The sequence below is a fragment of the Zophobas morio genome, unplaced genomic scaffold, assembly GCF_036711695.1.
Source record: "Zophobas morio isolate AGI-343-1 ecotype UQ-CSIRO unplaced genomic scaffold, CSIRO_AGI_Zmor_V1 ptg000058l, whole genome shotgun sequence".
In the NCBI taxonomy this organism is placed as follows: Eukaryota; Metazoa; Arthropoda; class Insecta; order Coleoptera; family Tenebrionidae; genus Zophobas; species Zophobas morio.
This window is the reverse complement of record NW_026972163.1, coordinates 4,967,246-5,039,334: the sequence shown is the minus strand read 5'-3', so window position 1 is coordinate 5,039,334 and position 72,089 is coordinate 4,967,246. Positions and strand designations below refer to the sequence as shown.

Genomic DNA, 72,089 nt, shown 5'->3' with positions numbered 1-72,089 from the left:
AACGGACACAGCACAATTAGCTATATATTTTTGTTCGTGTTGTCGACGAAAACTTTGTCATAACGGAAGAGTTGCTAGCACTTGAACCAATGAAGGATACGATGACAGGCGAAGACATTTTTCAAAAGGTGGTAAAAGTTTTCAACTAAATACAATGCGAAAAATTAAGTGGAGTATCTCCAGACGGTGCTCGTCCAATGGGAAGTGTAGTACCAAGAATTGCATCTGGATTCCGTGATAGAAGTGTAAATATAGAGACTTTTTTTGCATTTCATTGTATTATACATCAAGAAAATCTATGCGCAAAATCAATTAAATTTCGTAATGTAATGGAGGAGAATTTTTGGAAGATCTTGAATCAGAATATGGTGACGTTCTTTATTATACCGAAGTACGCTGGCTAAGTAGAGGGAAGATGTTACAGCGCTTCTACAATTTGAAAAGTGAAATCCAAATTTTCATGGAAATGAAAGGGAAGTCAATTCGCCAGTTAACGCACGAGGTATGGCTTTCCGAATTTGCATTTTTAGTTGCCGTTACCGGGTACTTAAATGATCTTAATGGAAATTTACAAAAAAGGGGACAATTTATACATGAAATGTTCGGACACATCAATCAAGTTGTTCCGAACTAAACTTCACTTATGGGAAACTCAATTACGTGCAGAAAATACTTACCATTTTCCTATACTTGCTAATTACAAAAATTTTGATTCTGCCCCTTTGGCAAATGAACTAAACGTATTAAAAAAAGAATTTTCAAGGCGCTTCCAGGATTTCAGTAAACATGAAAAATATTTTCACATATTTTTTAATCCTTTTGGCGTAGAAATCATGCCAGAGAGTTTACAGATGGAGTTGATAGAGTTTCAATCAGATGATGCCCTGAAAGCCATCTTTACTAGAGAGATGATTTTGCTTGATTTTTATCAAAAATACTTTCCCAAAGATAAATACCCAAATTTTAAAGTTTTTGTGTGTAAAATAATGTATCTCTTTGGTAGTATATATTGCTCTGAGCAGTTTTTTACGCAAATGAACTATACAAAATCCAAAGATCGATCGAGAATCACGGACCAAAATTTAGAACACACTTTACGAATTGCGTCGACTTCTCTTGGTGCTGATATTGACGGCATGATAAAAAACATTCAATAGCAGAAATCCCACTAGTATACTTGAATAACTATTTTTAATAATTTCACATCACTATGTGATCACATATGTTATGTTGAAGTGTCTTTTTGAATAATAAATTTGTTTGAATTTTATAGTGTTTTTGTATTTTATTGTTTACAGTACGTTTCTCCTATATTAAGTGTGCCATTATTTTTATTATAATATCTAAAAATTATTATGTATTATTATTTATTTGGTGGCCCGCGGTTGCCCGATATTTTTTCCGTTAGGCCCGTCATACAGAAAAGGTTGCCCATGGATGATCTACATGATATTCCTAATATAAGTACAAAATTTCACAACAATCGGTCCAGTACTTTCGGAAATTATCTGTCTAATAAAAATCCGGGACGGCAGACAGACGGACAGACGGACAGACGGACAGACAGACGGAAATGGCAGACCTATCTCTTCGTCTTCTAGGGGTCATTAGAGATCGAGAAAACGTAAAAGTAGAGAGTCGGCCGATGGACTCGATTACAATACTTCCTTTGCTGACGCTCGGGAAGTAAAAATGGACAGATATGACTTGGATGGTAAAGCTAAATATGGGAAAACCAGCAACAAAGCTTCTGAAAGTGTGTTCACTACATTTTAATCAGGATGATTTCATATTGAGGATTTGATTTGAGGACCTGGGTGGGTTAGTTAGCTTCGTGCTTGCCAACTACACCTTGGGTCATGGGTTCGATGCCCGCCTTGCCTTTGCGTGTTGTATATGTCATGTTTCCTGTAATTGGGCCTCCGGCTTGTTGGAGACATTATAGTTATTAAGGTATTTAGGGCGTTATGAAATAAATAAGGCGCGAGGTCGACAGTGTACTCCCGAGGGCGTCCCGCCCGAGGGAAAGTACGTCGGCCGAGGGTGTTATGTTCATAACCCCCGTGGTGCCTTCAACATTTTATGTCATCCTTACCAGCAAAAGTTTATAAATAAACACAAAATTCCAAAAAAACCTTATTCCCGTAATTTAACGAAAAAATCGACCTACCTTGGTCACTAGCAACGGCGTTGTTTACTAAATGAAAAATTGTGTGACAGGTACAATATTACAAAATGTGCGACGAAAACTTGCCGGAACGTGTTTTGGCAAGTGCTGCAAAAGCTGTGGAAGAAATAATTCCAGTGAAATCGAAATCTGTTTACGAAAAAGAATATTCTCGCTTCATTCAATGGACAAACGACAATTCAGTAAAGACCGTAAATGAAACCGTTCTGCTTGCTTATTTTCAAGAGCTAATTGCGGATTTTTCTCCGAATTCGTTGTGGACTAAATTTTCTATGTTAAGGAAAGAATTAATGGTTAAAAAAGTGGTGAATAGTGCTAAAAAGTTTTCCCAATTGGAGGCCTATTTAAAGCAACGCTCAAAAGGCTGCCAACCAAAAAAATCAAAGGTACTAACACGGGAACAGGTCTTAACGTTCCTTAAAAAACAGGGAACACGAAAGAACAATCTGCGACGATTCTAACTTCAGATGAAAATATAACAACAACAAGAGTACTTTTTGAAAAAAAAAGAAAGAAAAAGGAAAAGGATAAGAAACTTACAAAGACGGGTTAGCCTAAATTGATGAAATGTAAGGTCACCTCAGGGTCATCAGAAAATGGTGATGAATCCTTCAGTCTGCATTATTCCGATGACGAGGACGATGTATGTTGCGTAGGGTGTAATGAATTCTGTTATTTTAACTATTTTTAGAGAAGATTGGATTCAATGTATAAACTGTTCCAAGTGGCTCCATGAACACTGCACCATGGTAACAAATCCAACATATGTGCCAAGCAAAAGTCTAGAAAGAGGCGTCTATAAAATGGGGCATCTCTACCCACCTGTCGAGTGAGATGGCCAAAAGCTTCGATTTCGTTTTTATTTTTTGTAATTTCAGAGTTTGTTATTTTCCAGTAATGTTTTTCTTTTTTAATGATAAGCGATCTTTACTGATTGACTTCCAGCAAAGGCCCCAATGTTAGTAAGCAAAATCCGCAATGTGTTTTGTTTTGTTTTTTTTTTCAAAAAGTGGGGCATCTCTCCCTAGTTTACCCTACATACTTTCATCCGTTTTACTTTTGATGTTGATTACTAAGGATTTTTTTTTTACCATGTTAATGAATCGGGCATAAAAGTGATTTTCTTCTCCTTTCAAGTTTTAAGTAACAATTAGTTACATTTTTTTATTTCGTGTTACTATCCTTCTTGAAAGCTTATTTTTGATATCACCGGACAATAACTTGCGTTGTTTAATTATAATTTTCAGTTCATTTCCCTAATTTAGAATTCAATTTAACTATCAGTAACGCGAACTTAATGCAGGATCAACAAATATTTTCTCATCGACAGTGAAATCCGTCACCAACTGCATAAGTTTGTTTGATTGATGAGAATGCTGAGAATTTGGTATGAAAGTTAAATTGGCAATCTTTGCTGTTAAACTTACCTTTGTTGGTCCACTCATGCTATATAAAGGAGACAATAAGCATTTTGTAGTTTTTTTGATTTGCAATTAACGTATGTTACAAAAGTTTTGGGACAAATTTCGCCGCTTCAAAACAATTAAGAACTAGCTTGTGATTGTGATCTAGTTGCCATGATAAACAAATATTTATTCGAACTTGTTTTCGGTTATAATATAACAAGTGATATGACTATTATCGATAATATTTCGAGTGAAACCGAGCTGCTTGTCGAATGGTATCCTGACGACGAATTTACCAAATTCAAAGTACAGCGGATAATAAATAAACTTATTTGAAGATACGGGAAGTGTACAAGACCTAAAATGAGTGAAAAAAACAAGGTGTTAAATACACCTAGCAAAATTATTTACATTCAACTGAGAATTAATTCCTGAACGTAAAGCAATTTTGCACCTTCGAAAGGGTTGTACCCGAGCAACTGAAACTTAGTATTTTCCTAAAATTCATAAAACAACGCTTGGCAAACAGGTATCATATTTCCCCAAAAGTGTCCAAAATGCGAGGATAGCAATTTTTTGTTTCATTCATTCATCCTTTAATACTTTTTGGAATTATCTGCGCAATAATTTATCGTTTTTTGTCTAACCAGACGTATTTCGGAGATGAAATTTTGCATACAGTATTTATTTTTCATGTTTAATCAAGTGCCGCAAAACTTAATTAATCCAAAATTAAATTAAGTTTTTGGATTAAAATTAAAATGGAAAATTTATTTTTTCAAGATAATGATTATTGTCACCGGTTCATATTAATCATCACCTATCAAGATACCTACATTTCAAATTTCATAACAAACTGTTCAAAAATACCTGACATACTGTGCCCGTGGGACACCCGGTATATATAGGTAAACTATGATTTTAATGCCACTAACCAAATTCAACAGCAGCAAGGGCTCTTAACCTGTGGCAATTCCTGGATACGAAGATCAAGGCTTTGCATTGCAAATAACAGCAACAATTTTGAGCATTTACTGTGAATTTCTCAAGTGCTCAGTTACAGTGATTCTAAAGTTCATCAAGTGTAAATTGCATTCTTAAATTAAATATTTCGTAAAACATCACTTCTTTGTTTTTACATTAATTAAATTCTGCTGTGTTATTACATTTCAGTCGTCAATTTAGTAGACGAATAAATCTAACAACCTACCGTTGCGATTAACCTAGATCGTTTAAATTTTTTTTATCGTTAATTTTATCGAAATAGAAATGAAGAGTTAAAAGCAGAAACTTCCTAACGATTTTTAAAACGTCATAAAGGGATAACTACTATTGACATTATTAGAAAATATGAGAACCATAGTAACAATGGATACTATAGGTAGGTATCGTATTTCAATTGGGATAGAATGAACAGGACCGAATTCAAAATTTTAGAAAAATAAAATTACAAATAACTATCTAACTTTCTTGTAATGCAACTTTTGCTTAAGCGACTTAGGCTAAAACCCTTTAGAATTACGTATAGTAGCATATGTTCGAAGGAATGTGTCAACTTAGAGAACCGCCTGTCTTTAGATAAAAATGATAATATTTCTCCTCTTTCTTGCTGTCTCATTCCTCTTTCTACACGTCCCTGCATTCAATAGATAAATTCAATATTATACCTGCGTTTGAATGGCTTAACTATTCTTATCTGGGTAAAGCAGTAATTAATTAGCTGCTGATTATGTTTGCAATTTGTTGTTGGTCTGTAATTGAGTTCACACCTGTTGGCCAACATACCCAATAATATTATTAATATTAATAATAATAATCACTCCATATCATTACTTGGTCTTAGTACCCGTAATGATAGAAGTCTTGCCTGAATGCCGGTCATTTCCGGGTCAGTGGTGGGTCTTAAATAATAATACATTTGGAGTATGTCCCTTGCAAATTGCACGTTATCTTAAATTGGACAATCCTGAGAAATACACAGAATATGCGTTTCGACGTACGTCCGCTATCATGGAAAATAGTGGTATGACAATAGACCAAATTCACCTGTGGCGACAGCTTACGTTAAAGACAGCATTAAGAAGAATGTTTCAAACATTACTGGTGGTCAGGGGTTGCCAACCGTCCTTTATTTCAAAGGACTGTCCTGTTTTTGCAAAAGTTGTACTTTGTTATTTGACCTATTCTCAAAAGACGCCATATGTCCTTTATTTCATTTTTCTAAAAATTGTAATATTTCATTCGATAACACCTTTAAAATTGTTAGTTTTTATCTAAGCATACCCGCCACCTCTGCATATCCCGAAAGGGTATTCAGTGTATTTAATAATAATAAGTGGCGCGAGGAAAGAAACAGATGTTCTGTAGACTTAATAAAAAATGAACTCCTAATCTTTTTTAACATTGAGGGAACTTGTCAGCAATTTTATGAAATAACAAAATATGATTATCCGTTATTAAAAAATGCCAAAAGTGAAAAAAAAATAGTTTTAAGGTTTAAAACTCATTAAACGAAAAACTGAGTTGTGATTTACAATGTTACTTATGGATTGTTCATAAATTTATCTACATTTATTGTTTACAGATTTTACTTTATTTATTTTGAGTTTAATTACATTTATTAATGTTTAAGAATTTGTTTTTCTTTGTGTTCTTTGTTGTTGAAATCTGTATTAATTTTTTTACTTAATATACCTAAATACATTTTTAAAATGGCATTTGTTAGGTAGTTTTAATACTATTTTTGGTGGTTTGGACTTTGGGAGGAGCCTAGTCCAAACCAGTGTAGTCCAGTGTGAAAGAAAGTTGGCAACCCTATTGGGGGTGCCATTAATGGAAGTATAACCTCAATCACTTCCGAGAATGCTAGCAGTATCTATCTAAGTTGAAGAGTATTTCCTCTGATTTAAGAAACCGGAGTATTAATATTTCAGATAATACCAACTGTACTTTTCACATTCATTTAACAAATTAATAAGATTGTTAAATATTTGAATGGAACTTTTGAAACATTTATTAGGAATAATTTATTTGATATTACAACGTACACCTGTCAGATTAATTAAAAAGTTGACATTTAGACTTTACGTTTCTACGGTTATTCATGTTGCCATAGTAACTTTAAAACACGGGCATTTTTAAAAGTTAGATTTAAACACGCTGGGACGTACTTTAAATAACAAAATTGGGTACCAATAAAAAAATAACTATTTAGATAACTAGGTGTTTTATAGGTACTTTAAAGGACGACTTCCCAGTTAAAATCCGAGCGTTATTTCAACTATAAAACACCGTGTTATCTTTTTTCTAACACTGAAGCTTATTTTATCCGAAATCGTCTGTTATTAATATTTTATCAGGAAATTTTTAGTGAGGCAAGATGTTTCTTAAGGCTGCCGTGGATAGTAGTCATGGTAATAAAATCAACAACTTTTGAAAAAAAAATTTAGTTCGTTAAAATGTGTGAACGCGTCCAATCGGAATATTAGAAGAAGCCAACGCGTTGGGCACTAAATTATTACGCGCAAAATCAAAAAACGCTTAAATGAGAAAGTGTACGTGGCTTTTAAACAATGGATGTCAGAAAAAGGTGTAAAAGAAGTCGTGGAAGACGTTATTCTGACTTTCCTTCATGCAAGAGTAAGTACCAGTATTATGCTGGGTTTATGCTCATCTATCATTTATCATGTAACATTTATCATTTTTAAAATGTATTCTACAGTCCCAAAAATTGTGCCCGGTATCATTATGGCCACAATATTCCATGTTGAAGGCAACTAAATATAGGTAGAAAATAGTGGCGGCTGGTGGGTCAAAATTTCGGGTCGGCCAAATATTTTGAATCTACACCTTTGTGTTATATATTTTCGTAATGTATGGCCGCTACTCGTTAACCACTGACATTTTACGTGCCAGGATGTACAAAAACATATCGAATGTTTCGACCTCGACTTGTTAAAATAATTTTTTTAATTAATTTAATTAAGGCAATTGACAATGTCAGTTTGATTCCAAATACTATTAATCCATAATTCTGCTTGTTCTGCCTTGTCATTAATTGAGAACCACCGAAAAAATGGGTTCCACGGCGACCGGCAGTTATACGGTTTGCCGACCCCGGACATCCACAATTAAATAATAATAAATAAATAATGACATGCAGTTAAAAAATATAAAAAAAAGTAATAATAAAAATATATACCAACTGTTAACTATTTTCATTTACATTTAATTTTTTTAAATGTATATGGCAAATTGTCAAATAAATTAATTGAATAATTATTATTGAATTAAAATTAAAATGATTTGAAAACATTAAATTCATTTCTGAAATATCTGAAAACGCTTATATGCTAAAAATACAGAAAAAACGCATTTATGTTGTAGCAAAGTTATGTACGAACAATAAAATTTTAGATAATTTAATATAATTTGTTTCGTTTCGTTATCGAAGCCGTTTTTGTTTCGTAATTTTGTTAGCTATCTTAAATATTAAGCGTTTTAAAAACTAAATTCGCATTGCTGGGTACGGCGAAGGAGAATCTCGCCGGACCTGGCGCAACATACGTTCCGTTCGTAAACAGTGTAGTAGACAAAGAAAACGATGAAACCGTAAGCTGCTACTAAGTCGAAACATCGAGCATTATGCATTCCTGGATACGGCGGAGCCGAAATCTCGCCGGCAAAGCGTGTTTATCAGTATTTAAAATTAGCAACAAATGCTTTATTTTGTAGCTATAATATAATAAAATATATTTTTTAATATATATGTTCTATACTAAACGTACATTCAAAGTTTATTTCTTTTTTTATTTTCTAATTTCAACGCTTATTAAGTATTTTTAAATGACTGGTACGGCGTGGCCGACCCTGCCGCCCGCCCCTGACCAGCCGCCCCTGGTAGAAAGAAAAATGTGTACACATGGTCAAGTGAAAATACATTTCAAGATCGGTTTAGGACAATTCGGCGCGGTCGACTTGGCGCGGCCAACTTGGCGCGGCCAACTTGGCGCGGCCGACTTGGCGCGAGACATTTTGGCGCAAAGCTAACTTAGCGCAGGGACACTTTGGCGCAAGCCATCTTGGCGCGGGCCATCTTGGCGCAGATGAACTCACACCAAGAAAAATACATATAAATATACAAAAATTGCAGCCGTTGTTAGCATAATCTAATTTTTATAGTCACCAACGCGTGGAGGGGTAATGCCGACTTTTTAATGGACACACGGGCGCTTCGCGCCCTACACCCCATTATAAACGTACTCCTAAACGTGGAACTTCTTGCTCCGTAGATCATTAAGTTATGGAATTTGTGCGAATGAAACTGTATTTGGTTGCCTACATTTGGCATAAATAACAGGGTGCTAACCACAGTACGAACAAGAAATATTTTTTATATTATATACCGACGTACTCGCGCCAAGATGGCTTGCGCCAAAATGTCCCTGTGCCAAGTTGGTTTTGCGCCAAAATGGCTCGCGCGAAGTCGGCCGCGCCAAATAGTCCCACTCCGTTTCAAGATGTGGTTACAATGTGTAAGATATTTCATGTCAATGGGGGCGCTGCTGAGGCTTAGGGCGGTGTCTTGGTCCTGATTATGGTCGTCGATTTTCCCGGTCCTGGTTTGGTCCTGTTGTCATTTATTTATACTAACCGACATTGAAAACCGAACACCAAGAACGAGTTGGAATTTTTTGACCAAACTTCGTATATAAGTTAGATATCAGTAGTACAAGAAATGATGAGAATTTGGGTCGTATCGGTAGGACAATTTGTCTGTACCATAATCTTTTTTGTTCAAACCATGGAAGAAAACATCAGCTCTTGTGTGGCTATTATTGTCACTGTTATCAAATTTGGTGTTGGTGGTTCTGTATTAATCTGGCAAGATGCCTCCTGCACGTAGACATCGTAATTTCAGTCAACTTAGCGAGTTTGATAGAGGAAGGATTGTGGGCTTGCGAGAAGCTGGAAAATCGTCCCCGGAAATTGGGGCCATAATGCAAAAGAGCGCAAGCACATTTTCAGAATGTTGGTGGGTATGGACAGAGGAAGGTCGACAATGAAGTTCCAGAGGCACAGGTGGTCGACAGCAAACAACACATCGTCAAGACCGCCATCTTCGACTTTTAGCTTTAAGAGACCGTTTTGCAACTTCCCGATCAATTGGAGATAATGGTTGGCTGAGACAGGACGACTAGTCACAGTACGAACGATTTTCAGGCGAATACGGTCCTTTGGACTTCTCTTGTATTGTCCTCATTATGTGCTTCCGCTCACGGTTGCACATCGCTGTGACCGGCTGCTCTGGTGCAGAGAACGACAGCTTTCGGAACAACAACGTCTTCAGTGATGAATCCTGGTTGTGTTTGGCAATGCATGACAGTCGGGTAAGGCTGAGAAGACGAAGAGGAGAACGGGACAATTTGCAATTTGCAATGGAAAGACATGTGCATCGCATTGCGGGGGTAATGGTATGGGATACTATGGCGTATGGAAGCAGGTCACGTCTAGTCTTTGTTAGAGGCAACATGAATGCTCATCGTTTCATCCACGAGATTGCAAACCCCATTTTTTGCCATATCTTCAGACGCTCCCAACACCCTTTTTCAACAGGATAACGCCCGTCCTCATGTTGCACGATTTAGTTTAAATCAATTTGAGTCAATATTTTGCCATGGCCACCCCGTTCACCTGACCTTTCACCCATTTAACATGTATGGAATTTAATGGGTAAAAAGTTCACAAAGTTAATGCATTCTCCACAGACCCTAGAAGCTTTACGACATGAGGTACAGCTCGCATGGGATGCGGTACCTCAGCCGGACAAAGATCATCTTATCAGATCCGTGTCAAGACGAGTCAATGAGTGCATACGTCTTAGAGGTGGTCAAACACATTATTACTAGAGATGAGCGATATTTCACTACCGGTGATTATTTCACCGGGATCTGTTTGTCACTGTTGGTAACCGTGACTGGTATTGGCAAGTAACGGCGACCATGATTTTCCTTTTTAAAATTGATTCCGGTAATACGAAACAGTGAATGGTGAATTTTGCTTTTATTTTCTTTTTATACAGTTTGCTATAAAATCTGAGGCGACATCTAGTTATTTAGAGGTAGTTTTTCTTTAATTAATTATGCATTTTATGCATAATGTTTTTATGTGCCAAAGAATTTACATTTACTATATGATTTGTTGTTATTTATTTGTTCCCAACAATTACTGTTTATTCATTCATCGATATATCGGAATTTTCTGCTGTTCACATGGCACACCTTTTCACCGTTCCTCCGCGAAAGAATATTGAAACCGTTCCTACGATCACCGTTCCTGCGATCACCGTTCCTCCGCGAGAGAATATTGAAACCGTTCCTGTGATCACCGTCCAAGTCACGGTGACAAGAAAGAACCGTGAAAAGTCGCGGTTCACGCCGGCGCCGTGATCCTAGTATTAAATCGCTACTTTCGTCGCTCGCCGTGATCACCGTGATCGCAAAAGCACGGTATCGCTCATCTCTAATTATTACTAAAAACTTCGTTCTTCTTTGATTTTTGAACTTGAAATTTTCATCGATTGGTCACCGACCCTCTGTAAATATGTGGTGTTAAAATCATTATAAAATTCCAACTCGTTCTTGGTGTTCGGTTTTCAATGTCGGTTAGTATATTTGAGTACATTTCTTTCTATGTGAACTTTATTCTGAGAAAACGTTTAAGATTATAATTGATTTGAAACAAGTTTAGGTCTGCCATAACTAAACGCTGTATTTTTCCATTATTTATTTATACATTTTTTTTTTCAGTACAACATAGGTCTAGGTCTGCGTATGATGCCGTGTGCATACAAGTCGTTGTCGGTGCAGTGTAAACTTGTGGTTCCAAGAAACAAATTGGCTCGGCGGAAGGTGGTAGAGCTTGTTGGTGCTTCCAGTCTCTTCGTGAGTGAGTTTGAGGTGATTGGGATGCTGTGGTAGCTTCGCAGGGTATTTGTTCTTTAAGCAAGTGTGCTTAAGGTCTATTTTGAAGAGTTACTTTTTATCATCTTCTTGCACGATATCATTCGGATAACTTTTTACAGATATCCCCCGTGGAGGGATATTCTTTTGTAGTTCGCCACTAATGGCTATTAAATGTCGGAAATGTGACAAGTACATACACAGAAATGAGGAATACATCAATTTCAGAAAAGAGTGTGGAGCTAACTATCATCTACAATGTGTCAACCTGAATTTATCTGCTTACGTATCAATGAAAGAAACGGATTTAGTTAAATCATGGGGTTGTGGTCTCTGTTCTCCCTATTCTTTTGCTCCTACAAAAAATGCCACCACTTCACTACTTAGCTCTAGTGCAGCAGCTGTTCTAAATGATGCTGTGCTTAACAAACTGCCTGACTCTTTGAGAGATGTCTTTGTAGACTTTACGCGTACAGATCTAACGCAGGTCAATACCTTATTACGTGAGGGGTTGAATCAACAAATCGCTCATTTCATTCTACTTTAAATGCTGTATCTAAGCAAGTTGGCTTGACTACTTATGCTGATACGCTTAAAAATACACCTGCAGTTGTCATCAAACCAAAGAACATCACCCAAACAACAGCGCAAACGAAATCTGATATCATGTCGTCTATCAACCGTGACAATACAGATGAACTCGTAATTGCCCAAGTTAAACAGATTAAGAACGGTGGTGTACTTTTGAAATGTAATAACTAATAAGCCAGCGGAATTTAAAAAATTAGTTGAAGACAAGAATCTTAGTGATAAATATAATATACAAGATCTAAAGGCTCCATCACCAAGGATACGTATTTCGGGTTTGTCCAAGGATATATCTGAACAAACGGTTATTTCCTATTTGTTAAAACAAAATAAACACATTTTTCAGGAATCATCTCAGTGCGCTCTATTAAAATTTATGCCCATTAAGAATCGTCAGGAGTATTTTCAATCAATAATATCATTAATAATAATAATAATAATATGGTTTATTTGCCCAACAGAAGCAATTCTGCTAGTCGAAACTATCTCCTAAAGAAAAGCTCTAAATTATGGTCACTGCTTGATAGGGCTTGACAGCTGCAACATCTATGATGCGGCAAATGCAATGGTTTCAACCATTCCAGCAGAACGTGTAAGAAGAGCTTTTCCTGTCCCCGTTGTTCTGCTGCACATGAATTAAAGGAGTGTAACATTCCCAACGGTGAGTTAAAATGCATTAATTGTCTCAGTCTTCAACAGAGAGATAACCTGAGCAATGAAGATGTTAGTCACGCCTGCTGGGACTACGAACACTGTCCCTATTACAAAAATCGTATAAACAAATTAAAAACTGATATGTTTGATTTGTAGCAACCAATTTCTCCAACGTCGATCTCTTCAAGGAAGATCTTTTTTACTATAGGTGCAACGTCAGATCTTCCCTCTCCTCGAAATCACTCTCTAAACTCCAATCTGTCGATTGTAGAAGGGTCTCCTTATTCCAATACACTTTTTCCATTACATTCGCTTTCCATATATTATCAAAATGTTCGTGGAGTAAATTCTAAATTATCTGAACTTCATAATTCTTTATCTTCATGCAGTTACGATCTCGTTGATTTCTCAGAGACTTGGCTTACTGAATCCGTCGTTAACTCCGAGTTCTGCCCTGACAGTTTAGATCGGACAGAAAATTCGATAAACTGAATGTTTCCAGAGGGGGTGGTCTTATTATGGCGTTTAGAAACCAACTTTCTGCTACTCAACTAGATCTGTCTTCAAAGGGATTTGATTCTTTAACCTCAATTGATGTCGTAGGTGCTAAATTCTGTTTTGAATTTTTCTCGTTTTTTCTCTTCGTGTTGTACATTCAACCTAGATGTACGGTTGATGAATACTAATCATTCTTCAATATCCTAGTTAATTTAACCGAACTTTACGATCAACATGTTTTAATAATTGGAGATTTTAACATTAAATTCCATCCCTGCTTAACGAATGTAAAATCAATTGACTTCCAATCTTTAGTGATTCGAAAAAAAAAGTGTGAAATTTACTCAAATTACTTACTAGTTAAATTAACCGTTGAAGAACATGCAGGTCCTCGCTTTTTCATCTACTCGCAGTAGAACATAACATAACCTAATAAAATATTTTGTGCAGTTTGTGCATTTATTCCGTTTAAATTGCCTACAATAATCGTCATATTGGATAAAATAATTGAATTTGAGTCGTTCAGTGATTACTGAGTAGGGCAGCGCGAGTACATTCCTAGCTTGGCAGGTTCCCAGGACATGCCACAATGCTGCCGATGGGGTTTTGAGGAAGACCAGCTGCTCGAAGTCTTCATCTCAGGCTTTTTGGATACGCTCTGAGTGTAGTTCGAGATGGCTCGTTTGACGGGGTCGCGCACTATGACGAATGAATGGATCAATTTGTGCATTTATTCCGTTTAATTTGTCCTACAATAATTATCACACTCGATAAAATAACTCAGTTTGAGTTGTTCGTTGATTTCTGAGAATAATTTATAATTTCACTTTGCCATTTGGATTTTGCATGATTAATTCGAAAACGTGATCGCCGAACTTCGACAGTCCGACGGAACATTTCGCGACAAATCGGCTCGGGCGCGAATTTCAAAATACGATTTTTAAAACCTTTTTACAGTGAATGAGCGCGATGCAACAATTTGAAAAAAATACTAGCCGATAGCCCTCTTCGACCTCCACAAAGGCATCACTCAATAATAGCTTTAAAGTGATCTGGGGAAATATTATAAAACAAAAACCAATTCCCATGTTAATTCCCTATATCCAGACTTGGATGCGGCAGCCTGTATATTACAACTGCCGATAATCGTAATTGCCGAGTCTTTCGATATGCACGCAAATATTATTTTCTGCAGTGAACAGTGGTTACCCGCGTCCTCACCGAAGTCCTCACTCCATAAAAAACGCATTGGAAACGGAATGTTTGTGTGATAAATTTGGACATACATATCCCTAAACTAGACGTAATTTTTCGTATGCACAAACAGATTTGTCCATACATATACGACTATTTGTTGTAACATGTAGTCTGAAACCATGTTGAGCTATAACATAACGATCAAACATGTATAGAATTACTTTGACTTGATTGAACAATTGTTTGTACAAACAATTTATACAAACATTTTAGTATGTGTAGTGACGATTTATGTAGGCACATACAATTAACTCAAACTATTAAGTCACATTTGTTGTAACTTGTAATGCTGTAGTTATTTTGTATGTCCATTTTGTTGGTACATACAAATACAACAAATTTGTTTTTACGTCCAGGGGAAAAACTAATCATCAATTGAGCGGACAACAAGAAAACCAAACCAATAAAAGATGCAAAGAAAAAAATAAGCGACTTACTACATTGGTGTCTAATTTCCGTCAAAATTTTGACACCAGCAATAATAATTTGTCTTTCGTTGATTTAAAAGGGATTGCTAGCAATTAATAAGTTTTACTTGCGATTTCCTTTTTTGTTCTCGCACGTAATATAGTTTCGTTCAGTTATATTGTTGTGTTGGTGCGGTGATTTCTGTCTATTTTTTTTTTCAAATTATACAGGGTGTCTCAGAAATAAGTACATTAATTTTAACCAGTAACAGAACTCGTGAAACGGAACAACTTTTTTATCTAGCATTTTTTCGAAAACACAAGTCGAATTTCGAATTTTCCCACCCATATATTCACGACCCGTCTATGTTCACCTTAAATAATAACTTAAATAATAGCAACACTACAACAATGAAGAAGGTACCGTAGCAACCGTTTTGACACTGACAATCATTTTTATGTCAATGTTTTTATTAAACGTTGTCTCTTTAAAGTTTGTGTGGCACAGATTTCTAATTTATAGACGAAATGTGTTGAAATGGCTTTGTTTTCAAATTTGGAATGCACCGATATCGTTTTAACGTACGGTGAAGCTCGGGGAAACGGCACTCGCGCAACGAATTTTTTCAGAAAACCTCCCAAATCGTCGTCTGCCAAATGTGCGCACTTTTAAGAACGTTGCAGCATTTTCGAGAGTACGGATCTTTTAAACCTGCACCTCAGGATAGGGGTAAGTTACGTTGTAATAAAATTGCTAATATTGAAGAGGCTGTTTTGAAGAGTGTTGAAGCTCGACCAGGCACTAGCACGTATCACTGTCTAGTCTGATGTATCGGAGAGTAGTATTTGGAGGATATTCAGAGAACAAATGTACCCCTTTCAGGACCAGAAAGTTCATTTATTGAAACTAACAGACTTACCACGTAGGCAAAACTTTTGTGAGTGGGTTAATAGAAAAATAAACGAACAAGCAAATTTTGTATCTCTTATACCATCAACTGATGAGGTCGGTTACACGAGGGAAGGTGTTCAACACCCACATTTGGGCCGATGAAATTCTGTACGCCATTAGGGAGCAGGATTTTCAATTTCTCTCTAAATGTTTGTCACATTGACGAGATTAGGAAAATACGTATCCTAGTAACTGTTTTTGACCATAAATTATTAATTATAATAATTATTAGTGTCCATGGGTGACTGAGGATCCATGGGCGGGTAACCTTAATTGGGGTATAACTTTAACAATTTTTAACTTGATAATTAAAAAGTTCTTGACAAAACTCTACTAAAAAAAGTTGTTGAGTTCAATGAGCTCTATAACTGTTTAAAATTAATGTACTTATTTCTGAGACACCCTGTATAATAATTTACTTTTTTGCGCTGCCATAGTTGTAATTGACATTTTACGTTGACACGTGGCGTGTCGCAATGGCAATGAAAAAGGATCTAGTGTTGCAAAATACTAACGAGGAATTTAAGCTTTGAAAAAAATAAATTGATTATCACAAAGTAATTACTACTAATTGGTAATCATGTATCTAAAGTTATTATAACAAAAAGTGGCTCGAAATTTAAAAAAAGTGCAATTTAAGTTGTAATCTTAAATAGGGGAATTTGTTGATCAAAATTTGGATTTGTAGTAATTTGACAGTTGACACTATTCGGTGGTTTGGTTTACGTTGTTGACAACTATTATGTTATTACTGTTTGTTAGTAGTTCTTGTTAATTAAAAAAATCGTTTAAACTTGACGTTATTCGCAACCTCACGCTGAATCATAATCACAAGATTCTCTCTGATCTGGAGCCGTATATAAAAATGTTTCCACTGGTAAGTATTTCAAACTTCTTGGGCTTGTGTCATTCTGCCGCTTTAAAAACGCTGTTAATTTATAAAATTTCTAATGATTTATGTTATGTTTGATGCCAAGAGTACTTTTCAGAACTGAATATATTGTCCACAGTGTGGATGCTTTCATAATTTCCGACTTAATTTGGAAATAAACCAAGAGCGTCGTTTCAGAAAATTCGCGTATTTTATTTTCTTCGCACCACTTGAATTTTTGATACTCGGCTTCATATGGATTTGCGGATTTTGCAGGCAACAAATTTGCAGTTGCTTTATCTGCAATTTTCTGAATACGTGCACGAATTTCCATTTCAACTTTGAAATTCAAAATCTAGCCCGGACAAATTGACAGATTGGTATTTGACGTATTTGGTGATAAATTCAATACCAACATAATTTCGGTTCAGTAATATTTATTCTTTTAGCGATTGAAAAATGTTATTTTTTCAAAAAGGCAGCCCAAAAAATATTGTATGATACTTGTGTGAGAACTCCATTGCATTACACACTTACATACAGCGCTCGACCGTTTTCAACACTTGTAACATAAATAACTATTGTAATTGCAATAATGTTGTAATAGTGTCTAATTAGATTAATTGTTCGTATCGATCAATTTACTTTTCTACTATTTGAATTTCCACGATATTTACTTTCTACATTGTGCATTTCGATGAAATACATTCTAACAAATTCTTTGGACCAACATTTTTTCGATTTCCTTTCCGCCACTCCTCAAGAAGCTAGATCCGAACCATAATTTCCCAAAATAATCCGAGATTCCTGTACTTGACCCACTAACGGTCAGAAAGGAAAGATATCGATTTCACAGCGATTTCTTTTTAAAAAAGAACAAAGAAATAAAAAGAACGAATACTTCACAGCAAAGGGTTTGTTCCAATTTGCAAGAAATGAATTAGAGTACACAGCAAGTTTATCAAAATTGAAACGCATTTTAAAGCCAATGGAGTATAGATACAAGAAAGTGAATAACAGCAAAATTTTGATTAAAGGACCTAGGCTTCAATCCCAAAAAATTAATTTTTTAAGGCAATATTTGCTACTGGTAGATGTCACTTTCGTCTTTCTCGATAAAACGTGGATCTGTGAACATGGTTCTGCTGTAAGAAGGTGGGTGTTTGACGGTAATAGAAGAGGTATACCAGAGAAAGTTTGCATGGATGAAGGAAAGCCATTCACAATACTTCACACCGGGGGCAAATTGGGTTTCTTCGAAGGACGCAATCTATTTTTGGATGGCAAAGTTGATAGCAGAGACTAAGTCAAGTCAATGACTGGGACCTATTTAAGCAATAAAATGCGCAACAACTCATTCCAAATGTCAAACGGATGAAAGGCAAAATGGTTGTTATTATGGATAACGCGCCGTTTCATTCAGTCCATGCTGAACAGCTTCCCAATTTTTCTTGGAAAAAGTCAAAATTACAACTTTGGTTGTACCAAAACGAAATTTCTTTTGACAGTAATTTAACCAAAAAGCAGTTGTATCAAACAATAAAACCTCATATTCTTTCCCCAAAAACGGCATGGGGTTGCTGTAAGCGATATTACGACAAACATATTCTTGAACACCCTTCAGGAAAATTAAAAGTTGCTAATTTATGGAAAGTTTGCCGATTACGAAGCCGATCCAGAACCACATGATGTTGTAATTACAAATATGATTCATGGACCGTGTGGCGCCATCAACCCCCAATCACCATGGATGGTTGACGGAAAGTGTTCCAAACGATATCCACGGAAATTTACGGTAGAGTCACTGGCAACGATGCTTATTCACTGTATCGGCGTCGATCACCCGATGATAACGGTCGAACTATCACAAGGAAAGTGAAAAGAAAGGATTTCGGGGTCAACAACAGTTGGATTGTTCCATATTCGCCATTAATTTCCAAAACGTTCAACACACATTGCAACGTTGAGTATTGCAATTCAGTCAAGTCCATCAAATACATCTGTAAATATGTCACGAAACGCAGCGGTATGGCGGTTTTTGGCATCCAAACCTCCAATACCAACGATGAAATTACGCGCTATCAAGTTGGTCGATATGTGAACAGGTACGCACATTATTTGCTATCATCATTTCCCATCTAACCTGTGACACAAATAGAATGATAATATGTCAGAAGCCATTTTACATCAAATTCGTGTCAGTTCAAGAAATCCCGATCTTGAGGTGAATGAGGAGATACATAATTGGGTTTTGCTCTCGATCGAAGACATGTGTTACCTCATGTGCAATAGTTTATTAGTCACGTTAGAAATGCCAGCGCCAAATCGTGGAATGAATGACGCATTTCATCGAGAATTGGAACGGGAACCTGAATATGATCGCCATGAATTAGACTTAGTAGTTCAAACGAATGTACTCCTATTGAATCCCCAACAGAAGGAAGTCTGTGATACATTAATGAAAGCAATTGATGATGGAAATGGTCGTTTATTTCTCCTGGATGCCCCTGGTGGAACTAGTAAGACATTCCTCATGTCAGTAATTTTAGCCACTGTTCGTGCGAGATCCAACATTGCGGTTGCAATTGCTTCTTCTGGAATAGCAGCAACATTATTAGAAGGATGCCGCACGGCTCATTCAGCATTAAAATTGCCGTTAAATCTTCATACTATTGAACCAACATGTAATATTGCAAAACACTCCGCAATGGTCAAAGTTTTATTACCATCGAAAATCATCATCTGAGACGAATGCACAATGGCGCATAAACGTGCATTGGACGCACTTAATCGAACATTGAAAGATATACGCAAATTTGAAAGTCCCTAAATTTTTAATATTGTACACAGTGATAATTATTGGCATTTCTGGAGCCTGTCGGAAAGAAGAACTCTGCAAAATATTAATTGACGACATAGTCTTTAAAGATCATATCATAATAGTTTCCATACCTGAAACAAAACCATATGTGAAAAGACCATTTGCAGTAACAAAGCTTGAATGGGTGAACATTATTCAAAAACTTCTTGAAATATGATTATTAAGAGGACTCGAATATATTAACTCTCCTGTTGAGAACTCAACTGGGTTGTATTGGCAATGGTAAGGTGGTAGTCGCAACACATCATTGCCTTTATGTGCCAGTAATGTATCGATTTAATATTTGATCGGGGCATTTACAATGGTTGGATCAACTAAAGCCCACAACTGTAATATCATATTTTGCCAAGTGATCTTGAAGAATAGCTTTCTTTGAAGATTTAGTAGATGGCTTTTCTAGTTTGGCCGAATGGTAACTAACATTATCCAATATGACTAACATTTTTGAATTATTACTAAATTGGACCTTCAAACTTGGTACAAGCTGTTGTAGTACCCATTGCTTGAATAAAAATGCATTCATAGCCTTGTGATAGTCCGTCATTGTTTGAAGAATGTCAAAGGAGGCTACATCCGTTAATGAAGCATTCTGAACAATCTTCGTGCAACATCGTCAACCGCATGCCTTCAAATTTACGGATTTTGTCATTTTTTGTGGACATATCATTGACCCATGTCTTAGTTTGTAAACCGTGTTTGTATATCGATGTTTCATCCAAGAATTTGAATTTTTAACATTGGGGGAATCCTGCTTATAGTATTTGAGATAACTTTTTAGAAATTTTATACGTTTGGCAACTAAATGTGGCTTTTCTGTAAGTATTTTTCGATTATTTTCAAATTTATACTTGAAACCCATTGCTATTAGATTTTTGTATAAACAACTTCTTGATCCATTGTATTCCAAGTTATTTTTGCAAAGGCCCGGATTTTGTCAAGGGTACAGTATTCTCAGATTTCCTTAATAGCGTTGTATTTTCTGACCTAACTCTTCCTTAAAAAAGTAATTTTCAAACTCGTTCAATTTTTTCCTTCCCTCAGAACTTCTAGATGAAACCAGTATTTCTTCGTTACGGTATGATTTTAAAATTTGCCTTACATTAGATCGAGATACCTAATTTAAAAAGAAAAACCGTGTCAGATATCGTAAAAACAATTATTTATAGAAACCAATTTGATACAGAGAAAGTCTAAAAGACTTGGCACATTTCTTTCCATTTTTGAAAATAATCGAAATGAATGATGCCGTGCAAGTTTTAAATGAAGCGGTGTCAATAAACTGACATGCCAATATGAGATTATAAGCTCCCGACATAGGGTTTTTTTTATGTTGGCAACTGAAAGCAACAGTTGATGTTTTTTTAATCAAAAAATAGACTATGAATTAATAAATGTACATGTTTACCTGTCATATATTGAAGATTGGAGATCCAAAGCAGCCGACAGGAACAAATGGAAAATTATTGTTAAAAAAGCCCAGGGCCTTTAAGGCCTGCAGAGCTGAATTATATATATTATATATATTGTTGCATCATATAACGTGCATAAAACTTTGATACATTAATCACCAAATCATTGCATTAATCATTTCACATAAACTTTCTATCCTTTGTATTCGCAAGTTTCATCATGGGTCTAATTTTAAGGAACTTCCTCATTAATATTATCTTTCCACATTATAGCCATGTTTGGAGAAGTGAGTTGAATTTAAATACAGAAAACTGTACGTCTTCTTTGACATTTATGTCCGTGTCATTTATGAATCGTTGATGTTGAATCACCCACCAATTAGTGTTGATGTATTAGCATCATGATCTGTGGTCACGATTATATGTGTTGAAGGACGTGGGCGTGGGTTATATGAACATTTTGTGGGTCCTATTTAAAGTGTGTTACAATAGCCGCCACATTTCTTGATAGTATTGCAGTTATTTTGAGTATTTGAGTTCTTTGTTGTGGTTTATCTCGTTCTATTAGTTTTTTCGCGTTCAAGTTTTTGTGTTTTGTTTATTTCGTTACTTATTTATAGTTTATTAAGTGAGGTTAAGTGTTAGTTTTTCCAGTTTTTTGGGTGTTCGCCTTTTTTTCTTTTTTGTTATATACCACAGTGGAACTTGTGATTTTATTTCGGTTTAGCAGTTTTGCAGTACAAGGTAAAATTGTACATTAATTATCTCTTTGCGCATCAGTGGCTAGAATGATAAATACAATTGGTTTCAAAAAAGGGGGGACAACAATTTTTTTTATCATGTAATGCTGACCAATAGTGATAATTAATCACAGTAATCAGTGTCAAAATTTGTCATTTAATTCCTGTCATCATTGTCTCTCACAAAGACTTGTCTCCATGCCTTATTTAACGGAAGTTGATAGAGCACGTATTGTCGCTGAGTTAGAGTTCGGAAGAACAGTACGGAATTTATCAGGAAAATATGTAGTAGGTAAAAGTACGATAGGCATAAAGTAACAACAGAAGGGTAGGATGAAGCTATGATACAATATTTCCGTGAAAATCCAACAAAGACCGCAACAGATGCAATTAATGAAACCAGTTTTCCTGCATCTCGCAGTACTGCTTGTCGGAGAATAAAACGGTGTGATTGGGGAACTATTGTGCTACTAAAAAACCGTTTCTTACTACTCACCATAAGGAACAAAGTGTTGGATTTGCGCTAGAATTCTTGTATATGGAAAACTTGTGGTGGGATAAAGCAATTTTTTCCGACGGACAACATTCAGATCGTGCAATAATGGTCGAGTAGGAGTCTATAGACAAAAAAACGCAAGGTTTGACGAGAGATATGTTGGCTATCATGCAGTTGCTCGCTTCTCCGTTAACGCATGGGTCCGGGTGTCCTATCTATCGTTGAAGAACGCATGACTGCTGAGACATACTTGAGGATACTATAAAATGTTATGATGCTATCCGTTACCTACGTTGACGATTCTATGGCAAATAAAACTTCCAAAAGAATACTGGAATCCATAGGACTGCCAAACATTCAAGACGTGTTACCTTCTACATCCAAGGTTACTTGCACTACATCTTGTTCATTTGTGAATCTCAGCGAATTAGAAACGGTCACTGAAGAAGTAGAAACTTCCACTAATTGTTTCGCAGTGAACACTGAAATGACCAAATCTCTTGCGTCGTTCGTAATTAAAAATTGTTCCAACTTTACAATAAATTTTAACGACAAAAAAAAATTGTCAGTTGTTCATAATTTGTGAAAATTGTTTTTGTTCTTTGTTCTTTTTGCGTTGTTTTTGTTCTATTTGAGTTGTTACATATTATAAATGTTACCAATGTTTTGATTAAAATCATGTAAAACTCAATTTTAGTTGTGATTTATCAATAATCGGAAAAAATGCAAGGTTGCGGGAGTTGTAGAAAAAGTATAGTACGCGACTCGAGGGTAAGGCCAATTACACTTCTCGTTGTATTATTGCGCGAGGCGAAGCCTCGCGCACAATTTTTCCACTCGTGTGTAATTGGCTTCGTACGTCGCGTATACTATTATATTTTACAGGTTCCCTATAAAAATCCTCGACTGTTTGAAAAAGCTGTCCCTTTCTTAATTACACAACCTTATCCTGAACCATCCGGAAAAAGACCTTCCAATGAAAAAATTACCGCAGATACAGTATTAAAAAAATTAAAACCTGAAGACATCTATACCATTCTGCTAACTGCAACAATCCCCATACCGTCTCTTTGGTCCAAAGTCATTGTTGATACGGACGAAATTGTGTTGGCCAATTTCACCCTAAATAAATCGTCTAATGTGGTTTGCAATAAAGAGGTGCGTGTAAGTACCAAAACAGACATAAGTTACAGGTGCTAAGGAAAACCCATCAATGTGACTCTATAGTCTTCTCTCAGTAAAGTACAAACAATAATTAGAACTTTTCATGCTGCTCAAAATTTAACAAAGGCACTGACATTGAAACAAGGCATCAAAACGTGACCAAGGACCTGAAGGGTACATATCGATATAAATTGTGTCCTTTTATAATAAATGACACTTCAGACAATATTTGTCTACTCTGTGACGTTTAACTGTTTCTCATCTTGAAATACAAAAAAGATCTAAAAAAAATTCGAAAAACATATCTGTGCTTACAAAAAAGTTATGAAGGGGTCAAAATTGCGAAGAGAAAACAAAAAAAAATCCGGAAATTGACTCAACTTTATAGCGATTACAGAAAAAGGGCTGAAGATCCGAACTTATTTTCTAACTTTTGTAGCAATCATCCTCACGGCAGAAGATACGACTGTAATTAGGGAAATTGTATCCGCAGCATCTACAAAAAACAAGAAAACCCGGAGATATTCCGAACACTGGTTGTTGCTATGCTTACTATTTTTTTTAATATTTCATATGAGATCACCATCGGGTTACAATTTTTTTCGAAATTTAAATTTACTGCCCTTGTCAACGACTAAAACAGTTAGAAATTGTTTGCAGGTAGTCAATAGAAGTTGTGGATTCGATCTAAACTTTTTAGAGGTACTGAAAAACCAACTTGAAAAGAAGTCGCCATGGAGTATTATTGTTGGATGAGATCCAAGTACGCGAAACTATCGCAGTAAATGCGACAAAATCTACGTACGTTGGATTTTGGAGAAGATATTCCGGAAAAAACATCATCAAACAAATCTTTATTAGAAGTAACGAGAACTCGATTAAAAATGACCCAAAGAAATTTTGGAATTTTATAAATACTAAGAGAGGACCTGGTGGTATACCAAACCAAATGGTGAACAACGAAGATATATTATAAACTACTCAGCAAATAGTAAACTCGTTTGCTAAAGAGTTTGCCGCAGTTTTTCATCAGAATCAACATAATTGTGATCAACACTGTGATACTAAGATGAGGTGCTCATTCTGTGATAAAAGCTGCTGCTCATCTAAGATCCTTGCAACAATTTCAATAAAAGTACAATGAAAATAGAGAACGAGAACGAGAAAAAGAGGTAATATGTAACCTGATTTCCAATTATTTTTAATATTTCCGAATAACATGTAAATTAGTTCCTTATCGTTACTTACACCAATTATCACATTTATCAGAAGAAAGAAGTGTAACATTTTTTTAAAGATGATGTTGGGATAAGTATTGATTATTGTCAATAAAGGTGCACTTTTTACGACCGTGCTTTATATTGTAAGTAAATCAAGATATTTACTTTGTTTCTAGCAATGTTAAAGAAGATATAATATCTATCATTTCTTTGAACAATTTTATTATTCCTCAATAAAAACATATAATTAGTTAGGAGAAAATTAGAATATTGTAAGAAAGAAAAAGAAAAGAATTTGAAAGATTTAACTTAACAATCAATCTTACTTTTTCATTTTAGTTTTATGTACTTTTTAAAAGCATTCTTTAAAAAGAAATGGAATTGAATATTATTTAACACGTTAGCGGACAAACCTGCTACAGCAGTCGCACTTACCCTGACACGGTTACATGATTGGGTGAAAACAAAAACAATATGTAATGCAGCGCATGTGCAAACTTGTGTCTATGCTGCGCTATGGTTTATTCAACGAGTGCTGCATAGGGTTTGTGTTCGCATTACCCACAGTTTTTGTTAATTTTTCAATGGCTGAAATTTATAAAGCAATAATTTGAAACGATGGACTCAAAGGAAGAAGTTGGTCTGCTGCAATTAATGGACGAAGTGAGTACTGACCGTGGTTCAGAAGTTTCAGAACCCTATTCTGCCCATTCGGACGATGTACTCGTATATGAACCCAGTGATGATGACTATGAGTCTGAAAATGAAATAAATCTTGAACAAATGAACTCGACCCCCATCAAAATTTTCAACCAAATGTGGGACCAATCGGTAAAGAACAAAAAATTCAAGAACTGCGACATTCACACCAATTACGTTCGAGGAGATGAAAAAATTTATTAGACTGTGTTTGCTGCAGGCACAGGTAAAGCCGCATTCAATTCGGAAACTATTTAGTTTAGACCCTTTGAATTATCATCCCTTCTTTAGCTATATTATGTCGGGTCGACGATTCGAATAAATACTAAGGTATTTTTTCAATACATGGGAATGAGACCGAATACGGAAACGATAGACTGAAAAGAGTTAGAAGACTTCTTGAAATGTGTGTATCTACTTAAGTATCAGGCAACATATAAACCTAAAAAAGAATTATCACTTGACGAAGGTATTCTTGTTTTCCGTGGAAGATTGTCTTTCAGAACCTACATGAAGAATAAAAAACGAAGTATGGCATTAAGTTCTACGAGCTTTGTAGCAGTGACGGTTACATTTTCAACATCGAAATTTATAGAGGACAAGGACAAACATTAATTGATGAGAATGTGTCCAAGATTGAAGGTTTGGTCCTTAGACTAATGGATCCATATTTAGACCAAGAATATCACCTATTTATGGATATAATACCATCAATTTGTCTAACAAATTATTGCAAAGAAGTACTCACGGAACTGGTACTCTGCGCTTCAATCGCAAGCAGTTACTAGTTGTGGTTAACCAAAAAAAAAAAAAAAATATGGCTAAAGGACAACATCTATGGCGACGCCAGAAAAAGGTTTATGTGTCAAAGTGGAAGGATAGAAGAGATGTATTATGTCTCACTACTGCACATCACCTGGAATTGACGACCAGTGAAAATCGATTTAAACAAGTAAAAATTAAACCCTTAGAAGTAGTCGAACAAGTACATGTCGGGTATTGATAAAGCTGTTCAGATGTTGTCTTATTATTCTTGTCCGAGGAAAATCATTACTTAACTGAAGAAGAATTCTTCTAGAACCCCTGCACGACAAAAAGAAAATGAATCACTTTTTTCACAAAAAGTATTGTAAGATATTGCCGGAGCAAACGCTTTAAGAAAAAATTGGTCTAAAGAGTTTAGACAGTACTTCCCTCGCTGTCGGAAACTTGACGACTGCATGCCTATTGTGTTTTTTTTTCTCATTACATTTTTGTAGTGGGATTTTAAAAAAAAATTGTGATGACGTCATCAACATTTTTGCAAGGACACGTATATCAGTTGGGATAGATGTAGTGTAATACTAAGAATAAAATTATTGCATTCCCAAATTTTCGGGAAAATGAATTGGGTCGTTTTGAATATTGATTTCTTATAATCAATAAAATAACGAAACAATTTACTCACGTATACGGCGTCGGTGTGTAATATCTAGAGAGCGGATTTCTGTCGGGCTAGGCAAGGCCAAACTCGGTACGGCTCGTACGGGATGCGAATTCATTGCTGTTGCGGACTGCACTTCGTTTATTTGAGATTAGAATAACGCTGTTTCGTTGCACTCTGCTGTTAATTCCCGTTCTCATTTACTTAGCCGTTTGATTAATAAATCGTTAATTATATTTATGGAATTAGTACCGATTAAACGTGACGTAGCCCGACAAAAATCCGCTGTCTAGTAATATGAAAGGCAACTGAAAATCGTTTATGTATAAACATTCTTAATTTAAGATGACAAGCGTAACAGCATACGTGAGAGTCAAACAGAGAAACTGTAAACAAAACGACCATCGGTTTTATTGCTTCGACTTCCGCTTATTATATAAAACATTGGGTTTTATTTTAATTCTTGATGGTGAAATTCACAATTGGTTGATTATAAACATGTCTATTCCACATTCGCGAAACCAAGTGAGCGCATAAAACAAATGCAGGTCTGTAATGTTAAAGTCGATATAAATAAGCGTGCTACCCTTATGTTTCAACCGAGTTTTTCCTTTAACAAATTTTGTGTCTACCAAATTGGGTTGGTTGGGGTGTAATACTAATAATAAGTGTTGCCTTTAATTTAATCAATAAAATAAATTGACTTCATTAATTTTTTTGAACCACCTCTTAAGAAAATCTAAAAAATATGAATGGAATGATAAATCACAAGTACAAACTCATAATATTTTTTGCATTTTAGATAGGATTTATTCAGCAAAATTTAAGGGTGACGTCATCAATTTTTTTAGGAGGGATGAACAAATACATTTTGAACAAAAGTTTACCATGCTTATAATAACTTTAAAATATTCCCAAGATTTCAAAGCATTCGGTTTTGTAATTCCTGATTAAATCGATAAAATAAATTTACGCCTTCATTAATTTTTTTGAGTCACCCTGTATATGCAAATCCAAAAATATGAATGGAATGATAAATCACAAGTACAGACTCATTATATTTTTACAGTTTAGATAGGATTTATTCGGCAAACTTTCGAGCTGACGTCATCAATTTTTTGGAGGGGATAAGCAAATATATTTTGACTAAAAATTTATTATGCTCTTTATAACCTTAAAACATCTGCAAGATTTCAAAGCATTCGGTTTTGTAGTTCCTGGTTAAATCAATAAAATAAATTTACGCATTCATTAATTTTTTTGAGTCACCCTGTATATGCAAATCGAAAAAATTTGAATGGAATGATAAATCACAAGTACAGACTCATCATATTTTGTACATTTTAGATAGGATTTATTCAGCAAAATTTTGTGGTGACGTCATAAATTTTTTAGGGGGGACGACCAAATACATTTTGATCAAAAATTTACCATGCTTATGATAATTTTAAAATATCTTCAAAATTTCGAAGCATTCGGTTTTGTAGTTCCTGAGTAAATCAGTAAAATAAATTTACGCTTTCATTTATTTTCTTGAATCACTCTGTATATGCAAATCCAAAAAATATGAATGGAGTGATAGATCACAAGTACAGACTGATCATATTTTGTACATTTTAGATATGATTTATTCGGCAAATTTTCGAGCTGACGTCATCAAGTTTTTGGAGGGGATAAGCAAATATATTTTGACTAAACATTTATTATGCTCTTTATAACCTTAAAACATCTGCAAGATGTCAGAGCATTCCGTTTTGTAGTTCCTGATTAAATCAATAAAATATATTTACGCATTCATTAATTTTTTTGAGTCACTCTGTATATGCAAATCCAAAAAATATGAATGGAGTGATAAATGACAAGTACAGGCTCATCATATTTTGTACATTTTAGATATGATTTATTCGGCAAACTTTCGAGCTGACGTCATCAAGTTTTTGGAGGGGATAAGCAAATATATTTTGACTAAACATTTATTATGCTCTTTATGACCTTAAAACATCTGCAAGATTTCAGAGCATTCGGTTTTGTAGTTCCTGATTAAATCAATAAAATATATTTACGCATTCATTAATTTTTTTGTCACCCTGTATATGCAAATCCAAAAAATATGAATGGAGTGATAGATCACAAGTACAGACTCATCATATTTTGTACATTTTAGATATGATTTATTCCACAAACTTTTGAGCTGACGTCATCAAGTTTTTGGAGGGGATAAGCAAATATTTTTTGACTAAAGATTTATGATGCTCTTTATAGCCTTAAAACATCTGCAACATTTCAAAGCATTCTGGTTAGCAGATTAAAAATTAAATTTCAAAATGTTGTTTTATTATTTTGATTTTTTTTCCAAAAATCTGGACGTTTCGGGTGAAAAGTCGATTCAGAGTTGTAAACTACATGTGTAGGACTATGTTATTTTATACAATTGAAAACCCATTTACTATGTACAATTTTGAAGTGACGTCATCGCATTAGTGGTGGGGATGATTAGACAAATTTTGGTTAGCGTTTTACCATCTACATGATATTCTTAATATAAGTACAAAATTTCACAACAATCGGTCGAGTACTTTCGGAGATTATCTGTCTAATAAAAATCCGGGACAACAGACGGACAGATGGACGGACAGACGGACGGACGGACGGACAGACGGACGGACAGACGGACAGACAGACGGAAATGGGAGAACTATTTCTTCGTCTTCTAGGGGTCATGAAAGATCGAGAAAACGTAAAAGTAGAGAGTCGGCCGACGGACTCGATTACAATACTTCCTTTGCTTACGCTCGGGAAGTAAAATCAGGTTACATGCAGATCGAAAGTTTTTGATGGCTCAACGTAACCCTGGAAGGCCTGGAATGTTACCAAGTGATGGTAAAACTAAAAGTGAAAAACTCAATACTTACTTATAAAGAAAACAGAAGAATGAAGAAAAACTATCAAAACATAGGAGAGAATCAGAAACCAACACAGTATATTTGAAACGTTCATATTCATCGTGTTCCATCTACAGTGAAAGTGAAACTGAAAAGAAAGAAATACATTTTAGTTTGAAACCAAAGAGTCAGAAAACACCTGTGGAATTAAAATTAAATTCAAAAGCAAACAACGTAGTCTCCAAAAAAATGTAAGATTGTTCCGAATTATTATTAGCGTTATAATGGGGAATCAACTAGCCTGTGCGCGCTCCTAAACTGCGTATCTAGGGAACGCGACTGTTTTGTTTGGTTGTTGATTATTTTTTTTTATTAATTTTCATTTTTCCTCCGGTGAGACAAAAAAGCCGTGTAGCGAGTTATTTGTTGAGTGTTTCTTGTATTTGGAAAGTATTGTGGCCAAAAAGGACTTCAACTCCTACATACAAATATATTTTCATTATAATAATCAGTTTACGTCATGTATATATAACTGTATACTCTTCTCTACTATTTAATAAGTTTTAATTATTTGAGCACCCTATATCCGACTATTTGTCGGATTATCGTTCGCTCCAGCGAGAGGTTACGTGCTTAGATCTTATAATAAATAGATACCAATACTCAGACTCAGAGCTGTGACAAGACATGAAGCTATCTGTTGTCGTTTTCTACGTCAAGGGGAGTAGTATAATGCTATCCTTGTATGATCACCACATCGTCATCTTTGTTATATGCATTTCATCTGTACATGTTTATTTCACTTCCATCCTTGTACCGCACCAGCGCAGCATATCGCTTTTGACAGATGTTTCTAATGTCTTTCAAGTTCTTGTGAGAAAAACAATTTTAAAATTTAGAACAAAGATCCAATTTTAAGTGATGTAATCATAACGGATCACAATCGGTGTCCACCATTCCTTTCGTTATCTCTCTACTGTGAATTATTTATAAAGTCAATCTGTTAACATCTTTCGTACGAAGTTAGTTCAGACATACTTCCTAAAATTTGGGCGCGCAAAATCCAAATAGTGATCAGGCAAGGATAGCTTCATTGTAATCCCTCCATGTTGGTATCTATCTATTTATTATATTACGTGCCATCGTAATTTTTGCCACCTAAGTCGGATTAAACCTGGTCTCCGGTGAGTTAGATAGACCTCAGACCACCAAGAGATAATTATTTTTAACATCTTTAGTTTAGTTATAATTCTTTCATCCTATTCTTAAAATAGTTTCTTTCTTCCCTAACAAGTGCTGAAATTCATCCTATTCAAGCTTGAAATCTTTATTGATTTGTTTCAGGTCTTTTTGTTAGGTTATATTTTGATCTTCCCTTCTCCTTATCCCAGATTGAATCTAGGACAACCCCATTCTTTTTCTTCGTCTTTTTTTGGAACAACTGTGCGACTGCTGAATCATTATTGAGAGACGACGGCACTACACAATAATAATAGATTTTTAAAATAAGTTTTTTGTTTTTGTTTTTTTTTCTTCTATGTAATATTATTTGATTTATTTTTGTATTTTTTTTTACGATTTAAATATATTAAGGTACTTTCCGAGCGTAAGCAAAGGAAGTATTGTAATTTGTAATCGAGTCCAACGCACGAATGACCATTTTTTTTTTATTATTCCAGAGATTATTAGCTATTTTCATTCCGCAATAAAACCAAACCAAAGCTAGTTTCACTGAGTAATCAATACCCGAAGTAACGATTACAAATAACGATTACTCTTTTAAAAAGTATCTAATACGTATGAGTACACCAAAGTAAAGACAGTTCCCATCTCTAATGGCAAATACTGGTGCCGAACTTGTTAGGTATTGGCGGGCGAATGGCAGTCTTCATCTGTGGCAGAATCGTACATCAAGGATTCTATATCGAATAAAATTATAGTATCAAATCACATCCTTAATGTAGAAGAAAAAGGTGATGAAAAGATGAATGTGCAATTGGTGCAATAAGAGAAAACGTCTACGCTAAAAATATGCATTTCTGGCAATGTAATTTGCAAAATTGATAATACTATCCAAAATAATTTAATTGTGAAATTTTGACTTTATAAAAATTCCTTGAAAATAACAAATACAAATTATACTGGGATCGCACAATACTTACAGACTTAAAAATTACAGCTAACAGACCAGACATCATACTTATCAAAAAACACACGAACGAAGCCATTCTCATTGACATTACTGTTCCTAACACAAATAACATTATTCAAACATACCACACCAAGATTTCAAAATATCTACAATTATCGATAGAAATTATATCCATGTTGAATCTTAAAAAAATTTCAATTCTACCCCTAGTTATCTCTAATGTAGGTGTAGTTCCAAATAGATTAGTTGAGAATTTAAAGTCTTTGCATTTGAATGATTCAATAATTATCAAAATTCAAAAAACCGTTTTGTTAGGAACATGTCATATTGTTCGTAAGTTTCTCGAACAGTCTGATCATGTCAGTCAGATTAGATTAGCACCAGTAGGTCAGAGTAGTGTAGGTCACTTTCCAAGTGATGCGCGGATAAATGGTCGGTAGTTACGCTAGACTTTTGGGGATGGGGTGAGATTAGAGAATAATAGCAGACTAATTTGTATGCTGTAATTCTAGAATCTCGAAAGTTATTCTGTTAATCTAATCAATGCATATCATTACTTGGTCTTAGTACCCGTAATGATAGAAGTCTTGCCTGAATGCCGGTCATTTCCGGGTCAGTGGTGGGTCTTAAAAATACTTTAGCTACCCGTGCTTTTAAGGTGTAATTTTATCTACCCTTGCGGTTAAAATGTTACTTAGCCTTTTATTTAGAATAGAACAAAGCACGCTTTAACATCTGCTGTAGAAAAAAGTAATTTTTTTAGTTTGAATTCTTAATTTCATTATTTTTGTTCATATCTATTCTTATATCAAAATATTTCAGGCCAAACGAGATAATGCTCGTGGCACGGGGAGTGAAAGAGGAGTGGACAAAAAATACAATAAAGTAGATGATGGCATTGTTGATATTCTGGAAACAGGTTCGCTAGTGCTAGATGGGCTACAGCTGCCTGAATTGATTATGATAAGCATTTGTTCTCTTAATTCACACTCCGAAGACACGGAGAATACATAAGGAGTTGTCTGGTTTATTTAGTTTTCATATTAGGTACATTAGAATAACCATTTTTCACAAATTATGTACGTGTTGCTAGCGATCAGGAAGAAATCAAAAATGACAAGAGGTCTTTAGTCGCAGAAGGTGATGATTTCATAGAACCGAGGATGGAACAGTCCCAGAAAGCTCAAAAGAAACGGCAAAGAATGACCAACCCGTCCGCTACGACAACGAAAGCCAAACCCGACGACGAAGAAACAAAACAACAGCGTAAAGACCGTTTAAAATTAGAATTATTGAAGATTTCCATACATAAAAAAAAAACTGGAAACATTAAAATTAGAATTAGATTTAAATTTAGCGCCTTTGAATTATACTGTGGATTTTTTTTCATATCTTTCACTCAAAGGTTGATCTTATTATGTGTATGACATAAGGCATGTGTTGGCGAGCGAAACCAGAAATGAAAATGCTGTGTAACCATTCCTTATGGAATGAATTTATAGTCATAAAGAATAAAAAAAAAAGAAATACTAAATCTAGGAGGCTACTGTCATAATAAAAGCGAATGAATTTGTTTCATTTACTTATCATTTAATAAGTCAATGAATTGTCTTTCTAATAGTCAGTGCAATTTTACTGTTTAAAGCTATAACTAAATATGAACCGAAATGAAAAAGAAACTCGTGCCAGAATTGTCCATTCTTATATCAATCAAGCGAATAAGTGCAAGAAAACAACTTATGCTCACTTTATCGTTGAAGGTGTGCCCAAAAGCACTTCATTCGATATTTTAAAAAAGTATGAAGACAATTCTAGTATTTATTATAAATCTCTTTGCGGACGACCACAAGTCATACGAAAGATTATAGAAGTTTATTAAAAAACAACCAGGGACGTCAGTAAGGAATTTAGCCAACCAGTTAAAAATTCCTTTTTCTACGGTGTCACATATTAGAATCAAAGAACTAAACATTAAAGCGAGAACCAAAAAAACGTTTCCGTGTTATTTTAAAAACCAAAAGAGCAGGGCAAAATCTGATGCACGGTATGTTGCTGATAAAGTAAGATGTAAAATCTTAATTACAAACGACGAAACTTATGTGGATAAACCGGGTCACAGATTTTATCATTGCTCCGACCCTAAAGCTATATTCACAATGAGATAATTTGTACAAATAATTTCAACACAAAAAAAGCGTTGCGGAAACCAAACTTCATCTGACCTTGCTACTACCCATTGTTAAAATAATGTCTTGGAGTACCTTAATTAAAAAGGCATAGAATTCGTTTCCAAATAAAAAATCCTCCCAATCTTCCTCATTAAACAAGAAAATATCTCTCGAAGTTGCACAACAGTATGAATACAGCCTAATGCAATATGGGCAGAAAACAATGAATAATATTGCAATGCATGGGGTTAAATATTGAATATTTTGTTAGTAGTACATACCTCCCTGTATAATAATGCATTATATTTACTTCATTGAAATTGTTATTTTTATTAGTTCGGTTACTTATTGCACATCTTTAATTTAATTTCTAAAGTAACGCAATAACTCATTAATTCTTCTTTCGGTATGTTCAACCAAAAGTTGATTATTATTTTCTTGCGTTAGTTTATCATCGCCTGGGTTATCGTTGTTGATTTTTATGTAATTAGGGTAGTGATCTTCTCTTCGAATTATTTTTGCGACAATGTGCAAACTGGCACATGCCAGCACAATCCTTGCCACCTTTTCATGATTTGCCCGTAGGTGGTTTAAACACAGAAATCTTTTTTTTAGTATCCCATAATAATTAGAGATGTACCGACTGTGGGTTTAGCCGACTAACCGACTAGCCGATTGTTCGGCCAGTAAAAACCGACTAGTCGGCCGACTGTTCGGCTTTGCTAAAACCGAACAGTAAAATGCGACAGACAGTGTGTTTTTTTTTTCTATTTCTCTGACTACCTCAAGTGGTCATATTCAACTTGTCGGCACCTGTGTTTGCTTCATTTATTGGTTTCTCTGTGAAAAAATCGAAGACTGTTGATATATTACCTATATCTATAACATTACCGAAAGCAGGTAAAACTTTCAACTCAACCCGAATACGGCTCTGTATAAAATGACCTGTCAAGCCCTTTTCATAATTTATGGTTGCGGTTTCAGGAGCACCGATTTTTGAGTGATTGGTCCCATAAAAATGTATGTGGGTGTATCTCGAATACGGTAACTATACTTCCGGCTTTGGGGTTTTACACCCTACCCTTGCAACAACCTTGAAGGGTAAATTTATTGCATTTGTAATTAGTGTAAATAAAGTGAGTTCAGCACCGACCTTCGTCTGATTCACACCACCACCCGCGCGACATAACCAACTGTATTTCGGTTTTCTCTCAGCTGATCTGTTTTCGCTGTGTCCCGTGGAAAATCCAAAATATGGTTATTTTTCGAAGATGTAAAAGACAGTCCAGGAAAAGTAAAGTGCAATCAGTGTCAAGCAGTGATTTCTCGCGGTGGTGTAGGAAAAACGGCCAATAACTCAAGTATGACAACTCATATTAAATATAAACACAGTGGTCTAGTGTCTCAATTGAGATCCAACATAAAAAGTGTTTCGGACGAACCAGTACCATCTACATCTTCCACTTCAGCCCAATCATCACAGGAACATCTGTCAAAACAAAGTATTCAGGAATGTTTGGCAGTGCAGTGGTCACTAGATGATTCCAGATCCTTCCAAATTCATCTTTCTATTGCTAAAATGGTTTCACGGATTTTATGAAACTAGTAAAGCCGAAATATAGTATTCCTAGCAGAAAATATTTCTCTGAAAACATAATTCCGCGTATTTACAATGAGACAAAATTAAAAATAAAAACTGCAATTCAGGATGCTACTGCTATTTCCGTTACAACCGATTTATGGACCAACACGAATAACCAACAAAGTTTTTTAAACTTCAGTGCCCACTGGCTGGACGACAATTTCAATTTTCAACACGCAGTATTGCAAATAAAACATTTTTTAGGTTCACATACGGGTGAAAATATAAAACAATATTTAGAAGAAATTCGTGCTCTTTGGGAAATTGATCAGAACAAAATTCATGCTATTGTACGGGACAATGGCAGGAATGTAGTAAAGGCAATAGAAGATTCCGTATTTTCCCCAGTTGCATGTTTTATACTTACATTGCAATTGGTCATTAATGACGCTCTTAAAAATGGACAAAATATTATCAAAGAAGCCATCTCAAAATCTAGACGTATTGTAACTCATTTTCATCATTCTGGATCAGCTTAAGAAAAACTCCAAATTATTCAGAATGAGGTAAATTTGCCAAATCATCAGCTTATTCAAGATGTTTCCACTAGATGGAATTCCACATATTATATGTTATCCCGAGTTATTGAACAAAAACGAGCGATTTCTTTATACCTGACGGAAAATAGTGTTAACTTTGACAATTTAGTCACTTACGAGTGGAAGTTGCTTGAAAAATGCATCGCGTTGTTAAAGCCTTTTGAAGAAGTTACTAAAATTATTAGTTCTACTTATTCGTCCATATCCGAAGTTATTCCTCACATAAAAACGTTGCTACTCTACTTAGAAAACTATGTGGACGATGATAAAGAAATAATGAGAATGAAGACATAATTAAAAGAAGGTCTAAAAACAAGATTTCATTTAGAAGAAAACAAACTATTTACCTTGGCAACTTTGGTAGATCCGAGATACAAACTTCAATTTTTTGACTCAGAGAATGTAAATAGTGTGCGTTCACAGTTCTCTCAAATATAGCGCCGAAACAGAATGCAAAAGAGAAAGAGACAGTCCTCGAAATGGAAATCCAGATGTGCCAGAAGAAAGCCAGCGAGAATCTATCGTCCATCGCAATTTTTGGGACTGTTATGAAAAAATAGTATCCAAGCAAATAAAACATAGCGATAGAAAATCTTCTGCTACACATGAATTGGAATCCTACTGTGCGCTACCCCACAAATTCCACGAACCGCAAAAATATATCTGTGTTGCCCTGCAAGCACTGTATATAGTGAAAGATTGTTTTCCGAAGCTGGAAACATATACGAAACAAAAAGAAATCGTTTACTACCGGATAGAGCAGAAAGTTTGACCTTCCTACATCATAATTTACCGTTGGTTAACAATTAAAAATTTGTTTAATTTTAATAAGAAGAATAATTAAAGTTCCTTTGTTTACCAAACAATGTGTTTAAGTTTGTTTATATGATTTTACATTTAATTTGTTTTAGTAACTCAGTAGGAAAATAAAGAATCACACAATTAATTGTTTTATATAATATTTTAATTTTATTAAAAAAAGGCCGACCAATCGGCTGTTTTGCCGACTAGTCGCCGACTGTCAGCCGACGACGAAAAACGGCCGAACAGTCGGCTTATCCGACCGCTCGGCCACTAGTCGGTACATCCCTAATAATAATCTTCCACCAGTTTCCTTATCAATGTATGGACGTTGTTGTACCGCTTTCATCTTCAGCACCAAGGTTTCTGTGGAAAGGAGTTATGCTACGTAAGTTGAGTCATCCAAAATGACTGTTCCTGGAAAAAACATCCATCCTTGTTCAAACCTTCTATAAATTGCGGTATTTTGCAAGACCCTCGAATCGTGGACGCTTCCAAGCCAATTTGCGTTAGTTAATTGCATAAAAATAATTATTTGGGCCGCATATCATCATGACATTTAATGAATCATGGCCATGACGATGAACGTAGATTTCTCCATGATTAGAAGGACTATCGATGTTTATTCAACACATCGACAGACAAATGGGAATCCACCTTTGCGCAAAAATTCCATAGTAATGTCTTGTATATTTTCTAGCTATCCAACTTCTTCTTGAAACATCGTATCAATAATAATGCTATTCCATGCATTTATGCCCCATTCCCTAGCCAATGCAGTGTTAACATTTGCAGGGGCTAACCTAACTCCGGTCGGGCGTTTCGTCGCTATTCAAAATTGCACCACGCACGTAACCAATGGCAGTAGTTTCTACAATGAGAAATATTGGCATTAATTGCCAGTGTTTCGAATGTATCTACATACCTGCAACTGGTATATTTCGTCAAATGTCTGGTTGTTTTTTTTTAAATATGTAGACATGCATTTTGTTTATGGGGAGTGTGGTGGCAATGCTAGAGCTGCAGTATGATGGTATGCTGCACGTTTTCCTGGGCGTCAACAACCGTATCGCGAAACCTTTTCTGCTATGGATAGAAGGTTGCGGGAGACAGGATCAGTTTTACCCAAAAATCACAAGATCGGACGAGGTCGAGATCCAGATATAGTTAATGTTGAAGAGCAAATTATCAATCGTGTTAAAGAAGACCCGTCAGCTAGTATGCATGAAATTGCTCGAGAAATAGAGGTTAGTCACTGGACTGTATGGAGAACGCTACAAGAATATCTTCTGTGCCCGTACCACCTCTAGCGAGTGCACAATTTACGTCAAAACGATTTCATTGGTAGACAAAACTGTTGCCGATGGATGGTGAATAGCAATACTGAAACTCCCAGATTTCTTTCTTCCACATTGATGACAGACGAATGCTGTTTTACCAGAGATAGAATACTTAATTTTATAATATTCACCGCTGGGCAGATGCGAATCCTCACGCGATTTACGAGACGCATTTTCAACAACGTTTTTCAGTAAACATTTGGGCCGGAATAATAGGTAATCAAATAATAAGACCGTATGTTCGACCGGAAAAACCAAACAGAGAGAATTATTTTCATTTTTGGGAAAGCCATTTGCCAATATTATTAGAGGATGTACCTTTGGATATTCGACAAAGTCCTTTTGGTGATCGTATTACAATTAATAGAGTTGTCCATCGGAACGCATAGGAAGATTCTTATCTATCAGTATGCCATGGATACCTCACAATAAGTTAATGAAGTTGCTGTGTTAAAAATTAAAGGAAGTAGCTTACGAATTACGAAATCGCGTAACACCTCTAGACAACAATAAGTTGCCACAAAATCTGACCGTGGACGACGTCATTCGTGGAGAATACAACATTTCGAAAGAATTATTTGACTTCGTCTGCAACTTAGTTCACGGACTAGACATACGCCGTAAAAATTCAAGTGACGATTGAGTGAAAATAAAGTCTGGGTGCAGTGACCTTATTTGTTTAGAATCAAATTTAATATTGTGGAAAATGGCAACCTTCTGATTATATCTCTTAAGGGTGGCGTCTGGTTCGGTTTCGTCCAATACTAAATACATTGAAAACATCGTCGTAGTTTCCGGAATTGCATTTTTAAAATACTGAAATCTCCAACCAAGTCAGAATCTAAGTAAATCTGCATTCTGCTACCGCATCACAGCTTGTTTAATGCCGATTTCTCGTTTCAGTAGATTTTGACTTTTCGCGAATTATTTACCTCAGTCGTGGATTTTTTAATATTATAAATGGTATCAAAAGAAAGCTGACACTTTTCCCCAGGGGACCTCCTATCTCAGAATGCAAAAAACTTCAGCACTTCGTCAAAAAATGCATCAATGTGTCGGTTAAAATGTGATGTAAAAGTTGTTCAACTTTATAATTTTTTTTTTGTAAAAACTGCATACTAGATATGAATATAAATATGGAGGTCCCCTGAACTGAAGTTTGTTAATTCGAAATATAATTTTTTTAAAGCGATATATCTCATATTTTTAAAATGCAACTCCGGAAACCGGGACCATGTTTTCAATGTATTTAGTATAGGGCTAAACCGAACCAGACGCCAGACGAATCACAAACGCTGTAACCGCGGACGTCGAAGCTGTCAACCTTCGGGAATTATAACATAAGTATGCTCGTCTTCGCTTCCGAGTATACATGATTATTTTTTAGTACCTTATCAAAATCAGAAATGCACCGTTCATAGAATATTGTCGCGAATGGATACACAAATCAGGCCTTGGTTTTTACATTGTAAATCTTAAATAAAACTATCTTTGATGGACTTTATTATTTATTTATATTATTTTAGGCTAAGGTAAAACCACAATTAGCAACTGCCCACAAGAAAATCGGTTAATATGGTCAAAATAAAAATTGGAGAAAAATACTATCTAACGCTGAGTCCAAATTTGATGTCTAGGTGAGATAATAGTCGCAAAAGATTTATTAAAAGCAAAAAGGAATTTGAATATGGATTATCTCAAACAAACAGTCAAGTTTGCAAGCGGAAAAATGGTTTGGGGGTGCATGTCTATTAACGGAATTTAAAGACCAGTTAACACCGTTCATTGAAGGAAAATTACAAATGCAAACAAATGTCAAGAGTCTTTGTAAAAAAATATTAACAACTATTGAAGCCATCTATCCTGTTGGTATTTATATTTTTCAACAGGATGATGCTTAAAGTTACACACCTACAACACTTATTACCAAGAATAGTACTATAAATGTACTGCCCTGACCATTGAATAGCCCAGATCCTAATCTAGTAGAGACGCTATGGCGTGAAATAAAAAATATTTAGGAAATCATCCGTGACAAGCGATTGTCAATCTTCAACAAGAAATTTGGCGAGTGTGGGATACGATAATAACTCCTGTGTATTGCAGAAAATTAGTTGAAAGTATGATGGCAAGAATTCATGCAGTTATTAAGGCAAAAGGAGATGTGACCAGTTACTGAATTTGCTTTGTCCCAATATTTATGTGCCGCAAAATGTTACGTTGTTTTAGAGTTTTATGTCACTGTTTGAGTTAGAAATCAGTATTTATTGTGCTGTAAACATTAACAGCTTTGAAAAACGAATTAATTTTAAAATTGTAATTATATAAAATAAATTACATTTTTGTTAAAAAGTTTAACGATTTTTTATAAAAAATTATTGTCGTCCCAATATTTAGTTGTTAGGGCTCGTACATCACAGCGTGATGACCGATTATTTTTTTTAATATCTCTGCGAAATCGGCGATTAAATGGTGTTAAAATCCAGCAACAACTTCGAGACTTGCGAGAGGTGAATATTAGTCAATGGACAGTGAGAAGAAGATTACGGGAGAGGAATATGACACCCCGCCCACCAGCAACTGGTCCAAAATTGACCGTAACCAATCGCCAAATTCGGCTTCGTTTTGAAACTGAGCACCTAGACTGGAATTTGAATCAATGGAGCTCCATTATGTTTTCATAAGAAACCCGTACAGTCAAAGTCGTTTATAGCGACTCCGCTTGTAGCGACAAGCCGGATATAACGACGGAATTGATCCAGCTTGTTTGGAAACCCATATACAGTAGGGTAAAAAAAGTCGGAGATAACAACTTCGCTTGTAACGACGAATCCGGCAATAGCGACCAAAACTTACTGGACAATACTTTTTTTCCTCCGGTTATAGCGACAATTGCACAACTTTGTTCAAGATACGAACCAGAAAGAAGGGGAAATTAAAACTGCATTGTTTGCATTTTTATGCACGTGTGTTCGAGCCTCGAGTAGACTCAACATTTTCAGCAATATAAAGTGGTCTGACTGATTAGAGTTGTGTCTACTTTAAGTTGTGCAATGTCTTCAACGTCGAAATTAAAGAGGAGAATTATTTCTATTGAAGAAAAAGGAGCCATAGTGGCAAGATTGGAGAATGGTGAAAGTAATGCCAAATCAGCTGAAGAATTCGGCGTTGCACATTCGATCATATCAACAATTTGGAAAAATAAAGACAAGATAATTCTTGGATTTAATAAGAACACATTAAAATCGAAGAAACTTCGAAATTCACAACATGATGACTTAGACAAATCTTTATTAGAATGGTTTAAAATCCAAACAAGTAAAAATGTACCCATCACTACACCGATTCTAAGAGAAAAAGCTAATCAATTCGCTGTACTGCTGGGAAAACATGAGTTTCAGTGCACCGAAAGTTGGATAAACCGTTTTCGTTCACGTCATAACATCGTTTTTGGAAAAATATCAGGAGAAGCGGCAAGTGTACCTGCTAGTGTTACTGAATCGTGGTTGCAATCTGTTTTTCAAGAAATAAGGAGAGGTCATGCAGATGACGAAATCTTCAACGCCGATGAGACTGGTTTGTTCTACAAAATGACATACGATAAGTCAATGAGATTTAAAGGAGAAAAATGCACGGTAGGTAAAATGGCGAAAGACAGAATTACTGTACTAGTAGCTGCAAATATGACAGGAAGCGAACAAAGGAAGTTACTTATTATAGGAAAATCAAAAAAACCACGATGTTTTAAAAATGTGAAGAGTTTACCTGTTGTCTATGAACATAATAAGAGGGCATGGATGACTTCCGAGTTATTCACCAAGTTCATCCGCGATTGGGACCAAGAACTAAAAAAACGTTCTAAAAAAATTTTATTATTGGTAGACAATTGTCCGGCGCATCCACACGTGGAAAATTTAAAAGCAATTAAATTGTGTTTTCTACCACCAAACTGCACATCTGTTTTACAACCAATGGACCAGGGCGTTATTAATTCTCTTAAAACCCATTACCGCAGAATGCAGATTTTAGAAACAATTAGGCATTTAGAACTGGAGAAAGAGAGTGCTGTAACGCTCTTGGACGCCATTCTTATGATTTCTGATGCATGGGAAAATGTATCTCCTACAACAATTGCCAATTGTTTTCGGAATGCTGGATTTAGTATACAAAATGAAGAGACAATACAAGTTGAAAGTGATTTTGATGAAGAAGACGACATTCCTTTGGCTCGATTGATTAATAATGTAACTAGTACAACAGTGTCTAACGAAGACTTCCTAGAATTAGTGAATGTCGATCATAATTTAGAAATTTGTGGTGACATAACTGAAGAAGACATTGTAAAAAACTTGTCAGAAGACCTTAGAGAAGATTTGGAAGAAAATGACGATGAAGACGTTGGTGATCAAGTGCCATCATGTGCCGAAGCCCTTCAAGCGGTTTCTATTATAAAAAAATTCGTTACTTTTGAAGGTTTAAAAGATAGTAAACTATTGAGCTGTATTTCTACACTAGACACTAAACTGCCAGGTATTTATTACAAAAATAAATGTACCGGGCAGAGTAAAAAAATTTTTTTTTACGTAAATTAAGTAACATTTCAGTATATATTTGTAGGTTCATATATGTATGTATATGTGACTAATGAAGTATGTACTCATAACTACTACATGATCCTTGGATGTATTTTCCTTTCTGACTTGCGCCTATGTACGTGTATTAAATATTACATTTTGTTTAAATAAAGTTGTAATATTTATAAAATTAGCATTCATCGGTTATAACGACTTCCGGTTATAACGACGAAAATTTCAAGGTCCCTTCGATGTCGTTATAACCGGATTATACTGTATTTAGTTTAATTTAATAGTTGTTAGAATAGTAAATACGTAAGTGGCAGACAGATATATTCAGGAATATGGGGCATTCATTCCAAGAAAATTTTGAGCATTTTTGGTAAACGCAAAAGTAAAAAACGACCACTTTGATAGTTTTCAAGAGTATAGTTTTCGCTCAAAATGGACTCTGGTTTTAGGCATTTTATTTTTTATTTAAAAAATGCATACGTTTTTTTTTGAAAATGCAACATTGTGTCTTAAACATTTTTATGTCACGAGCATGTATATGTATCGCACTGCTCTTAAAATTTTTTTCTGAAAAATTCCAGTTTCACAAATCCGGCCCTGTGCACGGGTGCTGTAAACTACCCACAAACTTAAACACGGAACCGGTTCATAAAATTCATATATTTTTAACACAACTTTATTAAAAAATAAGAACGTTTTGGTGGTGAACCAAAATTCAAAATATTAAAAAAAGGCAACAGAAGCCTGAGAAAATATCATACAGCGCCGATGTTTTTGTTATAAATTAATAGTTTGTTTTTCAATGTCAACTTAAAAATGCATTAAGCTTATTTAGGAAACAAAAAAGTTATGTTAATCTGCAGTATTTCAAATTATTAGGTAAGTTACTTGAAGTATTTTCAGCATTTCAAGTATATTCAAGTACTTGAAGTATTTTCAGTATTTCAAGTATATGCAAGTACTTGAAGTAATGTACTTGGATTATACTTCAACTACATGAGGTAAGTACTTGAGACTTGAAGTACTTTCAGTAAAAGTAAGTACTTGGTACTTTACTTGAACACTATTTCAAGAAGTACTTTGTACTTGGTACTTCAAGTACTTTTGTTGAGTACTTTGAACAGCTCTGGTTCGGACGTTAGCTTTTGGTCACGTGTGTAAAAATATACATGAATCCAACTATACAATATGGCGAGAGCCATCAAACCATGTTGACGATGGACTCTTATGAGAGAAACTCCAGAAAATACTTACAAACGCCAAAAAAATACAAAACAATTTTTATCTTTTTTTTATTTTTAAAGAAATGTTCTTGGAATCTATTCAGTTTTGTTGAAAGTGTTTTGTGTTCTCTTTTAAACTTTTCCTTTAAATTTGTTTTAAAATTTGTGAGTGTTATTTTTTCATTAAACTTAACAGATGTCGGCCCAACACAAAAAACTGGAGGGTGATGGCCAAAAACTGAAAGTAGATTGGTATTTTTAGTAGCCCAAAATGTACAAAAATCACCCTTTGATGTCTTTGTTCCAGACAGAACTTGAAAATTTGCCGACTAGTGTAATAAAGCCGTTAGCATTTGTGGAGGTTTTAAAGTAACATTACATCTACATTTAGTATTAGATAATCACCAGTTGTCTACAACTGATGAGTTATTTGCCACTATGGCGGGGAGAAAGAAATTTACAAAAATTATTTAAAACAGGCTTATTTACAATTAGAAATCAGGAAGATCAGTATTTACTCACAATAAACACTCCAAGAGAACTATTTCAATGTAAGTACAAGATTATTATTCGGAATTGCTAGTGCTCCAGATATTTGGAAAAGAGAAATGAAAAATATTTTAAACGGCATTCTTGAAGTTTCAGTTTTTCTAGATGTTATTATAATTACAGGTCCTAATGATCTGGTGCATTTACAAAGATTAGAAGTATTTGAACGACTTCATCAGTACAATATAAAAATTAAGAGAAATAAACGTGAGTTTGTAAAAAATGGAATCCACAAATGCAATAATAAAATCGATGCGACTGATAAAATGCCTAGGCCTTCGAATAAAAGTAAATTGCGTTTTTTCATTGGAATTGGAAAGAAAACCTAAGTACAATTCTACATCATTTAAAGCAATTACTACGAGATAATGTTAGTTTTATGTTGTCGCGAGAATGTGAGAAAGCATATGTTTTAGCCAAGAAAGAATTTAAATCCTATATTTTAGTACATTACAGTTCTAAATTACCACTTACTGTTGTACTTTCACAAAAACATTCCAATGGTTCGGAAAGAATTATATACTACGCGTCCCAAGCATTAAATGAAACACAAAAAAATATTTGCAAATTAATAAAGAAGCTAACGGTATCATGTTTCAAATATAAAAAAAATCATAAATCCTTGTACGGAAATTAATTCATTATTATAATAGCTTGCATAGATATAGTAGCCGTACATAGAGTCGAAATTTGCAAATAAAAATAAAATAAAACCGATTCAAACGGAGCCGACGGTGGCTAGCAAATTCTGACGTCACTGTGGCACGCGTTGCACAAAGACGTATTTAATAATAAAATGTCGTCTTTTCCGTTATAATATAACCTTTTTAATTTCTGAGCTCAATAAATGCAGATTGCCTTTCAAGACTTATTACACAATTACATGTCCGGCGATGAGTCACTCATCATCACCGCACATACTAGAAAACCCATAGGCGTCCTACCGAGGCGACGTATGGGTTGATTTCGTAACAGTATGAAAAAAAAAATCCTAGATGAACAACCGAAAATAAAGTATTTGCCTTGGTATGCACAAAACAGATCCAAAATGTTAATGCTTTTTAAAACATTTTTTTAAACTTCCGTCGAAAACAACTTTGTAAAAAAAAAATTATAAAAAAATATTAAAAAAAAAAAACAAACTCTTTGAATCTGGCATGAATGATGAGCTATTTGATTAGTTAACAACGAGAATTGAAAAACTTAAGTCAAAAGACAGACTGTACAAGCTCATGTTTGTAAGTATCGTTATCTACTGCACCGTTAACTTTTTCCTCAACGGTTACAGCGTACGGCTCTCAGTTTGTTTTTGGGCGCGGGTCGTAGGTCGACGCAATTTTCTCAATAAACTACAATCGATTTTGTGTCGAGGTGACAAAGAGTCTGGTTAGTGGGCGCCAGGTAGTTAGTAAACTAAAATCAAATCACTAAAACTAACAGCTACCAATTTAGTTCCAAAAACGTAATAAATACATATTTACAAACAATAAAACTATTCCTAATATAAATAAGAAGGTATCTAATGGATTTAAATAAATAATATTGATTTCTAATTATTATCTCAAATCTAGCGTTATCTTGAACACAACTCACATCAGACAGGGACCGCACTTACAAGCAAGCTTACGAGCTTGGTTCAAATTTGTTTATCCTCAAAAATTAAGGACTCATATGTGGCCGGAGGGGCCTGAAGAAATTTTGACGACGCAGTTATTTGATGTTTGTGGCGCGAACACAATATCAGAAAGATCTGACCTTGGTTGTTTCTCCAGAGATGGTGGCAGTTGGTAGGGGGTGCCAGAGTGAGAATTGGAGCAGGGCGATCGAGCAGCGTGCGGGCAAAAAAAAACATAGACTCCAAATGGGTGAGAACTCTCAGAATTGGGAACCTCCAGAAATCAAAGTTCGTGCAAAGCACAAAATGGTGCCGTTAAACTAGCACTCGGACTCGACAAAAGTCTGGATCGGCCTCTACTCCAGTAAATTCAAAAACTGTAAAATTCGTGGTGGATTTAGCGAACCGAAAAAAAATTAAATATTACCTCGTGTGGTGAGGGCTTTGTACGCAATGAAACGTTGGGCTTCTTTCTACCGGAGCCCGAGAACGTTTTGCCGCAGCAACGATCAACTCGATTCTCCCATTGAAAAAGTGCGAAAAAAATCTGTGTCGTCGACGATATAAACGAAACGGATAAAGAAATGATAGCGAGGATTATAATAACGTGTTTATGTTATGATTCTTCGATCAATATACCCCGTTGCGACTAAATTAATGAACTTAAGGACTACAGAACCTGGACGATGTTTAATAACGAATGTTACACTACAAATTTAAAATATTAAAAAATCTACTGATAAAATTGTTGGTTTTAAGGATTTGGGGTGTTTGAGACGAAATAAAAACAGTGCTAATCACGCGTTAGTATTAATGATGCAAGGTATTAATGGTTCCGAATGGAAACAACCAATTAAGTACTACTTTGTTAAGGACCGTTAAATAAAAGTTTAAAATAAAAAATAATAATTGAAGGCATTATTATCAAACTTAATTAATATAACAGACGCAAAAGTTACATGCACCCTTTGTGCTAAGGCTGGTTCGAATGTAAAGGACCTACGATTGCTAAAAGAAGAATCCGATGTAAACAATAAGGGATCATACTTTAAAGTAAATTAAAAAAATATGCTTATCTTATAGTCCGCAATAAAATCCTAAGTATTTGAGAGAAGCTTATCTATCAAATTGACAATAGTCCAAGATGTCAACCTTCGCAGAAAATCCGAATGGTCTATTTATGTGAAAAGATATACACTAATGAAAGAGGAAACTGTCGATTGCATCAAAAATACTTAGTGACAGTATGACCGCGGCTGTTGAAATTCTAATAGAAAATATTCCTTCAGAAGTAATCAAGACAGCTTTCTTTGTGCAAGACGCAAATGATTTATTGGTCAAATTAGATTTGTTACGAGATAAATCTAAAATGTATTATGAAAAGGAGTATCTTCAATTTTGGCAGTGGCGAGAACGAGAAAAGGTTCAAGGAGCTTCAGAAAACATTTATTGGCTAGCCAGTAAAATTTTTACAGCCTTGCTCGTGCTCATACAGCCATGTATTTTAAACTATTATAAGTTGAAATGACAGCCAAAGTTGATTCAGGCAAATTTTTACTCACAATTGCTGCTTCCTCAATAATATAGCTTGCGCGACACTCATTTCAATACATCGAAAACGATAAATCGACAAATCTAAATGACAGAACTAGACAACACAATAAGTACTATGATAAGTGCCATGCTGACGTGCGTTTCCAAGGCAATACGTCTAAAGCTCATACGATGTTTCTTCAAATATTGGACCTTCTAGAGTTTTTAGTGCTCATTCACAATGGGCATAAAGCATAAGGATGTCATAAGCATTAATGCATAAAAATTTATGTTTAGTGCTCTATGCTTGTATTCGTTCACAATGAGCATAAGTGCTCATTCACAATGGACATAAAGCACAAGGATGTCTTAAGCAGTGGAGTTTTGTTGAGTGTGTAGTAAATCCATTACTGTTTTTTTTTTTAAGTTCAAGAAGACATAACAACCCATTCATACCTACTAGTGCGAACCTGTTAAGGCACCAAGACGCAAAAAAATCAGACCGACTTCGGAAAGTGCATTCACACCTACAGTGTTTGTACGTAAAATATATATTTTTAAAAACACCTTATCGTCGTTTTAGAAATTACATGAGAATACAAAGCGAGCGATTAAAAACATTACATTGCAATAAGGGAGATTAAAATGAGAGAAAATGGGTCGCTGTTGAAAAAAATTGTAAAAATCTATTGTACTTTCATAAACGTTCGAAGGATATGTATACACGGTGTTATTGAAAGGTACGTACAACAAAATTGACAGTTCTTTGCGAAGTCTAAGAAGCCTGAAAAACTTATTTTGTGTTATCAAAATTATAAGAGGAAAATTAACCCCTATCCAACCTTTTTAGACGCCACTGAAGGATAAATAGGTAAAATTAATTTATTTTACTAAATCCTAGCAACTGTCACAATAATAAAAAAATAACCGACCCTTTTGTTAGTACAGAAAGATGACCTTTTGTCCGAGGCGTACAACGAATTTGGACATAAATTTGAATAATTCTTATCTCTAAAAGAAGAACACATTTACTTGAACTTTTTTTTACTTTTAGCACCCATACTTCGAGACCAATTGTCGATTTTATTTTGTAGGTACCTTTCAATAACACGCTGTATATTTTAAGCAGTGGCGGCTTGTCAGGTGAGGCAGGTGAGGCAGGGCCTCACCATACATAACCATAAAAAATGTTTTTCTTCCATACTATTTTTTTGTACGGGGTAATTTAAAATTAGCGCGACAACTGAATTTTCTATGCCAACCACAAAATCAAGGCGCAGCGTTATTCTAACCAATCATGAATTATCATGCGTTTAAGCCGGCCTCACGGGTTGATTAAAATGTGGGACTAGGAGGCTCGATGTTTTTGCAATGCACAATATTACCGGCATCGTTTACTATGGGAATCAAATGCTTTAGGACAGATGATAGTTTCGAGGCCGGCCGCAGCTCTTATCTGATTGGTTCTCCTTCTCAGCTCAGTCCACATTATAGGTCAACATGCACGTGCGTTTTGCATTTTGCAGTGTGCAAAATTTTAAATTTCAGTCGTTGTCGTTAAAGAGTTCGGTACTTGGTTAACTAGTGGATTGTGGATACTCCGATTAATTTTATTTGTAATTAAATAATAATGAACATGGACGCAGGCCCATCTGGTACTCAGGTAATCTCCACTGTTCGAAATACAAATGACATTGTTAACTATCTCGTGAATAAATGTTCCTTCAATAAGTTAACATACGAAGATAAACTGTTTGTAAAGTAAAGCGAACGTCCATGTCCAGATTTAAGCTTAATTAATTCAAATAGAAAAACAAAAATACAGGACGTTCAGTCTCAATTGGTATACAAAATATGATAGACTTGCTGGGAGTACAACTGTGAATAAACTTTTCTCTTGGCCATGTATTTTATTCTCGAATAGTGGAGAATCGGTTTGGTGGAAAACTTGATATGCAGATTTGGAAAATTTGTCGCGTTCCTTGGAAAAACATTTCAAAAATAAAGATCACATGTCATCTACTTGCAAGTTTGTTCTTCTCGGCCAACAGAATATTGCCAGTCACAAACCACCTACTATATAGACGCCCAACGGGCTTGTTAAAGACTTGTAAAACTTACCAAGACTCCCTCTGGTGCTTGGGAGAACAAGGTCTGTAAAAACCCGCTAAAATTTGAACGTGTTTTCCTTCCAAAATATTTATCACACTTATTTTGTAAACAAACTTTCAAAAGCCTTGTTACTTATTATCATTTTCAATAAGTATGAAGTTGACAATAAATAACATGCTTTTGAAAGTTTGTTTACAGAAACCATAAAAGTTGGATAATGAAATAAAAATGAACTATTTTTATAAAGAGATATATATTTTAAGAACATAATACATATATACGTGACCTAAGTTGCGATGGCTCATGAACAACACTTATTAGTGCCGGTTTATAGAAGGCGAATTAAATATCTAACTCAAATTATGTTAAATTAAAGTTGAATATGTGATGAAGACCTTATTTGTACAATCTAATCGACTGAGATTGACGACGTAGCCTAGGTGAATGCAATTAAATATTTAATTTATCTTTTATAAACCGTTCCTGAAAACAAAATATACAGAGTTTCAAAATTTTCAAATAATGAAAATACAATCGGGAGAAAGTTTAAAGAATTTTCTGTCCCTTGTCTAATCGTTTTTTTCTTTGCAAGTACATCTTTCTGGCTTTACACTTAATGACGTTATCTGTTAATATCGGTCTAGTATCTTTGCCTGTCAATATGCGATTAACACAATTACAGTAATGGTGCAGGGTTGTCCGAATTATTATTTTTATAATTTTCGGAACTATTGCCGACTTATGTTGTGAACAGAAATACGAAAAATCCACATTTTCGACAATATTTATATGATTTTCCTGAATTAGGGTTTTCTTTCCGCCATGTTTGCGCAATGCATCATTGATACAATTAAAAATTTGTTGAAATGTCACTGCAAAATTTACACTCGGGTAACACCTTCTACTATTCGGCTGATACTGCCTTTTAAAAATTAACAAATTAGTACCTGATTCAAGCTGAATCATTTGTTCTCCCAAATTGCTCTGTTCTGAAGCCTGCAGATTCTGATCATTTTCCAAAGTACAAGCTTCTTCATAATTTCTCCTTTTAAGTGTTTCTTTGTTTTTGTCTTTAAAATATACGCTAATTTCATCAAATAATAAATCGCAATTATCATCTTCACAATTATATGATGAACTATAATTTTTAAATGACGAATTAACAACAATTGTTTTAAAAATTGAGGTGAAATTCCCTGCTGTTGGATTGTTTTGTTGCATTCCAAAACTGCGCACTCTCCCAAATAAATTTTCCAGTGGATCCTGGTTGAAGTGTCTGCCTAATAGATAATCAAATCCTTCATGTTTTAAAATGTTCCAAATTCGTATAAAATTTTTCAAAGTAAAAATCCAATTTTTTAGACTCGGAGGCTTTGATTTATCTTTTGATTTATTGACTTCAAATGCCATTGTCTCTAAGAGTGGTATTGCTTCTTGCTGCCAAAACTGGATGTGCCTGCTGGAGTCATTAATTCCACATCTAAACTCCTTCCCATTTGAAGCATATTTTGTACTACCATTGACGGACAACATTTCATGAGGAGTTTCAATCCTTCCTAGAACATAAAAAAAATAATAATAAATTGTTTGATTTCATTGTTTTTAAGTATGTATATATAACAAAATGTAATTATAATGTCCAATGTGTAATTTGTAGGTACTAAATTTAGGTTATGTTTGATAATTATCAAACTCAAACATAACCTAAATTTATTACCCAATTACTCGACAATTTCTAAGCTCTTAGAAGTAGGATTTTAGCTGTGATAACAATTCTCATAACTAATTACCTTTATGGTGTTTTTTAATAGTGACACTTTGACTGTTATCAACTTCCAAACAATTTGTGGAAGTAATAGTGGCATGTAGACTTGTATGATCTTCTGTTTCAAATGGCACGGTACAAGCTGCAATCAACTTAGTATAATATCTTTCGTGACAAAATGTTATTGGTTCTTTGATTTGCTCCAAAAACAATAAAACACTTACATATTTCAGCACTTGGAACTAAACAATTTTCAACAGACGCTCCAGTTAAGTTGAGATTTTCACAGACTTTACAGTCATTATCTTCTAAAACTTATTTATTATTGTTAAGAATTTGTTAATAACAAATGTCAAAAATACTTACTCAAAGTGGTACGACTGGGTAAATGAAGGCTAGGCATTGCATTTAAATGCAACCTTTTACTGCCCACACTGAAATACTGATCCTCAAAATGGCAATGACAAACTTTCTTCACATTGTAAACATTTATAGGATCCATTGATGTTAAGGTGTCATTGTTTATAGCCTCAATCCACTGCTTAAAACTTCCAAAATCCTTTTTGGGATTAGGAAATCGGTGTTGCGGTTGGATATTCTTTTCGCAACCCTTTATGCAACACTTCACGGGAGCCATTTTCAGAATGCCTGCGTTCAAAACAGAAATTACTTAATGAATTGTTTAGGTATAGCCAAGTATATTCCTTACCTTACAAACAGAAATGTAAAAAAAAGTAGTTCTTAAAAGAACTGTTTTTGTAATAACAATAATAACGAACGGAGAAATAACAAAACGGAGAATTAACAAAACGGAACACTGACGGAAACAGACACGAAATAGTTAAAAGACAGGAATGCGTAAGTGTTCTAGGGAATTTTGGTGCTTGTAGTTTCTACCCCACCACGCTTACAAATCTACTTTGGAGACCTCTGGTGTTTGGGAGATGAAACAAATTTAGTCACGTGACTGGTTCAAAAGCCTCCCATTTACGTTGACCGTCTATAGAGTAGGTAGTTTGTGTTGCCAGTACTCTAGATTCTGCTCGCCAAATTGAAATTGAAAATTTTAATGCCAAAGTTCGCGAAAATAGAGAAATTATTAAAAGGTTAACTGATGTTGCTATATTTTTATGCACACAAGAGCTGACCTTTAGAGGACATGACGAGTCAGAAACGTCTTTCAATTGCGGAAATTTTAAAGAATTAATTTCATTGTTGAATAGGTATGACACTTATTTGGGAAATTTTTTGGAAAAAGATTCTGACAATAAATCCGTGTTTTCCGGTACATCAAAAATGATTCAGAACGAGTTAGTTGAATCAATTTCTTTTGTCATAACAAACCAATTTTTGAAGCTCCTTTTTTTTCCTGGCAGATAGATGAAACGACTGACATAAGTTGTAATTCGCCATTATCAGTTATTTTTCGTTACGTTATCTCCGGTAAAATTGTCGAAAGATTCATGGGGTTTTTCGATGTTAGTTCTGGACAAACTTCTGAAGGTTTATTTCAATTATTGCTACATAATTTCAGTAAATACAACCTACAAGATAAATTAATCCATAAGTATTGTCATTGTTTATATTATTTATAAATTTTTTTTGTTATTTGCCACGGTTTTGAAGCGGTTGTTCGAATTTTTATTAAGTTTTCATTTTACTTATATTACTATTGTTTTACCACATTTTTTATTTACCTTTGTTTTAAACCTTCCACTTGTTATCATTCCTATTTCCTATTCTGCCCTATCCTTCTTTCCTGGCAAGAAAACTCTACACCTCCACGTCGGTTCTTGCCCGACAGTTGATTATGTGGTGCATTTTTCTTAATATTTTTTTATGTTCAAATTTCCTGTGATCCAAAAACGCCGAATTCGTGATACAATAAATTTTCATCTAGTATTATTGACGTATAAAACCGACTTACAATTCCAAATTTCTTAAGTAAGTCGCCAAGTGTGGGAAAAATGGAACTGGAAATTTTTTGAATCATGATTTGTAAAATGTTCAGGTATCATTTTCAACTGACAGAGTAGAGTAATTTACAGATATAAAAAAAAATATATGTATTTAACTATTTTTACGTCATAAGGTGTGGCCTCACCAAAATTTTAGGTCACGAGCCGCCACTGATTTTAAGACAGTCCCGCCCGTACCTCCGTCACGTTCGGTACTTCGTCGAATTGTCAACGTCGCGCCCGTACAGTATAACCAAATCTCTTATGCGGAGTCTGCCTCAGGCGTCTCCACTTCGGCCGTAACAGTGCTCTTTTTGAGGAGGCTGTGGGGGGCAGTAAATTCGAAATGTACAGCTAGGGCGATTTTAGCTAGTTTGACAACGTCACCAGCAGATTGCATCTCGAAGATGAGGCCCTGTGTTGGAATTGTTGATCAACAAGGACTGGGCTAGGGGGTGAAAATCCTCGGGAGAGTGATCCCATTCTTAATTACGTTCTTTAAAGTCCCTTTTGAGTGCAATGATTTTATCCCAACGCACAGTAGAGGCCGGTGGGCCGGTGTCCAACCATAGGACGTCTAGGAACCGCTAGGCCGTAAAATAAATAATATTGCAAGTTACAAAATACAATTCACAAGTTACAAAGTATTAGGACTAGTAACTCGTATTGCACAATCTAAAAATTATTACCTGTAAATTGAGCGACAAGTAGTTAAAAAATATATTAGTAAATGGTGGCTCTAGATTGTGACTGTCGGAGAATTTGTCTAGTAGTTTTCAAGTTCTATCAAAATGGGTAAGTGCGACGAACAGCGAAAATTAAAACTCTGTGTTTTAGCAAGGATTAAAGCCAACAACTCTAAGCATTTTATTCGGAGCATTTGGTTAACATTTAACAAAAAGTGCGAAAAATTAAAGGTGGAAATTAATTCACAATCATGCGCAGTGATTACGAAAGATTGAACTTATGTTCGCGATGTTTGGTGGCCTAATAATTCTAATATCAAAAAGGCAACGAAGGTTAAGGATTTGAGACTTTGAAAGGTACGTTGATTATTGTTTACAAAAAATATACACACAATTTATTGTGGTAATAAGAGAAAGTCCATGATTACAAAAGAACTGGAACTCGAGGCGGCGTTGAAAAAAAAGTTAGCTCATGTCGACAAGAAAGTTCTTATCCTATGTAAATGTGTTTTTTAAGCCAAGGTTATACGAGGATGGTCTGAGAAATTCTCGGCCTCAGTCATAAAAAATGAATCTGTCACCTTGATTTTTTTTCCCAAATAGGCACATGTATTATAAGCTTACATTAAGAATTGCTAAAGATTCTGTCAAAAACTTTTCTTCAAATCCATTTTTGAAAGTTGCGTGTTATGGACATTCCGCAAAATGGAGAAAATTGAGTATCGGGCTGTAATTAGTTTTTTTGTTAAAGATGGGTAACACCGACCGAAATTCATACAAAGTTTTTAAAGGTGTATGGGGACTCTTCACCTTCATTTTGAACCATTAAGAAATGGGCTACCGAATTTAAGCGTAGCTATAGAAGCACTGAAGGTGACCCACGTGAGGGACGATAAAAAACTGCGACAACATCGGAAATCGTTCGAAAAGTACATGATACGGTATTATCTGATCGACGAGTAAAGTTCCTGAAATAGCTGAGGCTACTGGCATCTCGAAAGAACGGGTAGGTCACATTTTGCACCAAGAACTGGATATTAAAAAGCTCTGTGCAAGATGAGTGCCGCGTTTTTTAACGGTGGATCAAAAACGGATTCGCATGCAAATTTCGGAACACTGTTTAGATCGTTTTAAAGCAAATACAGTTGATTTTGTGGGAAGATTTGTAACTATGGATGAAACTTGGGTTCACCATTTTACCCCAGATTCAAAACAACAATCTAAACGTTGGACAGAAGCTGGTTATCCAGTGCCAAAGAAGGCAAAGTCCGTTGCATAGTCCGGAAAGGTTATGGCATTGGTTTTTTGGGACGCTAAAGGAATTTTACTTATTAATTATCTGGAACAAGGTAATACATAACGCGGGAATATTATACTAATCTACTAGATAGATTACGTAAAAAAACTCGAGAAAAAAGGCCCGGTTTACAGAAAAAAAAAACATTTTTCATCAAGACAATCCGCCTGTGCACAAAAATGTTATTGCAATGGGAAAATTGAGAGATTTATAAAGTACGATTTGTCGGAACATGCGCCTTATCCATCAGATTTGGCTCTCTCGGACTTCCATCTATTCCTAGAACTCAAAAAATTCCTAGGTGGACAGCGTTTGGGGTCTAATTTTGAAGCTATCGAAGCTGTAGAGGCTTATTTTGCAGACCTTTCAAAAAACCATTGTAGGGAGGGTATAATCGCATCGGAGCATCGGTAGTCCAAGTGTAGTAGACTCCAGGGAGATTATGTAGAAAATTAAAAATAGTGTCAAATTTATAAATGTGTTCTTTCATTGACAGGCCGCGAATTTCTCAGACCATCCTCGTATGTATACCAGGATAGAAAAAAACACAGAAAATTGGAAAATCCTTTCAAGAATTTGAAGCAGATGTTAAACGGCTGGTACGTCTAACATAGTCCATCGCACCACCGAGTCTTCAAGAAAGATTTGCGGCTGAAACCTTTACCAACAGGATTCACGACGTCGAAGTGAAGTGAAGAAGATTTGACACGTATCCAGGTGGCAGACATCATCTGATATTGTGATTCGTGCGCTGAAAGTGGAGGCTGCGTAAAATTTTTCACAAATGGACCACAAAGTCAAAGTGGTAAAATTAGAGACATAACAAAACGACAAGGTAGAAAAGCTGTTCAAACAATTCTCGGACCAATTCTCACAGCGAATAATAAATGGGCCATCATGGAAAAGTACCTTTGAATGCTATACAGGGTGACTGCGAAATATATGCAAATAATTTAACCACGGCATCCCCCACCCTAGTAAAGCCGAAATATAGAAAAAATAAATTAGAAATCGAATGGGGCAAAACCCCCATGAACCACCCTCGATACGAAGGCACTGAGCCACCTTGTAAACAGAGTTGGAAAAACGTTCGAATAAAAACGACCTAAACACTTTCAATTTCAATTAAAAGTAAAACCGACTTTTTGCTGCTTATCATTCGTTCATTCATTTACTCATTCTCGTTAAAGGTCAGCGTGAAAGTTTTTTGGTAATTTTGATTCTGACGAATGTTTGGTCCTTGTCACAACGATTTTACATTGTTTATTGGAACAGAAATAAGAGCAACTTAGAATGCTACTACCTTTTTACAAGAAATGTTGAAAATGTTGTCCTTGACTAGCAATACAAGCGTCAGAGCGTCGCAAGAGGTTTGTTGATAGGTAAAAAAACACCGGAGTAGCGGCTGCCACTTTCACTGGACACTGTTGATTTCCACAAACGAATTGTTTCATCCAACCAATACACGTTTCTCGAAAACCGTCTCTTGAAATCGTACTTGTTGACGACTATGTGGAGTTCCATCGGACAAAAAGTGAGTTACACAACGTGGACAATCAGCGGGCTCCAAACCGTGCACTTTGTCAACATGGTATGGATGTGACCGTGTTCTTTTAATGTAGGATGCACTACAAGCTGCGAAAATCCAATTTCTTCTTTCTGTCCCATCACGACAACGATCGTGAGTTTGAGGTTGAAGGTACCATGATCTCGGAGATGCTGTACCACTGATGCAAATGTTCGCGCACACAAATTACCATATCGACACACTCTGCATTGGAAAACTGGTCCATACACCGATTTCAACGACCGCTCGATAATGACTGGCCCTTTTCGTATTTTTCACGTTGCGATTAAAAAAGTGCCTGGTAAAGTTACTTTTTTGGTTCTTACTCCGACTCCCCTGCCCATTCATGGCAGTAATTATGTAGGTCACGAAAGATTACCAGCGGCGCGTATAACAATTTACATTTAATTTCAAATAATTTTTTCTAGACACTGCTACCACTTAGGACCGTGAATTTTTGCCAGTGACATAATCATATTGTGAGCTATTCCCCATTTTTTTTTTGCATGTATTTCGCAGTCAGCCTATATATTGGGACAAAGACAGTTACTGAAAAAAATCCGGTACCTATTTTTGATATCATTCAATTCGTTTGGACTAAATGCAAATTTTGCATGTTCATCTATTTCGGCAGAGAGTAAGGTATTTTGTAAATTAATAAATTTTCTTTTAACGCAAAAATTGTCACCTAAATAAAAAATGCCATTTTTGCTGACATTTAAATGTTGGGGCACCCGAGAAAATTTGCTAAGTATACCATGGAAATACAAACATAGTAGCTGGTAAATGCTGCCACTATTATAGGGATCGCAGTATTTCATGCTAGTGTTGCTTTTATTTAGAAAAAAAATAGTTGGGGTGTGCTAGTTTTAGTAAAATTTCTGAAAATAATAATTTCGCAGTACTGCAAGGGAAAATCGATTAGTAAAAGTGCAGATTTGTTCCAAATAGCTTAGTCGTCGATGATAAACGTAAAATATTACGCAAACAGAGGTACCATAGAAATAAAAGGTAAAATTCCCTTTAGACCACCACTTGTGAAGCCGCGTGATCAACGACAACTAATGCAAATTTATAAAAGTGGACGACGGCGACGGAGTACTTCAACACAAATTACTACTCACTGTAATACACCAGAAAAGTCGTGACGTCATCAGTCGTGGTTGCTATAGCAACTGATTCCAAACACAACAAACCAGTACCACTGATTCCACTTTCTTATGGCCATTTAACACAGGTAACCATGGCAACCATTTTTGTTTGGAATCAGTTGGAACGCGCCAACGCCTATGTGACGTCACACTTTTTGCATGCATAGCGATAACCAACTAAATTTTCAAGAGCATATTATCGCGAATGGATACACAAATGAGGGCTTGGTTTTTACATTGTAAATCTTAAATAAAGCTACCTTTGATGGATTCTATTTTTTATTTATATCAGTTTATTGCTAAAGTAAAACCACAATTAGCAATTGCCCACAAGAAAAATCGGTTAATATGGGCATAATATAAATTGGAGAAAAGTAATATCTAACGCTCAGTCCAAATTTGATGTCTGGGTGACATGATAGTCGCAAGAGTCATTAAAAAAAAAGGAGTTTTAATATGGATTATCTCAAACAAACAGTCAAGTTTGCAAACGGAAACAAGGTTTGGGGGTGCATGTGCACTAATGGAATTTAAAGGCCAATTAATCAAGTTCATTCAAGGGAAATTACAAATGCAAATAATTGTCAAGAGACTTTGGAAAAACATATTAACAACTACTGAAGCAGTCTATCCTGTGGGTATTTATATTTTTCAACAGGATGATGCTTCAAGTTACACAACTGCAACACTTATTACAAAAAATAATAATATAAATGTACTGTCCTAACCATCGAATAGCCGAGATCTTAATCTAGTAGGGAAGGTATGGCATGAAATCAAAAAATATTTGGAAAATCATCACAACGCAAAGCAAAATTTATGAATCTTCGCCCTTCTAGCCAGAATGCTAAGAGTTCAAATTTTTCTTCTAAACTATAGAAATAAAGTATGCACAAAGCAGTGCGTTGGAATAAATAAGTTTGGTACAATTCCGAAAGAAATTGCTCTATATTTAGGTCTACCCAACGCAGGCGAGTACACTGGACATTGTTTCAGGCGGTCGTCAACCACTATTCTTGCAGACGCGTCTAATAACACTGAAACATCATGGTAGTACGTCAGTTCGGCAATTGAAAGAAAAACGTTTCTTTCTAACAAAAAACTGGAGCAACATAGTGTCAAAGAACCATGTAACTGCAAAAAAGCTTGCATGAAAAATTTTACACTCGAAATAAGAAACAAAATCAATGAAAAGTATTGAAAAATGAACTTCGTCGAACGAAAAAGGTTTATAGCATATCACACACAAGTTTCAGAAATTAAGAGAAGATGTAAAGGGAACGAAGAAAATGAAAAACATCTAAAAAACCGTAATAGGACTTATTACTTACAAGGGAATGAACAAGTGCGCTATAATGTCTGCTAGCATTTTTTTTACGACCTTGGGTTTATAAAGCCACTAATTACTCCGTTTAGAAAACAAATCGAAGTCCACAAAAAGATCTTCGTGATTCATACAAGAGGCAACCAAAAATTGATAAAAACATCATCAAAGAACACATTATGTTATTTTCGCCTACAGTATCCCATTACAGAAGAGAGCATGCTCCCAATCGTCTTTATTTATCTAGTGAACTTACTATCACAGATATGCATAACGACTTTCTAAAGAAAAATCCAAACATGAAAATGTCGTACGATTCTTATAGGCAAGTAGTAAGTAAGGGGCTAATTCTGAGTCTGGGACGCAAATCATGGACACAGCGCAACTTTGCACCTCTTATTTGCGCCCTCGTTGCGCCCCGAGTTGCGTCGGTATTCAAAGTACAGAAATTGCACCCGCGCAAGGTAGGCGCAACAGTGGAACGTTAGCCACAGCATTTCACTCTGATTGGATGTGGTTTTTCTGTCAAACGTCAATTTAACCGTCAACTCGGCAGTGCGCAAGTGTCCATTACATCGAATATTTGAAAAATATTAAAACATGGCAACTAAATCGTAAGTAATTTATGTTTTTATTTCACGCACAAGTTTTAAAAAATAATTGGTACATACGTATATTAAAATTAATCACAAAATCCCTAATTTTAGCAATAAAGCAAGAGGTAAAAATTTTACAAGTGCAGAGGTGCTAACATTGGTGGACGCGATTGAGGCTCGCAGAAGGCTTTTATTTGGGCCCTTACAAGGTCCCACTTTAACACAGTACCATCGCGACAGGGCTTGGGACAAAGTTGTGGAGGCTGTAAATTCAGTGTCCCCAGTGATCCGCACAGTGGGGGAGATAAGAAAAAAATTTAAAGACCTCAAAGCAAGAACCAAGCAAAAAGCAAACGCGTTTAAAAGAGGCACAAAAAAACTGGCGGAGGCGACAATGATGAGAGTCCTCTCAACGAAATGGAACAAAAAATAATTTCGTTTATTGGAACAGAAAGTATCGAGAGGATTGTGGGAGGAATTGATACATTCCGGACAACAGGTACGTATATTTGATATTATAATGTTTTTCCTTAATTTATTATCAACTGAAAGCAAAAAAAAATGCTTCATTCAAATATTTACAGGTATACTTATTAATACAAAGGTTAATAAAGATCAATTGTTACTGAATTGATTGTATCATTTTTATTCTTTTTTTTTTAAGCTGTTAAACCAACTCCGTTTCTGATCCCTCCGCCAGACCCTGAAATCTTGTTAATCCCAATTGAAGGTATGTAGAGTTTATAGAATATTTTTATTTATAAATTAATAACAAGATAATTTCAACATCAATACTGTGCTTAATATATAGGTACATATCATATTTAAATAATTATAATTTATCATTGTCACTTGTTCATAGAGTGTAATATGGATTCTGCTGTACCTAGCCCGACTTCCTCCAGTCAACCTGCTCCCAGAACTTCAGTGTCGCCCATTCATTTCATGCCAGCTCCACAAATTTGCCAAACCCAAACTGCACCATCAACCCTAATACCTGCAACTATTCCTCCAGCTAAGATTCCAAAAAGAAAATCCAAAACTCAAGTGTTGGATGAAATTAAAAAAACAACAAATCTGCAAACACAGCAGAATCTCTTATTATCAGAAATTGTTACTGAATTTAAAAGTTTTAAAACTGAGGTCATCCAAGAAATAAGAGATTTAAAAGAACAAATTGTAGCTCTAAAAAAAAGAAAATTGGAAATTTTAGAGGAAAATCTTCAATTAAAAAAAAACTAAAAGTTCAAAATTAAGAAAATATTCCAATTACATTTTTTATTGTTGACTATTGTTATTGATATTAAATTAAATTATTTTAAAAATTAAGTTGTATGTTTCTTGCCCATTTTGTTACTCTCCACAACTGAAATTTTGAAATTAATCTTTGGAGAAAAAAAGCAATCCAAAACGTGCTACTGATAACATTATTAATAACTAGCTAGAAAAGGTAACTAGGGATTAAATTTATTAGTGTGGAACATTCAGTTACGGAAGTATCTAGTGAGACCACGTAGAGGCTGACAAATTCCCACCAGGTTAAGGAAGGGATTAGGGTATTGTTAATTGAAAATAAGACGGTTAGTAGAAGTAAATTTAAGTTTGCAAAGGATACAAATTAATACCTACGGAAAAAGAAAGGCTACAGGTCACTATTGTAATTAAACAAAGATATATGTCCATATCAGGTAAAATGTTGTAATCAGGTAAATGTCATAATCAGGTCAAATATCGCAATCAGGTAAAATATCGTGCAATCAGGTGTCTTTTAATTTGGTCATAATTGGGATTTTGGGGCTCTTGACATGGAAATTCGTCATTCAGTGGATGTTCTTGAAAATCTTCTACATCCAGGTTATGTTCAGTGCAAATATTGTGAAGAACACAACAAGCAGTTGTTATGCGACACACTTTCCTTGGAGAGTATTTAAGAGGACAATCTAAAACATGCCACCTACTTTTTAGAACTCCATTTGTCCTCTCCACTGGATTTCGAGTGGAAATATGGACAGAATTATATAATAATTCTGGAGGAGTGTTCACATGGCCCACAGGAGTCATCAGCCAAGGCTCTTGTGGATATCCAGAATCCCCAACGAGCCAACCTTCTGGAAAATTGCCTTCAGTTAAGGCTTCTCGAAGAGCAGAATTTCTCCACACATACGAATCATGATTAGAACCTGGAAATTGTGCAAAGCTGTTAAAAATTTTTAAATCAGGTCCTACAACAAGCTGTACAATGATCGAATGGTAAATATGACGATTCACGTATTGTTCTGGGGCAGTTGTTGGTGTTTGAATGCGTACGTGAGTACAGTCAATTGCACCCAAAACGTTCGGAAATCCACGTCCGTGTTTCGTCTGTCCTATCTGGTAAAAGACTTGTTTCACTGCCAGGTACTCTTCAGCGTTAGGAAAACGTATGAACTGTGGAGCAAGGGCCACGATCGCTTCAGTAACCTCCCCAATGAGACGAGACGCTGAACGTTGTGAAACGCGGCCACTGCTTCCTACCAGCCACTGAAATGAACCTGTAGCATAAAACTGAAGTGCTACATACAGCTTCTGCATCGGTGTTAGATGCAGGTAACGTCCGCTTCGAGTGTTTTTAGTCAAAGCCGGTGAAATCAAACCTAAAACATATTCAAACACAATTCTGTTCAACCGTGTATGTTGAAATAGAATCCTCTCGGAAATATGCCGAATATGAAAGGCGTTCCTTGGTATGCGTTGTTCACCATCATCACTAATATCACTATCACTACCACTACTATTTTCGAACAAATCGAAATCCAAAGCCGCTAAACCCTGTCTTGCAGCCGCCGCCATGTTCGAAACATAAAATGACATATGAAGTTGCGCCGGTAAATCTGAGATGCACCGCCGCTATTAGGTGGCGCAAATCACGGGTGCAACTAGACCGCGAAATTTGACTTGGAATTAGGCGCAAACTGTTTTGCACCGTTGCCATAGCGACGTCGATTTGCGCCGGGTGCAAGTCTGACTTGGAATTGGCCCCTAACGGGCCAATTCCAAGTTGGTGGCGCAAGTCACTGGTGCAGCGCAACTTTATAATGCTAATTTGGGTATCAAATGCTGGTTGCTAGGGGTGACGGAATAAACAAGCGCAATTTTTCGAATTTTCCATTGAAATTTGCACCATAGAGTTGCGGCACCTCTAGTAGGCAGTGCAAGTTGGCGCAATTTATCTCGAAAAATTGCGCTTGTTTATTCCGTCACCCCTAGCAACCAGCATTTGATACCCAAATTAGCATTATAAAGTTGCGCTGCACCAGTGACTTGCGCCACCAACTTGGAATTGGCCCCTAAGTCTGTATGCTACCGTACTTTCCAAATCGCTTTTCATTTTATTTAACGTTTTTTCCTTCTTGTTCTTTATAATGGGTGTTTTGCCCTTATTTAAAAGTATGGGGTTAGTTTTCACAAATTTTGCAACATAGGTCAGGTCAATATCTGCATTTTGTTTCCCATTAGAAGCGGTGTCAAAAAGACTACCTCCATCACTCAGTTCTTCGCTACTTGAGGACATCTTTAATTATCACACAAGAATAACTACTTTTAGTAATTTCAGCCACCGAAATGCAATAATTATTTGATACTTGATGTGCGCGTACTTGATTTGCATATTTTTTCCATAAGTATAAACTTATCAATTTAAGTATTTACTTATAAGTATTAGCATCACATTATAAATACAGAAATGAGGGACATGGAATCATGGGCAGTCTGTTCTTCTTCTATCAATGTAAATGCACCTTTACCGTCATTATGATTGATATTTTCAAAAACTCTATCAAGTTAAATGTGGGATGTATCGATTTGTTCAACATGCCAACTATATCAATGTTCACAGATATTTGTGAAATGGATGATGACAGTGAAAACGATGAAAATAGGATGGAAAATTGCAGACATCCTGAAATAACAGAAATAGCCAAGACTGTTACTTTGGCTGATATGCATAAAAATTAGTAAATACTTAATACTGAAAATTTTAAGTATGTACTAGTGTTTATATGCATAAAAATTAGTTTAAACTAAAAAGTATATACTACATGCTAGCTAGGTTAAAATTTTTCCAGCATTTACTAAATTTTCCAGTAAATACTCAGATCAATATGCATAATAAATAGTATCTACTTGATTTCACAAGTTAAAACTTAATTTTTTTCAAGCTGCTATATGAGATGCTTGAAAACAATTTTGGGTGACTTTGGTGTTCTATTTTTGGAAAATTCTGACCTGACCTGTTTTTGAGTAAATTTTGGAAGCCTGTTTTTTTTTTCAAAAATTTAAAACAATCTTGAAGTTCTAGGTATTCCTGTTTAGAAAGAATTTGAAAATGCTTTGGAGCCCCTAGTGTCTTTTCTTATAATAATTTAATTAAATATCTTAGAGAATACGTCATTTGTGAAAAGCAATCTTATCTTAACAGGTACTAGCCCCACCTACTCGGCCTCTCTTTTCTTAGAAGGTATCTCATTTGGCAAAGTCAATTTTATTTTAGCAGGTATTTGTACCGCCCACCCTCTCTCTCTTTTCTTAGAGGGTATCACATTTGCCAAAATCACTCTTATCTTAGCAGGTACCAGCCCCGCCATGTGCCAAAATCGATCTTATTTTAACAGTTACTGTTTTATTTGTTCTAAGAGAAATTAAATCAAATTATCATGAGTCGTGGATTGATTGACGTGAATAAAGTTCAAAATGGCTCAATTCATGCTGCCCATTCGGCGACGAAAAATTTATAAGGCTAGAAGGCAAGCTGGTGCTTCTACTTATAAAGCTATGTACCGATTTGAAGAAGACAACGTAGAGTACCTAGCCGACGTGTTTTTGGGCGAAAACTATGAACGAAGGGGAGGTGCTTTAACACCAAAACAAAAAATACAAATATTTTTAAGGTATGTCGGTGATCCTGGTTTTCAAGTTGGTGTTGGTGAGGACAGTGGTACCCATCAAAGTTCAGTCTCCAGAAACGTAAAATTTGTTAGTGAAAAAATCTACGAAAAGGTAAATCAGTGGATTCAATTTCCGGCAGAACAGGCTGAAATCGACGCAGCTAGACACCAATGGCAAGAAGCATTTAATTTTCCTTTTGTTATTGGCGCTCTAGATTGCACTCAGATTAAAATTAAAAAACCTTTAGAACATGGAGATGAATACATATGCAGGAAGCAGTTTGCTTCAATAAACGTACAAGCTACATGTAATAGCAGAGAATGGTTTACAAGTGTTGATGCCACGTGGCCAGGTTCTGTGCATGACAGTAGAATTTGGAGAAATTCTTCAGTATTACCCATTATTTCGAGATATCAAGGACAGGCCATCCTCTTAGGTGACTCGGGTTATGCTGTTGCTCCTTGGTTGATAACTCCCTACAGAAACCCAAGAAACCAGGTTGAAATACACTTTAATAACATGCACAAAAGAAACAGAGTGATTATCGAAAGATGTTTCGGTCAAGTGAAAAAACGATTTCCAATTTTGATGAATGATATTAGGGTTCGTTTGTCTAGAATACCAAAATTGATAGTTTCTTGTTTTGTTCTGCATAACGTTTCTAAATTTGTAAATGATGTAAACGACTTTCCTGATATTCCTCTTGAAGAAGATGATGAAATTGTAGAACACGAAAACCACAATCCAATTCAAGGAATTCAACGCAGAAATGAATTGGCTCAAATTTTGTATGCCCAAAGATAAAGAACATTTTTTTTACTAACATATTTATTTTAATAAAACAGAAACAACAGAAAAAACTCTTCTAACGACGTACAAAATTATTCCCTTTCTCTTTTATTTTCAATTTCTTTTTGTTGCATTTTTATTAATTTTAACTGTTCCAATAACACTAGCCTTTGCAACTCGCTAAGCGATAGAACTCTAGTTTCATCCGTTTCTGCTGCTAGTTCTGTAGATGTACACTTTCTTTTGGGTGGCAATGGCAAAGTAGTTATATGGGCGGAATTCAATTCTACTGCCTCCACTTCTTTCGAAGTTCCGGCAGCTGCAGCACCTGATAACAGTATTGCTATAAATTTTTGCACACATCATCGAAGTAATAACGTCATTAAAACGTTAACATACCTGGAATTCGATAAATCGTGGGATTTTTTTCATTAGTGCCATTTATTAATTTCAATAAGGTTTCCTCCCAGGATTTCAGCACGTTTTTTTCATTTCCGGTCCTATTCATATCTGATTTCTTCTTTAGTTCCGTCTTCATATTGTTAATTTTTTTTAATATTTTTTCGTTAGTGAGTTGTTCCCCACAATTATTTAGGTAAGCATTTGAAAATTCTTTTAAAGCTTCCTTCTTTTGTACTCTTTTCGCTGGAGTTTGCGACTTACTTAATAAAATCGGCCACTTTTTAAGCAATGAAACAAATTGTTCTTGCTTATTACTCTTTTCGGCAGATTCTATAATTTCTGATTCAGATTCAGAAGAACTCATTTTAATAGAATAGGGGGATTTATGTAGGTCTCACTTACAAAATACGCACACACGGCTTTAATGTCGGGAAGATTTTGTCATCATTGAGTGACACCGCCTATTTTTTTTTTATTCTAAGTATTTACTGGAAAATTTAAAGTATTTACTTAATAGTATAAGTATAAGTTTATGCATACGAATTTTAGTAAGAACTTCTACTTTTAGTATTTACTATTGAGCATTTGCTTTTACTTAAAGTTTTTACTTTTTAGTAAATACTTAATTTTATGCATATCAAATGAAATTAAAAAAAAAACAAATCTGCAAACACAGCAGAATCTCTTATTATCAGAAATTGTTACTGAATTTAAAAGTTTTAAAACTGAGGTCATCCAAAAAATAAGAGATTTAAAAGAACAAATTGTAGCTCTAAAAAAAAGAAAATTGGAAATTTTAGAGGAAAATCTTCAATTAAAAAAAAACTAAAAGTTCAAAATTAAGAAAATATTCCAATTACATTTTTTATTGTTGACTATTGTTATTGATATTAAATTAAATTATTTTAAAAATTAAGTTGTATGTTTCTTGCCCATTTTGTTACTCTCCACAACTGAAATTTTGAAATTAATCTTTGGAGAAAAAAAGCAATCCAAAACGTGCTACTGATAACATTATTAATAACTAGCTAGAAAAGGTAACTAGGGATTAAATTTATTAGTGTGGAACATTCAGTTACGGAAGTATCTAGTGAGACCACGTAGAGGCTGACAAATTCCCACCAGGTTAAGGAAGGGATTAGGGTATTGTTAATTGAAAATAAGACGGTTAGTAGAAGTAAATTTAAGTTTGCAAAGGATACAAATTAATACCTACGGAAAAAGAAAGGCTACAGGTCACTATTGTAATTAAACAAAGATATATGTCCATATCAGGTAAAATGTTGTAATCAGGTAAATGTCATAATCAGGTCAAATATCGCAATCAGGTAAAATATCGTGCAATCAGGTGTCTTTTAATTTGGTCATAATTGGGATTTTGGGGCTCTTGACATGGAAATTCGTCATTCAGTGGATGTTCTTGAAAATCTTCTACATCCAGGTTATGTTCAGTGCAAATATTGTGAAGAACACAACAAGCAGTTGTTATGCGACACACTTTCCTTGGAGAGTATTTAAGAGGACAATCTAAAACATGCCACCTACTTTTTAGAACTCCATTTGTCCTCTCCACTGGATTTCGAGTGGAAATATGGACAGAATTATATAATAATTCTGGAGGAGTGTTCACATGGCCCACAGGAGTCATCAGCCAAGGCTCTTGTGGATATCCAGAATCCCCAACGAGCCAACCTTCTGGAAAATTGCCTTCAGTTAAGGCTTCTCGAAGAGCAGAATTTCTCCACACATACGAATCATGATTAGAACCTGGAAATTGTGCAAAGCTGTTAAAAATTTTTAAATCAGGTCCTACAACAAGCTGTACAATGATCGAATGGTAAATATGACGATTCACGTATTGTTCTGGGGCAGTTGTTGGTGTTTGAATGCGTACGTGAGTACAGTCAATTGCACCCAAAACGTTCGGAAATCCACGTCCGTGTTTCGTCTGTCCTATCTGGTAAAAGACTTGTTTCACTGCCAGGTACTCTTCAGCGTTAGGAAAACGTATGAACTGTGGAGCAAGGGCCACGATCGCTTCAGTAACCTCCCCAATGAGACGAGACGCTGAACGTTGTGAAACGCGGCCACTGCTTCCTACCAGCCACTGAAATGAACCTGTAGCATAAAACTGAAGTGCTACATACAGCTTCTGCATCGGTGTTAGATGCAGGTAACGTCCGCTTCGAGTGTTTTTAGTCAAAGCCGGTGAAATCAAACCTAAAACATATTCAAACACAATTCTGTTCAACCGTGTATGTTGAAATAGAATCCTCTCGGAAATATGCCGAATATGAAAGGCGTTCCTTGGTATGCGTTGTTCACCATCATCACTAATATCACTATCACTACCACTACTATTTTCGAACAAATCGAAATCCAAAGCCGCTAAACCCTGTCTTGCAGCCGCCGCCATGTTCGAAACATAAAATGACATATGAAGTTGCGCCGGTAAATCTGAGATGCACCGCCGCTATTAGGTGGCGCAAATCACGGGTGCAACTAGACCGCGAAATTTGACTTGGAATTAGGCGCAAACTGTTTTGCACCGTTGCCATAGCGACGTCGATTTGCGCCGGGTGCAAGTCTGACTTGGAATTGGCCCCTAACGGGCCAATTCCAAGTTGGTGGCGCAAGTCACTGGTGCAGCGCAACTTTATAATGCTAATTTGGGTATCAAATGCTGGTTGCTAGGGGTGACGGAATAAACAAGCGCAATTTTTCGAATTTTCCATTGAAATTTGCACCATAGAGTTGCGGCACCTCTAGTAGGCAGTGCAAGTTGGCGCAATTTATCTCGAAAAATTGCGCTTGTTTATTCCGTCACCCCTAGCAACCAGCATTTGATACCCAAATTAGCATTATAAAGTTGCGCTGCACCAGTGACTTGCGCCACCAACTTGGAATTGGCCCCTAAGTCTGTATGCTACCGTACTTTCCAAATCGCTTTTCATTTTATTTAACGTTTTTTCCTTCTTGTTCTTTATAATGGGTGTTTTGCCCTTATTTAAAAGTATGGGGTTAGTTTTCACAAATTTTGCAACATAGGTCAGGTCAATATCTGCATTTTGTTTCCCATTAGAAGCGGTGTCAAAAAGACTACCTCCATCACTCAGTTCTTCGCTACTTGAGGACATCTTTAATTATCACACAAGAATAACTACTTTTAGTAATTTCAGCCACCGAAATGCAATAATTATTTGATACTTGATGTGCGCGTACTTGATTTGCATATTTTTTCCATAAGTATAAACTTATCAATTTAAGTATTTACTTACAAGTATTAGCATCACATTATAAATACAGAAATGAGGGACATGGAATCATGGGCAGTCTGTTCTTCTTCTATCAATGTAAATGCACCTTTACCGTCATTATGATTGATATTTTCAAAAACTCTATCAAGTTAAATGTGGGATGTATCGATTTGTTCAACATGCCAACTATATCAATGTTCACAGATATTTGTGAAATGGATGATGACAGTGAAAACGATGAAAATAGGATGGAAAATTGCAGACATCCTGAAATAACAGAAATAGCCAAGACTGTTACATTAAATATACCCCTTTGAAATAAAAAAAAAGGTATGAAACAGCTTATAACTCCATAGAGCCATAGAAGCGTCGACATATGTAAATTACTGTAATATGGGTTGTGCAAATTATCTAGTGTTTGTTAGCCTCACTCCAACCAGGGTAGGTGAGTCGACACATTCGTGCGGTACTAGTAGCTAAGGTGCCAAAGTCTGGTTTAGAAATTTTGGCAATTGGATACCACCTTTGCCCGGTTTTCCATGTGCCCGCTAGTACAGTTAAGTGCAAAATTGAAAGAACGACTAAAGCGTTGCAAATTAAAGCGAGCTCCCTCCTGGCTGTCATAATTGACAAGAATAATTTAATTTGTGAAAATTTGATCAAACCGTTTCAATAGTTGTATCAAAAATGAAGGTTAATTTGAATCCATATGACAAAAAATGGTCGTCGATTTGAGCAGCTAAAAATTGCAATTTTCCATTATAAGCGTCGTTCTTTCAATTTTGCAGTGAACTGTAACATTGAGGGTTAAGACTAACAATAAGGTCACTAAAAATAATGAATACAACATATTTTTTAGCTTTATATCAGCCAGCTATCATTACTGGTGTCCCCAGAAAAGGAAAAGCTAAATCATGATTTATCGTCTTTTGTGATCTTTCTCAATCTTCTACGTTTGTTACAAACAATAACAAACAAAATCAATGTGCCAAAAAATTATAAAAATGAAGTTCGTTAGGTTTTTCTTAGATACAAATCAGAAGTCCTAAATGTTCCTCAAGCGTCTTTGAACACTGTGTAAGACAGAGCACAGAAAAAGAAAAAGTCTATATAAAAATATTTAGGATACGACAGCCCTTCAACAATGACGAACTGAATTTTTTACGCCCCTGTTTAAAAGCTAAAAAGCAAAAAATATTATCGAAGTAAGCTTCTTTCATTATGCAAAATGACACTTATCACAAATGATTCCTTTGAATTTGTAACGTTGCAGTTGCTGTGGATGTCATAAAAATTTGTCAAAAGTGACAGTTCGATAATTTAACTTCCATCGTGTCTTTTATTGCTTATAATATTAGCGATTCGGCGAGTGATTTCGAAAGTACTCCGCCGCAAATTGTTGACCAACCATTGGACGCCGTCAAACACCTTCTGTCCAAAAAATCGAAGGGGAAGTACGAAATGGTTTATGAAAAATTTATGAGTCCACTCTTTTTTGAGAATGTGTTTCTCGCGTATTTTGATAATTTCAAAGAGAAGTCATCTCTTTGGGCGTTTTATTCACTGCTAAGGTCAACCATAAACATCAAGGATAATGTGAATATTGAGAACTACCCGAAATTGCGTGCTTTCTTGAAAAGACTGTCAGATGGCTTCAGTAGTAAGTTTTATTTCTTATAACACGATTTGTAATTGTTTTTGTTGTAGTTTTTAGGTAACTGTAAATTGTGTTTATTGAACATACAAGCTTTTCGCCCACGGCTTCGCTCGCGTAGATGATTCGTTGTGTTGAAGAGCATTATTATCTACCTTGAAGTAAAAAATGTGTTGAAGGACATTAATACAATTTCCAGTAAAAATCGACATAAAAAATGTTTGCTCATAAAAACTTTGTCACCCCCATTCATCTTCTTAAGGGTGGAATCTCGAAACAATCTGAAATACGTGTTTCATTATTTGTATTTAAAAGCACTAATTCCAAGTTTCTTGTGAAAATTTAAACTTACAGTAGAAATATTTTCCCATACAAACTTCGCCACCACTTTTCACCTCCTTAGGGGTTGAATCTCGGATAAATGTTTAAATACGTGCTTCATTATTTGTATTGAAGAGTATTAATACCAAGTCTCAGGTACAAATTTAAATTTACAATAGAAATACTTTTCAGATACAAACTTAACCAGTACTTTTCACCCCCTTAGGGGTTGAATCTCGGAAAATGCTTAAATACTATATGCTTAATACTAAATTCCATGTCAAGAATTTACATCAGAAATAATTTTCCGATATCAAGTTAGCCACCACTCTTCACCCCCTTAAGAGGATGAATCTCGGAAAATGCTTAAATACATGTTTCATTATTTGTGTTTAAAAGCATTAATACCAAGTTTCACGTGAAAATTTAAATTTACAATACAA

At 35.3% G+C, this 72,089-nt stretch overlaps 6 protein-coding genes across 7 annotated transcripts; 2 read left to right on the top strand and 4 right to left on the bottom strand.

Annotated features, from left to right (window-relative positions):
* The first annotated feature begins 41,391 nt into the window (after positions 1-41,391).
* LOC135143237 (tigger transposable element-derived protein 4-like) lies at positions 41,392-46,635 on the top strand. The gene is made up of 4 exons (XM_064075117.1): positions 41,392-42,868; positions 42,956-43,048; positions 44,820-44,984; positions 46,469-46,635. The coding sequence occupies exons 1-4, from the start codon at positions 41,392-41,394 to the stop codon at positions 46,633-46,635; spliced, it is 1,902 nt and encodes a 633-aa protein (XP_063931187.1).
* A 3,608-nt stretch (positions 46,636-50,243) lies between these two features.
* Positions 50,244-52,528, bottom strand: LOC135143337 (uncharacterized). Its single transcript, XM_064075197.1, has 5 exons — positions 52,431-52,528; positions 52,088-52,369; positions 51,946-52,035; positions 51,747-51,863; positions 50,244-51,512 (listed from the first exon to the last, which is right to left on the bottom strand). Exons 2-5 carry the CDS (start codon positions 52,356-52,358, stop codon positions 50,503-50,505), a joined length of 1,488 nt encoding a protein of 495 aa, XP_063931267.1. The 5' UTR covers positions 52,359-52,369; positions 52,431-52,528; the 3' UTR covers positions 50,244-50,502.
* Positions 52,529-61,035: 8,507 nt separating this feature from the next.
* LOC135143130 (putative nuclease HARBI1) lies at positions 61,036-63,234 on the bottom strand. Of its 2 annotated transcripts, none has more exons than XM_064074998.1 (2): positions 62,539-63,234; positions 61,036-62,480 (listed from the first exon to the last, which is right to left on the bottom strand). In XM_064074998.1, the coding sequence occupies exons 1-2, from the start codon at positions 63,148-63,150 to the stop codon at positions 62,427-62,429; spliced, it is 666 nt and encodes a 221-aa protein (XP_063931068.1). In that variant the 5' UTR covers positions 63,151-63,234; the 3' UTR covers positions 61,036-62,426. The 2 variants fall into 2 exon arrangements, with proteins under 2 accessions (XP_063931068.1, XP_063931067.1); XM_064074997.1 differs by having other exon boundaries at positions 61,036-61,297; positions 62,259-63,233.
* Positions 63,235-65,028: 1,794 nt separating this feature from the next.
* On the top strand, positions 65,029-66,027 carry LOC135143236 (putative nuclease HARBI1). The gene has a single exon (XM_064075116.1). The coding sequence runs from the start codon at positions 65,029-65,031 to the stop codon at positions 66,025-66,027; it is 999 nt and encodes a 332-aa protein (XP_063931186.1).
* Positions 66,028-66,093: 66 nt separating this feature from the next.
* Positions 66,094-66,982, bottom strand: LOC135143346 (uncharacterized). Its single transcript, XM_064075202.1, has 2 exons — positions 66,412-66,982; positions 66,094-66,340 (listed from the first exon to the last, which is right to left on the bottom strand). Exons 1-2 carry the CDS (start codon positions 66,776-66,778, stop codon positions 66,105-66,107), a joined length of 603 nt encoding a protein of 200 aa, XP_063931272.1. The 5' UTR covers positions 66,779-66,982; the 3' UTR covers positions 66,094-66,104.
* Positions 66,983-67,270: 288 nt separating this feature from the next.
* LOC135143152 (putative nuclease HARBI1) lies at positions 67,271-68,935 on the bottom strand. Its single transcript, XM_064075018.1, has 2 exons — positions 68,240-68,935; positions 67,271-68,181 (listed from the first exon to the last, which is right to left on the bottom strand). Exons 1-2 carry the CDS (start codon positions 68,849-68,851, stop codon positions 68,128-68,130), a joined length of 666 nt encoding a protein of 221 aa, XP_063931088.1. The 5' UTR covers positions 68,852-68,935; the 3' UTR covers positions 67,271-68,127.
* Positions 68,936-72,089: the final 3,154 nt, after the last annotated feature.

Coding starts and splice junctions, on each gene's coding strand:
- LOC135143237 (XM_064075117.1), top strand. CDS start 41,392: ATGTCTTCAACGTCGAAATTAAAGAGGAGAATTATTTCTATTGAAGAA. Junction 42,869..42,955: donor ACTAGACACTAAACTGCCAG/GTATTTATTACA, acceptor ATATATTTGTAG/GTTCATATATGTATGTATAT. Junction 43,049..44,819: donor CCTTTCTGACTTGCGCCTAT/GTACGTGTATTA, acceptor TTATAATTACAG/GTCCTAATGATCTGGTGCAT.
- LOC135143337 (XM_064075197.1), bottom strand. CDS start 52,358: ATGGCTCCCGTGAAGTGTTGCATAAAGGGTTGCGAAAAGAATATCCAA. Junction 51,864..51,945: donor AGTTCCAAGTGCTGAAATAT/GTAAGTGTTTTA, acceptor AGTTGATTGCAG/CTTGTACCGTGCCATTTGAA. Junction 51,513..51,746: donor TATTAAAAAACACCATAAAG/GTAATTAGTTAT, acceptor TTTATGTTCTAG/GAAGGATTGAAACTCCTCAT.
- LOC135143130 (XM_064074997.1), bottom strand. CDS start 63,150: ATGTCATTTTATGTTTCGAACATGGCGGCGGCTGCAAGACAGGGTTTA. Junction 61,298..62,258: donor GACAAATGGAGTTCTAAAAA/GTAGGTGGCATG, acceptor GAATAGTTGCAG/GTATTAGGGTTGATGGTGCA.
- LOC135143236 (XM_064075116.1), top strand. CDS start 65,029: ATGGCTCAATTCATGCTGCCCATTCGGCGACGAAAAATTTATAAGGCT.
- LOC135143346 (XM_064075202.1), bottom strand. CDS start 66,778: ATGAGTTCTTCTGAATCTGAATCAGAAATTATAGAATCTGCCGAAAAG. Junction 66,341..66,411: donor CACGATTTATCGAATTCCAG/GTATGTTAACGT, acceptor TACTGTTATCAG/GTGCTGCAGCTGCCGGAACT.
- LOC135143152 (XM_064075018.1), bottom strand. CDS start 68,851: ATGTCATTTTATGTTTCGAACATGGCGGCGGCTGCAAGACAGGGTTTA. Junction 68,182..68,239: donor ATATTTACCATTCGATCATT/GTACAGCTTGTT, acceptor CACAATTTCCAG/GTTCTAATCATGATTCGTAT.